Source organism: Arachis hypogaea, chromosome 14, assembly GCF_003086295.3.
Source record: "Arachis hypogaea cultivar Tifrunner chromosome 14, arahy.Tifrunner.gnm2.J5K5, whole genome shotgun sequence".
In the NCBI taxonomy this organism is placed as follows: Eukaryota; Viridiplantae; Streptophyta; class Magnoliopsida; order Fabales; family Fabaceae; genus Arachis; species Arachis hypogaea.
In genome coordinates this window covers 6,939,467-7,011,555 of record NC_092049.1, presented here as the reverse complement: position 1 = coordinate 7,011,555, position 72,089 = coordinate 6,939,467, and the positions used below count along the sequence as shown (strand labels likewise).

At 30.9% G+C, this 72,089-nt stretch overlaps 6 protein-coding genes and 2 non-coding genes across 9 annotated transcripts; 5 read left to right on the top strand and 3 right to left on the bottom strand.

Moving 5' to 3' along the window:
- The first annotated feature begins 677 nt into the window (after positions 1 to 677).
- LOC112741274 (uncharacterized) lies at positions 678 to 2,053 on the top strand. The gene is made up of 2 exons (XM_025790176.2): positions 678 to 1,196; positions 1,486 to 2,053. Exons 1-2 carry the CDS (start codon positions 797 to 799, stop codon positions 2,004 to 2,006), a joined length of 921 nt encoding a protein of 306 aa, XP_025645961.1. The 5' UTR covers positions 678 to 796; the 3' UTR covers positions 2,007 to 2,053.
- An 847-nt stretch (positions 2,054 to 2,900) lies between these two features.
- Positions 2,901 to 3,001, bottom strand: LOC112746374 (small nucleolar RNA snoR109). The gene has a single exon (XR_003174263.1). It is a non-coding gene; the product is annotated as a small nucleolar RNA snoR109 (small nucleolar RNA).
- An 11,383-nt stretch (positions 3,002 to 14,384) lies between these two features.
- LOC112741273 (uncharacterized) lies at positions 14,385 to 16,297 on the top strand. The gene is made up of 2 exons (XM_025790175.3): positions 14,385 to 15,435; positions 15,725 to 16,297. The coding sequence occupies exons 1-2, from the start codon at positions 15,036 to 15,038 to the stop codon at positions 16,243 to 16,245; spliced, it is 921 nt and encodes a 306-aa protein (XP_025645960.1). The 5' UTR covers positions 14,385 to 15,035; the 3' UTR covers positions 16,246 to 16,297.
- Positions 16,298 to 17,132: 835 nt separating this feature from the next.
- LOC112746372 (small nucleolar RNA snoR109) lies at positions 17,133 to 17,243 on the bottom strand. The gene has a single exon (XR_003174261.1). It is a non-coding gene; the product is annotated as a small nucleolar RNA snoR109 (small nucleolar RNA).
- An 8,204-nt stretch (positions 17,244 to 25,447) lies between these two features.
- On the top strand, positions 25,448 to 27,997 carry LOC112741272 (uncharacterized). Its single transcript, XM_025790174.3, has 3 exons — positions 25,448 to 26,192; positions 27,003 to 27,173; positions 27,546 to 27,997. Exons 1-3 carry the CDS (start codon positions 25,824 to 25,826, stop codon positions 27,675 to 27,677), a joined length of 672 nt encoding a protein of 223 aa, XP_025645959.1. The 5' UTR covers positions 25,448 to 25,823; the 3' UTR covers positions 27,678 to 27,997.
- Positions 27,998 to 28,766: 769 nt separating this feature from the next.
- LOC112741271 (mitochondrial pyruvate carrier 4) lies at positions 28,767 to 31,650 on the bottom strand. The gene is made up of 5 exons (XM_025790173.3): positions 31,294 to 31,650; positions 30,227 to 30,325; positions 29,923 to 29,975; positions 29,244 to 29,317; positions 28,767 to 29,050 (listed from the first exon to the last, which is right to left on the bottom strand). Exons 1-5 carry the CDS (start codon positions 31,346 to 31,348, stop codon positions 29,011 to 29,013), a joined length of 321 nt encoding a protein of 106 aa, XP_025645958.1. The 5' UTR covers positions 31,349 to 31,650; the 3' UTR covers positions 28,767 to 29,010.
- Positions 31,651 to 43,505: 11,855 nt separating this feature from the next.
- Positions 43,506 to 46,948, top strand: LOC112741270 (probable carboxylesterase SOBER1-like). 2 transcript variants are annotated; one of them, XM_025790172.3, is made up of 7 exons: positions 43,523 to 43,669; positions 43,757 to 43,970; positions 45,153 to 45,205; positions 45,682 to 45,805; positions 45,940 to 46,067; positions 46,336 to 46,443; positions 46,529 to 46,948. In XM_025790172.3, exons 2-7 carry the CDS (start codon positions 43,796 to 43,798, stop codon positions 46,616 to 46,618), a joined length of 678 nt encoding a protein of 225 aa, XP_025645957.1. In that variant the 5' UTR covers positions 43,523 to 43,669; positions 43,757 to 43,795; the 3' UTR covers positions 46,619 to 46,948. The 2 variants fall into 2 exon arrangements, with proteins under 2 accessions (XP_025645956.1, XP_025645957.1); XM_025790171.3 differs by having other exon boundaries at positions 43,506 to 43,970.
- A 10,224-nt stretch (positions 46,949 to 57,172) lies between these two features.
- Positions 57,173 to 58,389, top strand: LOC112741269 (uncharacterized). Its single transcript, XM_025790169.3, has one exon. It carries the CDS (start codon positions 57,444 to 57,446, stop codon positions 58,098 to 58,100), a length of 657 nt encoding a protein of 218 aa, XP_025645954.1. The 5' UTR covers positions 57,173 to 57,443; the 3' UTR covers positions 58,101 to 58,389.
- Positions 58,390 to 72,089: the final 13,700 nt, after the last annotated feature.

The window sequence follows — 72,089 nt, the reverse complement described above, 5'->3', positions numbered from 1 at the left end:
GCATACAGGTAAAATAAAAAATTTGAAATGATTAACAATTGGATATTATTTCATATTTCACAATTTTAAAAACACTACTATTTTAACATTAGAAGTTAATATTAATATTCTTCTTAATACAATGAAATAATTAATTCAAATATTTTTACTAGGTAGACAATGACTTTTTTAAATAATGTGAATAATGAAATCTAGAATTTATTCAATAAAGTAAAAAAACACTCTATCCTAAATTACTTCCTAAATATTAATATCTAGTGAACTAAACATCTGGCCATTATTAACGGTATATGAGTAAATCAAATAAAAAAAATAACCATCCAATTAAAAATAATCAATATAATCGTATGCATACCTATTAAATTGAATATGCGACATATTCATTATTCACACTATTTTTCCTATACTTTTCTTAACTCAAAATGTTAAAAAGACGTAATAGGAATGAATTCTTTTGTACAATAGCCAGCGGGCCAACAAAAAGAAAATATAAAAAATTACATGTCTACCTGTCAAATTATTAGATAATAATTTAGTTAAATTTATTTAATTATTTAATTATTCTTGATTATTAATTTTACAAAATAACTATACGTAAATTAAAAAAAAGGGGGCAAGCAAGAAAGAAACTCGTGCAAATTTTCCCTTTTATCATATGATATCACGCCATTTTTTCCATCTTTTCCTTCTTTATCCTTTCAAGCAGTAACTTTTACACACCATTTCGCCATTCCAAAATCAATTTTATATGCACCACAATTAAGATTTAGTGTTCATTGTTTTCTCTAGGTTGGATATGGCTAGGATTCCGATTCCGGCGAGGTTTGAGAGAGTGGCTGCGGCCTTTGACGCTGACGTGGCGGCGCGCATGGAGCTCTGCGAGAGCAGCGGGAGTGAGCACTCTCAGGTGAGTCCCATTGATTTGTCTGATATGGTGAAGTCCTTCTTGGAGAGGAATGGTGAAGAGAAGGATCATGGCGAAATGGGTGATGAAGAAGAGAAGGTTCAAACATCATCGCAGCTCTCCTATTGTGAAAAAAGGGATATGTTGCAAGCTCTTCTTGCTTGTGGCGATTATGAAAGGGACATGATTAGAAGAGAGGCTGAGATTGCTTGTGCAGTTGTTGGGGTCACTTCTTCCACGGATTTCAAACGCAAATTGATGTCTTGCTTGAGGAAAAATGGTTTGGATGCTGGTCAGTACTTCCTTATGTGAATTATTTTAGGAATTCATCACTGCTTATTAAAACTTACACATAATTGTGAAGTTAATAGTTAAAAGGTTAGATAATAATTAATAATTTAATTAAACATGTCAATCTTAACTATCAACGACGATGAGTACTTTTTTGGTGTGAATTAATCTTTATTTTCCAAATAGCATTTACTAATTTATGGTTATTGAAAGTTGAAACAATAGTTGCACTATGTTATGGGACTAGTTTTGAATTTTTGATGAACCTTTTTCTACAATCATTGCAACAGGGCTTTGCAAATCCCGGTGGGAGAAAACTGGAAGATTAAAGTCTGGTGACTATGAGTATATTGATGTCAATTTCTCAGGAGAGCGATACATAGTTGAAGTCTTCCTTGCATCTGAGTTCGAAATCGCTCGCCCAACCATTCAATATTCATCCTTGCTACAAGTTTTCCCACGTATATTTGTTGGCAAAGTGGAAGAACTGAAGCAAGTTGTGAAGCTTATGTGCAGTGCCATAAAGGGATCCATGAAAACAAGGGACCTGCATATTCCTCCATGGAGAAGAAATGTGTACATGCAAGCCAAGTGGTTCAGCTCTTACAAGAGAACAACAAATGCTGTTTCAACTAGAAATGCATCATCAAATTTGTCTTCAGAGTCTCTTGTAACTCCTTTAAGACCCATTAGATTTGAAGCAAGGCCCGTGAAAGCACAAAATTGTAAGGTAGATTATTATGTCAATAAAACTGGATTCAGAATCAGCCATTTGACAGCTGCACTTAATTCCGATGCCCTTGGGATGTAATCATAAATAAATCAGCTTCTATGAATTTTTTTAATGTACTTATTTTAGGTAACCAGAGTTGATATCCATTGTTTTTTTTTAAAAAAAAAATACTTTAGGCCAGGGCATAAAAAGTCCATAACAAACTTCTTATGCATTGATCTTACATATTTTTGCCAACTAACAAGGAATACGATAGCATTTAGTTTCCTTTAGATAATTTTTATTCTGAAATTCAATATCATTATATAGTATAGAACTGGATTCTTAGGAAAGGGAGAGGATCTGTATTATGTAGTGTCAAAAATCCATTTAGCATATTTTATGAATTAAGTGGTCCATAAAAGTGAAAGGGAGAGGATCTGTATTATGTAGTGTCAAAAATCCAGTTAGCATAGTTGATGAATTAAGTGGTCCATAAAAGTGAATTTTTTTTTAAGGTAACAACTAACAAACGAATCATGAAAATAAATACAATCTTTCTTCATCTCCACTTTAGAGAAATTAAAGTTTTCAAAAGAAACAGAGTCTCCAACTATACAAGTGTAACTGCAATAAATTTGAACTCCATACATAAAATAAAATAATAAAAATTCAAATATAACAGGTAAACTTTTTAAACAATGCAACTTTCTTGAGACTCGAGATGCTTTCAATATTTCAATATCCTGGGAACAGAAATGAAAGAACACAGAAGCATATGTAGGCACCATTAGACGCAACCAGCTGGAAAATTCGAAGCAGATTGCCTGGAAAGTGACCCTTTCGAGAAAACAAAAGTGTGTTCAATGTAAGAGAAGGGTCTTCAAGAAAATAAAGCCAAAATCCAAAGCTATCTCCTTCTTCTCCCCTTCTCATTTATCACAAATCAAAAAGGGGTTTAAAAAACCTAGAATTTCAAATGCAACACAAACAGAATGTGGGAAGCTCGGTAAGCAGATGTGTCGACGGAGACCCAAATATTAGATCTAACAACAACCAGCCAGTTAGCTTCCCTAACCGAATTTCTTGATTAAGGGTATTGAAACCTTTTACCCTTCCCTTGGTACATGTAGCCTTCAAAACGAAATTGAAATTTGATTAACTCAACAATCATAATGTTAGAAATGAGAAGTTAGAATAGATTTTGGATGCGAGCAATAGCAAAAACATGCATACGTAACATTGAGAAACTCTAACGCTAAAGTATTTGGGAATAATGAGGGAAGTAAAAGACAAATAGGTCCTGGTCTTTTTATTTGCGGACATTTTAGTCCCCAAAGATTGAAAAATATATTTATGTTCCTGACCCTTTCAAAACGCAGATAAATTTACACTTCCGTTGAAGTGACTCCGTTGAATTCAACAGAAAACGCTGACGTGGCTCCCGTAACGCTGACCTGGCCGTTACGGGAGCACACTGGCATGTAACTTCTTAAAACATGACATATTAGTCTTCTCACACCAAAATGTGTAACTTTTTAAAATAGGACATATTAGTCCTCTCACCCAAAATGACGTCGTTTCACCCAGAATCCCAATCTTTCACATTTATGAGCTCTAATCAGCCACCTCTTGCCCCGTAACTCTCTCTTCCACCACCACCTACGCTGCCCCTCCTTTCCTTGCCCCATCCCCTTCCCTCTCCACTCCCTCGCTTACCCTAACACACTCTATTCCCCTCCCCATGCACACCCTCCATAACCACCGTATCCTACTGTTCTGTTCTAGTCTCATTCTCGTGCTCCCAGAGGAAGACCGCTGCCGTCAGAAGTGGTGGCTTGGCCACAATCGATGAAGCACGACAGAACCAACCTCTGCAAGGATCGTCGTTGGAACGCACTGCCTCCACATGACCGTTCGGTGCTCCTCGCGTCGCGACAGCGCTGCCGCGAAGCACACCCGTGGAATCACTCGCGACGTCGTCCTCGCCGCTCAGGATCCACCCACCTCTATCATGCACGGTGTCCTCTCCTTCCTCCTTTGCGACGGCGCCAACCTCGGCACCACTGCCTCGATGTAGAACTGCAACTTCGCTAGCCCCGCTTGCTGTCGGTGGGAGATTCAACCTCTTCGCTACTGCTCCGACACCCTGGATGGCAACTTCCTCCTCGACTAGAGCCATTTCCTTCATATGCAATTTCTAATAAGTTGCTAATTCTATTTGAGAGTGTAACAATTTTTTCAGAATTATGAGGAGTTCTTACATGTTCTTCATAAATTGCATAATCTGGACTGGTTGAATTGTGAATTGAGCCTGTGAAATTGAATTTATGCTTTGTTGTTAGAGAATATGTCGCTGAATTGCTTGTTGAATCTGAATTTGCTTAGACTCATGTCTCTCTTTTTTCTTGAAATTTTGCTGATGTTGCTGCGATTTGTTATTATGTTGATTCTTTGTTAGTGTATTTTGGATGCATTGCTGATGATTCTGGAATCGCTGGAAGTGCTGAATTTGCTGCTTTTGTATTTGGTAAAGTATTGTTGATTGCTTAAAAATCTAAATATGATTTGGCTTGAATCTAGAATATTGGTTGAAAATGCAAAAGGGATTAAAGTGTGTTTGGAGGGGTGGGGGAGAAACGACGTCATTTTGGTGGTGGGGACTAATACATCCTTTTTTCAAAAGATACCGTCCACGTGTCATCCCGTAACGGCCAGATCAGCGCCACGGAAACCACGTCAGCGTTTTTCGTCGGGTCCAACTGGGAGACTTCAACGGAAGAGTAAATTTGTCCGCGTTTTGGAAGGGTCAGAGACATGAATATATTTTTCAATCCTTGGGGACGAAAATATCTGCGAAAAAAAAGGTCAGGAACCTATTTGTCCTTTACTCTAATGAGGGTGACTACATTACCTATTTATACAGCTGTGCGCAAAGGAAATATCTCCACTAGGGGTGTTCGCGGTGCGGTTTGGTTCCGTTTTAAGAAAAAATGTCATCCAATCCGAACGCTTAATTTATGTGCGGTGTGGTTTGGATCGGATGAAATTTTTTTGGAAATCCGATCTGATCCGATCCGATTACAAGCGGTTTGGATCGGTTTGGATTTGCGGTGTTTTAAATAAAAAAATTAAATACATATAACAAGTCTTAACAATATCTTAAAAAGTTAACGATAACATAATAATAGAAATAAAATTATAGGTTAGTTAAAATAAATAAATAAATAACATTTTGAACATAAAATATTTATTAAATAATAATAATAATACATGAATAATAGAAAAATGTATAACAAATTGAACATGTTATAAGTATAATTGTAAATATAATAATAAAATAATAATATTATAGCACATTGTGCGGTTTGGATTGGATTGGATCGGTTATGAAAAGTAGATCCGAAATTCGATCCAATCCAGCGGTTTGCAAAAAATAGAATCCAATCAAATCCGAATTAGTGCGATTTTAATCGATTTTCGGTTTGGATTGGATTGGATGAGCGGTTTAATTTGGATCGGTTTGGATTTGAACACCCCTAATCTCCACCGTCCATACCAAATCTGATGGGCGGTGGATTTTAATTACTAAAGCTCTCAAAACCAACAAGTTCGGCCCATGTAAGATTCAGCTAATTTTAAGTTGGACCTGATTGGGGTAAACCAATTTCAGCCCAGCTTCTTACTACCCAACCAAATAAAACCAGTTTAGGCCTGAAATAAAAAAAGGTTTAGGCCCATGACCAAAAACAAGTTTTAGGCTAGTGTATCAATCACTAGTTTTAAAATTTTTTGAGGGTTAACCAAGTTGGGTTGGTCTAGTGGTTAGCTCACTAGTCCGCTTAAGCAAGTGTCGCTCAGTACTGCGACGGATTAGTCCTTGACCTGCCGGGTTAAGGGAGACCGTGGGAAACCAAAAAAAAAAAAAAATTTTTTTTGAGGGTTATAAAATAAAAAGGTCTAAGTTATAGTATTTTTTCCGACTTACGATAATTAATTGATTAATAAATATTTAAATACATATGTACGACATATATGGAGAGGTTTCATAGTCAAACTTCTACTTATGAAAAACTAAATTTAGACAAAAATAGAAATTAGTCGTCGACTCTTGATCGACAAATTAAGTACTACAATAGTAAGTCAGACAAATTCGAATCATCTTTGAGTAAGTCAGTCATATAACGACTTGTTTGGATGTTATTTTTTAAAAAATATTTTTTTTAAATATTTTTTTTTAAAAATTTATAAAATAAAAATAATTTTATATTTAAATATTGTATATAAATTTTTTTTATTTATTAATTATGTTTGAATAAAATAAGATAAAAATATTTTTTTATAAATTTATTATATAAAAAATATTTTTTGATTTTTTTAGTGTTTTTATTTTTATTATTAAAAATTTATCAAACACACTAAAAAATAAAAAATTAATTTAATAATATCCAAACAAGTATTAAAATCAATCACATATATTTTTTTATGGATTATTCAAATTACTTTTTCAAGCTTAACTCATTTATAAATATTCTATCAGTTATAAAAATAAAATTGTTATATTTAATATTTAATATTTAATATTTAATAGAGACAGGCATGCATGCATGTCCTGTGAGACTTGAATGTATTAGAGAGAAAGAGAGGATGTGTAGAGGAGAAGAGGAGTAGTAATACTAAAGATGAAATTATATATTCATATATTAAGTTTGTACATGATAATTAATGCTTATATGAAACTAATTAAAGAATATAAACTAAACTAAAGATGGAATTTATTCATCTATATATTAACTATGTACATGATAATGCTTACATAGCTTAAAGAAACTAAAGATGCATGGAATTCTATGAACTATGTACAAACTTAAACTAATTAAACTAATATCCATCTACCAATCTTAATTATTACAATCACATATTGCCTTAGCACCACGTGGCACTTTGCCGGTCACTTTACATGCTTCATAAGCAATTTCAAGACTTGCATATTGTTTTATTATTGCCACTGGAGGAATTACTATTGGTTTTTTTTTGTGAAGATGATTTATTACTATCATTGTTATTTTTTGAACTTTTAGAATTCATTATTATAACTAGTATAAAGAAAAGAAGTAGAAGATAGGAATATATTAGATGGGGCGAATTTTTTCTTATACTAATGAAATCTATTTATAATTTCCAATCATTTAGTTAATAAGGTAAATTTTTTTGTTTGACGGTTAAAATTGTTAATATGATAATAACTAATGTCACTGAGACATGCATAAATGTAGTGGGATAACACGTGATGAATTAAAATTCAATACAAATAGTTATTATTTATTTTTATTTTTAATAAAATTGAAAGAGTACATGAGAGTACGTAAGAAAAATTTGTATATTTCGATTTAATTAAAAATAGAAAAAAAATAATTAATTATATATATACACATATATAAAATAAATTAATAAAATTTTAAATTTTAAACTTTTTCATAAACGTCCGAAAGTAATTAATTCAAATAGTACTTTACCCATTTTGTCACATGCTTTAGAAGGAAATTTCAAGGCTTGGCATATTGTTTTGTTGTTCCCACTAGGGGAGTTACTGTTATTTTTCTTTGAAGATGATGATTTATTATCGTAATTATGTTTTTTGAACTTTTAGAATTCATTATTATAACTAGATAAGTAGAAGATAGGAGTAGATCAGATGGTGCAAGTTTTTTCTTAAACTACTGAAGTCTATTTATAATGCCCAATAGCTTAGTTATTAAGGTAATTTTTTTGTTTGAACGTTATAATTGTTAATATGATAATAAACCATTCACGTATATACAATGTCACTGTCACATGTAGTGGAATGACATTTGATGAATTAAAATTTAATACAAAAAGTTATTATTTATTTTTATTTTAATAAAATTGAGAAAGTATACGAGAGAGTATATAAAAAAAAATTTGTATATTTTTATTTAATTAAAAATAAAAAAAACAACTATATATATATATATACAAATATAAAATAAATTAACAAAATTTTAAATTTTAAACTATACAAACAAACTAACAAAATTTTAAATTTTAACCTTTTTTTATGAATTTCTAGAGATAGTTGATTCAATAATTTTTAATAATAATAATTATTATTATTATTAATTCAAATAAAAAAATTATTATAGATTAATTAAAAATACATTACCCTTTCTTAGTAAGATCTTTACTTAATATTCGAATAATATCAATTTTCCTAATTTTTGGTATAGTTGTTAGGTATAGTTTCTTCTTTTTTTTTTTTTGTTTTAAGTTGGTGTAAATAATATTTTTGTAACAATAAACTAAATAAAAAAATTGTCAAATTAAAAAGATCAAAATTTGCAGTGGTCAATGTTGACCACCAATTAACAAACATTGTTAGAATAAGCTAATAATGTGGACATGGACATGCATACCTAATCTCTTGTTTCTTCTATTGCTTCTATAGTTGAAGTAGGTCATTAATTAACTAATTAATTAATATAATTAAAATGCATGGTTTCTTCTACTGCTTCTATAGCTAAAGTGAGTCATTAATTAATTAACTAATTAATTAATATAATTAAAATGCATGAATGATGATTGATAGAACAATTTTTTTTAGATCCGATTAGGACAAATAATTAGATTATTTAATATAATATATTTTTATTTTTAATATTATTTTTCATATATAACTCCTATTCAAGTAATTGTTATCAAAGCAATTTCCTTTAATTTTTTTACTGGCTATCTTCTCTTCTTTCTTTAGTATGGATTTTTTTTTTTTTCAACACATGTACTCTTAACACCAAATGGTTCTTTGCCCGTTTTATCACATGCTTTGGAAGCAAATTTTAAGGCTTTGGCATATTATTTTATTATTTTCACTAGAGGAGTCACCATTGTTTTTTTCTTTGAAGATGATGATTTATTATCATCATGGTTGTTCTTTGAACTTTTAGAACTCATTGTTATAACTAGTATGAAGAAAAGAAGTAGAAGATAGGAGTAGATAAGATGATGCGAATTTTTTCTTAAACTACTGAAATCTACTTATAATGTTTAATAGCTTAGTTAATAAGATAAATTTTTTTTACGGTTATAATTATTAATATTATAATAATCTTTCATGTATATACAATGTCACTGTGACATGAACAAATGTAGTAGAATGACAGGTGATAAATTAAAATTTAATACAAAAAATTATTATTTATTATTATTTTTAATAAAATTGAGAGAGTATGCAAGAGAGTACGTAAAGATAACTTGTATATTTTTCTTCAATTGAAAAAAAATAACTAATTATATAAATACACAAATACAAAATAAATTGACAGAATTTTAAATTTTAAACTAAACAAACAAACTTACAAAATTTTAAATTTTAAACCTATTTTTTATAAACTTCTCAAGGTGGCTGATTCAAATAGTACTTTACCCGTTTTATCACATGCTTTAGAAGTAAATTTCAAGGCTCGGCATATTATCATTTCCACTAATAGAGGAGTCACCGTGATTTTTCTTTGAAGATGATGATTTGTTATGAACTTATGATCATTGTAGTTTTTGGAAATTTAGAACTCATCATTATAACTAATACGGAGAAAAGAAATAGAAGATAGGAGTAGATTAAATAGTGCTATTTTTTTTTTAAGCTACTGAAGTTTATTTATAATGTCCAATAACTCAGTTAACAAGGTTAATTTTTTTTATTTGACGGTTGTAATGGTTAATATGATACCAACCGTGTACGTATATACAATGTCACTCTCACGTGTACAAATGTAGTAGAATGACACGTGATAATTATTATTCATTTTTATTTTTAATAAAATTTAGAGAGTACATCAAAAAGTACATAGAAAGAATTTATATATTTCTATTCAATTGAAAATAAAGAAAAATAACTAATTATATAATACACAAATACAGAATAAATGAATAGAATTTTAAATTTTAAACTAGACAAACAAATTAATAGAATTTTAAATTTTAACTTTTTACATGAACTTTTAAAGATAGTTGATTCAATAATTTTTAATAATAATTATTATTATTATTATTATATTCAAATAAAAAAAATATTATAGATTAATTAAAAATACAGTTACCCTTCCTTAGTAGGATCTTTGCATAATATTCAAATAATATCAATTTTTATAATTTTTGGTATAATTATTAGTATAATTTCTTTTTTTTTAAATTGTTGTAAATAATATTTTCATAAAAATAAATTAAATTAAAAAAATCAAAATTTGCAGCCCACAATGTTGATTACCAATTAAGAAGCACAACTTCAATCTCTCATCATTCATCACTAAATAAAATCAGTTAAATAATAAAAATGCTAATTATCTTTTAATTTTTAATTTTTTTAAAAATTTATTATTATTTAATTAATTTAAATACTCATCTTTACGTATTAGTTGGTCAAAAATTCAAGAAATTTTTTTTTAAAAATTGAATAAAAAATCATATTTAAAAGATACTTAGATGCACCATACGGTACGTGCATTAGAGGAATTTGTTAACTAATCTTTATATTTTTAAATGTTAATAAATGCTGATTATTCAGATTTTTTAATGTTAAATTAATAATTATTAATTAGAGTTGTTTAAAGTTAGTTGGATACCTTGGATATGAGTTGGTTCCTATATGTTTTTCTTTTTTATTATTCACCTATTACAAGTTTAATTACTCGGGTAGCTAATTATTTAGTTAAAACAAATTAAAATGATATGTTTTAAGTATACACAAATACCACTACCAGTGATTAATTTGTGCATATATAATATTTTTATTTTCTAACTATTGGTATAACTAAATTTTATCAATCAAAATAAAATTTTATTTCACTATACTAAGTATAATCTTTTTTCATGGATTTGATTTAATAGTGAAAATTTTAAACTTATCAAAGTCAATTTTTCCTTTTTTTTTTAAGTGAGAAGATTCGTTTCATTCAATTGAAGACGTAAAAATAACTTAATGACTCAGCAGTCCCATCAATTTTATTCACAGTTTGACCTGATAATTATGGTTAAAATAATCTATCACTTATGTAACAAAGTGTCGAAGAGAGTTACAAGTGGTAAAAAATTGAAAAATATTTCAAAAAGAGGTGTATTTGAGTTTTTTTTGCCGTTTAAATGCTTTTAGTGGGTCCACTTTGTTGATATGATTAATGTCAAATTTATTCAAAAATTTTATTACCAAAAAGCAAACAGCTTATTGTCGTGCAGAGGTAAAGCTTATTACCATGCAGAGTTAATTTTGCATACAGGTAAAATAAAAAAATTTGAAATGATTAACAATTGGATATTAATTCATATTTCAAAATTTTAAAAATATTACTATTTTAACATTAGAAGTTAATACTAATATTCTCCTTAATACAATGAAATAATTAACTCAAAATGTTGAAAATACGTCGTAGGAATGAATTCTTGTCTACAAGGTAGCGCTTGTTTTGAGGTATTGAAATAAAGACTGAGAGACTGAGATTCAGTATCGTGTTTGTTAGTTCAGAGATTATTACTAAAATTTCTGTCTCTCTCTGTCTCTAAAATTTCAGTATTTTAGTACCTACAAAAAGTAGGGACATAGGGACTGAAATTTTTAGAAATGGAGACTGAAACTTTAATAACATTTTATACCTAAAATACTTTCATTTCAATTAATTAATTCTAAGTTTACCCTTTGTGCAAATTAAATTAGAATTTCATTATTGTTTCAATTCTTTTCTCCCATTTTACACCAAACAGAATACTGAGATTTATTTCAATTCCTGTCTCTTAGTCTCTGTCTCTCAGTCTCAGTCTTTCCGTCTCTGTCTCTCCACTAAATGCTACCCAATAGCCAGCGAACTAAAAAATTTAGATATAAAAGTAATATGAGTGATATATCTTAATATGATAATTTTTAGTATTTTTTAAATCTGTAGGAGGTATACAAATTGGACCGTCCAATTACTACATCTCAAATTTTTTAATTTTTTTAACACATATCGAACGGTCCGATTTATGTACCTACACAAATCAGACGGTCTAATTTTTGTACTTCTAATAAATCGAATAGTCCAATTTCTATTTCTTTAATTAAATAATTCTACATTTGAAAATAACACTCTAACCGTCCACATTTCAAAAAAAACACGATTACTATTCTAATATTGAAAACAAAAAAGTGTAGCCAGCGGCGCAACAAAAAGAAAATATAGAAAGTTCAAAGTTATGTGCAGTTCTTTTTTTTGTGCGACTAAGTTACGTAGTGCAATTGTCTATTTGTCTTTATATTGTTTTTATACAATAATTTAGTTAAATTTATTATATTATTTACCAATTTTAAATTATTAATTTTTACACAAAAATAACTATAGGTATATTAAAAAAAGGTGAATACTACTCAATCCCTTCTAAAATAACATGTAAGTTACTTTTCATTATGTATTATATTGTAATTGATCCTTATCTTAACCATAGTTGGGACAAGAAACGCCAACGTCATCGCCATCTACTGCCCTCCCACACAACATTTCTTCCCAGTATAGCCAGCGCCTCTTCTTGCCATAGATCACTTCTTACCTACATAATTAATGGTTAATTTTGTTATTAAATTTTTTTATTAAAAAAACATATATTTATTTAATTACGTGATGGAACATATATTTATATATGTAAAGTATAATATAATAAAATAAATCTATTCAAAGTATTTAAAAGTATAATTAAAATCATGAACATACAAATATAATAATAAAATTTGTACTCCAAACAAATAAGTATATTTTTTTATCATACATATATTATTTAAAAAATAAATATATTATTAAAATTAATAACAGAAATTTAAAATGATAAAATTTAACTTTTTTATCGTATTTTTTATAGTATTTTTATTTTTTTAATTTTTAATTTATTAGTACTTTATTATTTAATTAATAATTAAACAAATTATTTTTATGAAAAATTATTTCTTGTATTATATTAGAGAAGAGATTAATATAACAGTTTGAAAAATAAATTGTATAAATATTTAAGAGATAAATATGAAATACATACTAAGTAATGTTTAGTTTGGTTATTAAATTTTTTTATTAAAACAAATCTTTATTTAATTATACGATAGAACATATATTCATATGTAAAATATAATATAATAACTCTATTTAGAGTACTTAAAAGTATAATTAAAATTAGAAAAAATATATTTTTTATCGTACATAAATTATTTTTAAAAAAATAAATTGTTAAAATTAATAAATAAATTTAAAATAATAAAATCTAACTTTTTTACAATTATTTTTTATAGTATTTTTATTCTTTTAATTTTTAATTTATTCATACTTTATTATTTAATTAATGATTAAATAAATTATCTTCATGAAAAAATATTTTTTGTATTATCTTAAAGAAGAGATAAATATAACAGTTTAAAAAATAATGTAAAAATGATTTTTAAATAAAAAAAGATAATATTAAAATTTTTAAAATAAAGGTAAATTATATAGATAGATATTTAAGAGATAAATATGAAATACATGCCTAAAATAAATAAAATAGATAAAAATAATTCTCTATTTTTCAAGAGTACTCCTATTTTGTCTGTTTTATTTATTTTAGGTATGTATTTCATATATATCTCTTAAATATTTATACAATTTATTTTTTAAACTGCTATATTGGTCTCTTCTCTAATATAATACAAAAAATAATTTTTCATAAAAATAATTTGTTTAATTATTAATTAAATAATAAAGTACTAATAAATTAAAAATTAAAAAAATAAAAATACTATAAAAAATACGATAAGAAAGTTGAATTTTATCATTTTAAATTTCTGTTATTAATTTTAATAATATATTTATTTTTTAAATAATATATGTATGATAAAAAAATATATTTATTTGTTTGGAGTACAAATTTTATTATTATATTTGTATGTTCATGATTTTAATTATACTTTTAAATACTTTGAATAGATTTATTTTATTATATTATATTTTATATATAAATATATGTTCCATCACGTAATTAAATAAAGATATGTTTTTTTAATAAAAAAATTTAATAACAAAAATTAACCATTAATTATATGGATAAGCAGTGATCCATGGCAAAAAGAGACCTTGGCTATACTGGGAAGGACGACGAAGTTATTGGTGACGGAATTCAACGACGTGACTAAGGGATGATGCACTAAAAAAAGAGAGGTTGTGTGGGAGGGCAGTAGATGGCGTTGACGTTGGTGCTTCTTGTCACGAACGCGACGGTGCTTGGAAGGAGTGGAATGTGCTTCAATTAATGGAGTGGAGCTTTGATAAATCTCAAATAATAAATTATAAAATAACCTAACTATGGTTAAGATAAGGACCAATTACAATGTAACACATAATAAAAGATAACTTACATGTTATTTTAGAGGGATTGGGTAGCATTTACCTTAAAAAAAGGGGGCAAGAAAGAAAGAAACTCGTGCAAATTTTCCCTTTTATCATATGCTATCACAAGTATGTACAACAGTTTTGAGTTTCAACTTATGATTATCATAACATCTCTTACAATGTGAAAACTCAAGTGCAATCGACTTCACATGAAGTTGATAATAAAAAGCTGTTAAATGATTTGATTGTGAAGTTGATAGCTGAGAGTCGTTAGATAATTTGACTGTGAAGTTGATAGCTTAGATGATTTGACTGTTTTGAATTTCAACTTATGATTATCATAACATCTAACAGCTCTCAATTATCAACTTCACGTGAAGTTAACTTTATTTGAGTTTTTACCGTTAATTAAGTATTACTAGTAGTCTAGATTAATAGTAAAGACATTTTTGACGCAATGAATCCGGACTCATTTGGTGGCCAGGTTCATCAAAATTAAAAACAAATTGTCACAATTCGGCCTACCTTCATGCTTCAACTTGTTCCACCAGTCAACAATGGCGTTATGTATAAATAATTTGACGCCATTCCCCTTTTCCATCCAAAATTTTCCCTTTCCTTTATCCTTTCAAGCAGTAATTTTTACACAACATTTCGCCATTCCAAAATCAATTTTATATATAAATAGATGTATATGCACCACAATTAAGATATAGTGTTCATTGTTTTCTCTAGGTTGGATATGGCTAGGATTCTGATTCCGGCGAGGTTTGAGAGAGTGGCTGCGGCCTTTGACGCTGACGTGGCGGCGCGCATGGGGCTCTGCGAGAGCAGCGGGAGCGAGCACTCTCTGGTGAGTTCCATTGATTTGTCTGATATGGTGAAGTCCTTCTTGGAGAGGAATGGTGAAGAGAAGGATCATGGCAAAATGGGTGATGAAGAAGAGAAGGTTCAAACATCATCGCAGCTCTCCTATTGTGAGAAAAGGGATATGTTGCAAGCTCTTCTTGCTTGTGGCGATTATGAAAGGGACATGATTAGAAGAGAGGCTGAGATTGCTTGTGCAGTTGTTGGGGTCACTTCTTCCACGGATTTCAAACGCAAATTGATGTCTCGCTTGAGGAAAAATGGTTTGGATGCTGGTGAGTATTTCCTTATGTGAATTATTTTAGGAATTCATCACTGCTTATTAAAACTGACATAATTGTGAAGTTAATAATTAAAAGTCGGTAGATAATAATTAATAATTTAATTAAACATGTCAATCTTAACTATCAACGACCATGAGTACTTTTTTGGTGTGAATTAATCTTTATTTTCCAAATAGCATTTACTAATTTATGGTTATTGAAAGTTGAAACAATAGTTGCACTATGTTATGGGACTAGTTTTGAATTTTTGATGAACCTTTCTCTACAATCATTGCAACAGGGCTTTGCAAATCCCGGTGGGAGAAAACTGGAAGATTAAAGTCTGGTGACTATGAGTATATTGATGTCAATTTCTCAGGAGAGCGATACATAGTTGAAGTCTTCCTTGCATCTGAGTTCGAAATCGCTCGCCCAACCATTCAATATTCATCCTTGCTACAAGTTTTCCAGCGTATATTTGTTGGCAAAGTGGAAGAACTGAAGCAAGTTGTGAAGCTTATGTGCAGTGCCATAAAGGGATCCATGAAAACAAGGGACCTGCATATTCCTCCATGGAGAAGAAATGTGTACATGCAAGCCAAGTGGTTCAGCTCTTACAAGAGAACAACAAATGCTGTTTCAACTAGAAATGCATCATCAAATTTGTCTTCAGAGTCTCTTGTAACTCCTTTAAGACCCATTAGATTTGAAGCAAGGCCCGTGAAAGCACAAAATTGTAAGGTAGATTATTATGTCAATAAAACTGGATTCAGAATCAGCCATTTGACAGCTGCACTTAATTCCGATGCCCTTGGGATGTAATCATAAATACATCGGCTTCTATGAATTTTTTTAATGTACTTATTTTAGGTAACCAGAGTTGATATCCATTGTTTTTTTTTAAAAAAAAATACTTTAGGCCAGGGCATAAAAAGTGCATAACAAACTTCTTATGCATTGATCTTACATATTTTTGCCAACTAGCAAGGAATACGATAGCATTTAGTTTCCTTTAGATAATTTTTATTCTGAAATTCAATATCATTATATAGTATAGAACTGGATTCTTAGGAAAGGGAGAGGATCTGTATTATGTAGTGTCAAAAATCCATTTAGCATATTTTATGAATTAAGTGGTCCATAAAAGTGAAAGGGAGAGGATCTGTATTATGTAGTGTCAAAAATCCAGTTAGCATAGTTGATGAATTAAGTGGTCCATCAAAGTGAATTTAAGGTAACAACTAACAAGCGAATCATGAAAATAAATACAATCTTTCTTCATCTCCACTTTAGAGAGAATAAAGTTTTCAAGAGAAACAGAGTCCCCAACTATACAAGTGTAACTGCAATAAATTTGAACTCCATACATAAAATAAAATAATAAAAATTCAAATATAACAGGTAAACTTTTTAAACAATGCAACTTTCTTGAGACTCGAGATGCTTTCAATATTTCAATATTCTGGGAACAGAAATGAAAGAACACAGAAGCATATGTAGTCACCGTTAGACGCAACCAGCTGGAAAATTCGAAGCAGATTGCCTGGAAAGTGACCCTTTCGAGAAAACAAAAGTGTGTTCAATGTAAGAGAAGGGTCTTCAAGAAAATAAAGCCAAAATCCAAAGCTATCTCCTTCTTCTCCCCTTCTCATTTATCACAAATCAAAAAGGGGTTTAAAAAACCTAGAATTTCAAATGCAACACAAACAGAATGTGGGAAGCTCGGTAAGCAGATGTGTCGACGGAGACCCAAAAATTGGATCTAACAACAACCGGCCAGTTAGCTTCCCTAACCGAATTTCTTGATTTGGCTACAGCCACCATGGCACATTCAAGATTAAGGGTATTGAAACCTTTTACCCTTCCCTTGGTACATGTAGCCTTCAACAACGAAATTGAAATTTGATTAACTCAATAATCATAATGTTAGAAATCAGAAGTTAGACTAGATTTTGGATGCGAGCAATTGCAAAAACTTGCATACGAACATTGAGAAACCCTAACCCTAGAGTATTTGGGAACAATGAGGGTGACTACATTACCTATTTATACAGCTGTGCGCAAAGGAAAGATCTCCACCGTCCATACCAAATCTGATGGGCGGTGGATTTTAATTACTAAACTCTCAAAACCAGCCAGTTCGGCCCATTTAAGATTCGGCTAATTTTAAGTTGGACCTGATTAGGGTAAACCGATTTCAGCCCAGCTTCCTACTACCCAACCCAATAAAACCAGCTTAGGCCTGAAATCAAAAAAGGTATAGGCCAATGACCAAAAACAAGGTTTAGGCTAGTGTATCAATCACTAGTTTTAAAATTTTTTGAGGGTTATAAAATAAAAAAGGTCTAAGTTATAGTATTTTTTCCGACTTACAATAATAAATTGATTAATAAATATTTAAATACATATGTACGACATATATGGGGAGGTTTCATAGTCAGCCTTCTACTTATGAAAAAGTAAATTTAGACAAAAATAGAAATTAGTCGTTGATTCTTGATCGACAAATTAAGTACTACAGTTGTAAGCAATTCAGACAAATTTGGATCATCTTTGAGTCAAGTCGGTCATATAAGGACTTGTTTGGATGTTAATTTTAAAAAATATTTTTTTTAAATAATATTTTTTTTATTTTTTATAAAATAAAAAGTATTTTATATTTAGATATCTCATGTAAAAAATTTTTTTTATCTATTAATTATATTTGAATAAAATAAAATAAAAATATTTTTTTATTAATTTCTTATGTGAAAAATGTCTTTTTTTTAAGAAAAAAAATCTTTAAAAAAAAGATATAAATGTTAGCTTTTAAAAAAAAATATTCTTTTGATTTTTTTTAGTGTTTTTACTTTTATTATTAGAAATTTGTCAAACACACTAAAAAATAAAAAAAATCTTTTTTATCGATTTAATGACGCCCAAACAAGCACTAAGACCAATTATATATTTTTTTTTTATGGATTATTCAAATTACTTTTTCAAGCTTAACTCATTTATAAATGTTCTATCGGTTATAAAAATAAAATTGTTATATTTAATATTTGATTAATTCCTAAAATATTTGTGACAGCTTACACAAGTTTTGTAAAAATTAAAGGAAGTCACTCAAATAAACACGCTTAAAACGTCTTTTTTTAAAGATGTTTTTATGTTGTGTTTTAATTGGTTTTGGTATAATTTATTCGGTGTTCCTCATCACATATTATTAAATTCCTCAAAATATTTTCTTTCCAAAAACAATAAAAAATATTTAATTTGGACTAAAACAAAAAAGGTAATAGATTAACTATTAGATTTTTTTTAAAAAGATTATTTACATAAAAAAAATATATCACATTCATCAAAATATATATATATATATATATATATATATATATATATATATATATATATAAGCTCTTAAAAAATTTTATAAATAAAAAAATAATTAATTTTTATTCGTATAATATATAAAATAATTACTATATTATTATTATATTATAGATTAAAATTTACTAATTTAAATTTTGTTTTTATTTTTAATATAAGCATTAGAAATAAATAATTTTTTTATAACAAGATATATTGTAATAAAATATATATAATATCAATTAGTTTTTAAAAAATTTTGAAAAGATGGTTTTTTCTAATAAAGTGTTATTAAAAAATTAACATTATAAAAACTAATTTCAACCAACATGATATAATATGATATAATAGGTTATTAAATATATTTAATACAAAACACATTGAATATAAATTTTTTTTGAGTTTAAATTTTAAATAATTTTTAATTAAATTTCGAATATTTTTATTTTAAAGAGTTAGAATATTTTAACATCATTTTTTTCGTATCTTTTTAATTGAGTCTTTGATTTTTTAAATTATAAACCTTATTTATAATTAAGAGTAATGTTTTAACACCACCAATTAGTCACACATATAAAAATACAAGAACAATTCTATTGTCATAATTATAATCTAACTTTATAAGTAATACAATACAATGAAACTATATATAAGTAATATAACTAAATTTTATCTACATCTATAGTCACATTTCATAAATAATATAATTAAATTATATTTATCTTTATAATTAAAATATGAATAAAAATACAAAAAAGTATCAGGATGGTTAATTTTTTTCATTCATAATTTTTTATTATTTTTGTTGTGAAAAATTTAATTATTTTAATAATTAATTATTTTTTAAAAAAAGATAATTGAATAACACAAAAAAGTCTTATTAAGAGTAATTTATTTATATATGATTAAAAAATAATTGAATAATTATATACGGTAAAAAATTAATATTATTAAAAAATAAAAATAAAATTTATTTTAAAATTAAAAATAAAGTTTATTTAAAAATAAAATTAAAAAATCATGGTTTTTTTTATTTTTTCCAAAATTTATGTACGAGTAATTCTATAAATATTTTATGATGAATAAACATATTAAACTCGTACTAAAATTTATTCTAATAAAATTTATTTTTATTCTACTAAACGTTAAATAAATTATTGAAAAGAATTTTGTTTCCTCCATTAGAGAAGAATGATAAACTTCCATACTTCTATTATGTTATGGCAATAATTTGGCCTGTTATTTTTTAATGTGCATAATAATAATAATAATAATAATAATAATAATAATAATAATAATAAACAAGTATATCACAGTAAAAAAGAAAGCACGTCACCAAATAATTTATCATCCGAATTATATATGAATCAAATTGATAATATGAGAGCTAACACTACAAAAATCGACAACAAAGTTAGAGACTTACAAAACCTTTCTTAAGATCATAGAAAAAAAAACGTTTATATTTGTGTGATATACAAAGCAATTATCATAATAATAATATTATTATTATTATTATTATTATTATTATTATTATTATTATTATTATTATTATTATATATATATATGAGCAAAAAAAGTCCAACTGTATGTTTTAAAGTAAAATTTTTTTTAATATTTGATTAAATGTTATTGTATTTAGTACTTTTTTTTTGCACTTCCTCTTAGTTAAAAATATAATCATTATAATTTTTTAGTTATTATTGCTAGGGGTGTTTACAGATGGGATATGGCTGAAATTTCGATCCAATCCGCACTAAACTCATTAGATCAAATTCGATATTCGCACTTTTTATGTTTGGATCAGATATCAAATATATCTATAAAATAAAAAATATAAAAAAAAAATTATTTTTATAAAAAAAAGTCAATAATTTTTTTTGTTTACTTTTTTAAACATATTTACTTCTATCTGATTAGAGTGTGGATCCGATTCGATCCAATCCGATCATCTTACAGATCAGATCATATTCTCAAATTACAGATCAGATACGGATAAATACTGTAGATTTATATGGATATAATCTAATCTATGAACACCCCTAACTATTACTATAGGTTCATTGTTGCAAAAGAATGTTTCTTTTATTATAAACTATTATTAGATTTTAATTATCATTAAAACAACTGAATGGTCAACTTAATTACCATTATTATATCCATAGTTGTAAAAATCGAACTGGATCAGTTGGTTCGACCAGAAAACTAGTGAACCGGACTAGAACTGGATTATAGTCCAGTTCGGTTTATTCTTTGGACCGTTTAAGGAATAAAATCGGTGTGAACTGGTAAGAACCGGTGCAAACCGGTCTAACCAAACTGGTCTGCTTGAAAAAAATTTTAAAATGTCTCCACAAGGTCTCGAACCTTGGAGCAAAAATAACTTCTACTTGCCACTTAGCCATTGCACTTCTAAGTACTATATTTGACAAATACTAATTATATAGTATACATAAATATCTAATTTAATTTAATTTTTGTTTTTTCTATTTTTAAAATTAATTATATTTTAATTATATACCATTATTAATATAAATATAAATTTCACTAAAAATTTATTAATTTACTTGATCTATTTTATTGCTAGTATTGTGATTAAGGTTATTTGTTTTGATGTTAGTGTTAAAATCTACTGATATTATAGTTAGATGATAGGCTTTGTGAATTAATTATTTTTTTATTATGTCAAAATAAGATACTATTGTAGTATTAAAATTTTATGGTTTTTTTTATATTAGTTATTTTTAGAAGTTGAGACTTGATTCTTCATAAAATGTTAGTGAAGATATGTATTTCAAATTTTAATTTTAAGTTTTTAACTATTTTATATTTTATATTTACGTGAGACCAGTTTTATCGGTTCAACCAGTGATTTATCAGTTGAACCAATAAACCAGTGAACCAATAGCTTGATCGGTTCGATCACTGGTTCAGTTCTAACAATTATATTTCAATCTAATTTCAAAAATTTCGATTTACTCAATTTAATAGTTATGACTCACAATTGGTTCCTAATCAAGCAACAACAAATTATGTCTCCCAATTGGTTCCTAATCAGTTCTAACAATTATGTCTCCCAACTTAATAGTTATGACTCACATTGGTTCCTAATCTCATTTTTGTCACTGTCTCACAAAATCGTTAACGACATGCTGAAATGGACTAACGACTGCTACATTATATATTCTAGCGACTATTTGATGTGACAATTGAAATTTTTTTACCTTATTTTTTATTTTCAACTAAACACTTAAAACCCTAATATGAGTCACGGATACCTAAGTTAAAAAATCAAACTAAGTAAATTGAAACTTTAAAAATCAAATTAAAGCTTGAATATAACTTCAAAACAGAACTTTAACTTATGTAGTGCTTAATTTAAATGAAAATCAAATAAATCAAAATTCAACATAATTTTTATCGATGTTTTTAAATTCGAAATTTTTATACCAAAATTAACTAGGATTTTTCTTTAAATTAAAAATTTAATGAAATAGTGACTTTAATTATCTTAACCAATGTCCTAATTAATTGCTTTTATGTCTTAAAAAAATCGTATATGAGAAGAAAATAATTAATTTGTCTACTTTAATAAATAGTTATTTTACTAAAATGAGAAACTATTTTTTTAAAATTTTTAAGAACTAATTAATATTATATATATTTTGTTACACTACATTTAATTATAAAAATTTTATTTATTTCTAATACTTATATTAAAAATAAAATAAAATTAAATTAGTGAATCTTAATCTATAATATAATAATAATATAGTAATTATTTTATATATTGTACGAATATAAATTAATTATTTTTTTATTTATAAAAATTTTTAAACGCTTGAGCTTGTTATATATATATATATTTATAAATGTGATATATTTTTTATGTAAATAATCTTTTAAAAAAATCTAATAATTAATCTATTACTTTTTTTGTTTTAATCCAAATTAAATATTTTTTAGTGTTTTTGGAAAGAAAATCTTTTGAGAAATTTAATAATATGTGATGAGGAACACCGAATAAATTATATAGAAACCAATTAAAACACAATATAAAAACATCTTTAAAAAAAGATGTTTTAGGCGTGTTTATCTGAGTGGCCTCCAAAATTAAATTGACATCACAAATTATTAAAAGCTAATTTAAAGCGAATAAGGGGCTTCTAACTACTAAAGTTAAAAGTTCCAAAGTTCCAGTAGCACCGAAAGAGCATGATTTAACTGCACATTTGCAGCCTCCATCCGTAGCAATGCAAAAGACAGCATCCATGTCAACTCAATATAATAGCAAATTGTGATAGATAGATTCATGCATATCATGTGTACCTTATTAATTGCGTCACATACAAAACTACTACAAGCATCACTTTTTTATTTTTGATATTGGGTTAGTGGTGGTGTATAACCGCACTATGGGAGCGCAGGATGCTTGACGGAAGTGTGGCACCTAGAAATCGCTGGGTCCGATTTCATGGCTTCCAAAATTTTTTTCCATCTTGCCAAGAAATCGTTGGGTCCGATTTCCTTGTGCAAAAGAAAAATTTGAACGTTAAGCATGAAATCGGTGGGTCCGATTTCCATGCACTGCCCTCCATGAACCACAAATCGGACGGTCCGATTTGTATCCCTTTTCAGCTGCAATAAATCGGACCGTCCGATTACTTCTCTTCACCTGAACGTCGCCACACCCGTATAAAACTCCCCATAGTTCCATAACCCAGCATTACACCACAGTTGGTGTCATATAAAAAAAAATTAGCCTACAAGCATTGGGGCTACCAATATAAATGTTGAATCAGGCTAAGATTGGCGGATAGGAATTAGGTGCATCAGGTTTGACGCATGGTGTGGTAAGAGTGAACCATTTCCCATATGGATAACAGGATAAGAGAAGATATTCAAATTAAAGTAAGGGTTGTCTCTATGGACTGATTAGTCATTGAGTAATAATGTTATCTACAATAGAGGTGCAACAGTTCCTGCTTATTCCATATTTCCATGTTTTCTTGTCTTCTTATAACACGCCTTGTATTGTCAAATAATGAATAATAATGTGGCAGCCTACCATGGAGAATTTATTATTACATATTTCCAAACATAACACCATACATGACCTGATCTGATTCTCAAGACTCCTCACATCCATGATTTTAATTTGTATACAAAAGCATATATGTATAAAACTCATTGCTCATTGGGACAGAGTTTAAACGCATGTTAATTGTTAATATAGGTTTTTTAATGTTATTAGTTAATTATTTGCAAATAAATACATTGTTATGGTAATTAAACAATATATTTTTAAAAATAATAGGAATAAAACAATCAAATATATACGAATAATAATATAAATAAAACAACCAAATCTAATTATCTAACATTTCAACAACAACAAACAACTAATAATACAAGTTTTAAGATACTAACATTCTAAGAGCGGAACACAAATCGAAAATTAACTAAACCAAATTAAAAAGAGCACTTAAACACTATATTTTTCATTTGTTTATAATATTTTTATCATTTAATTAGATTTGCACATTAGATATGTAGATATATTTATAAAATTTAATGTCTGATTCTAACTATTTGCGGATCGAATCATATCCGTAAAATTTAGATTAAATATGAATAAATATTGTGTTGCGAACATTATGAATTAAATCTTGTAATCATTTATCTCTAGTTTTGAAGATCGAGTATATTTTCAATAGAAACTCCAAAAAAATTAGATAAGATTATTTGCATTTGACAATTTTTTAGATACTAGCGATGATTTAAACTTTAAATTAAAAATATTCCTAAAATTAATAATAGTTGAAAATAGTTCTCCTAATTTAAATAGAATATGGACTAGACAGTAGACAATAAAAAAAAATAGAATATGGACTTAAGTTTTTTTTATAGTGAAAACTCAGGTGCAGTCGACTTTACGTGAAGTTGATATTTGAGAGCCGTTAGATGATTTGATTGATTTGACTAATTTTTTATCTAACGGCTCTCAGGTATCAACTTCACATGAAGTCGACTTCACCTGAGTTTTCACCTTTTTTTATACCATCAATTAGTCAATTATTTTATATTATCACATAATTGAAAAAAATAATTTTAATAAAGACCTTATAAATAATAAATATGGAAAAGTCTAGGAAGCCAGTAATTTTTGTGTTTTGTGACCAATACTTAACCATAAAAAAATGAATAATTTCTCACCATTAGATGTAATCTCACACTATTAAAAATATTATTGATGATTACAAAACAAAAAAATTACTGACTCCTTAACACTCCTCTAATAATATATATATTATATTGAGTGTTTGATTTTGATGAATTATTTGATTGTATAAAAAAATTATATTATCATTCACCTGTGTTTATATATTTCGATGATTATTCAAATGATAAATTTTAAAAAATGAATTTTCCAATATAATAATAATATAATTTGATTATTATTTTAAATTAATAGTGTATAAAAATTATATCATTATTATGCTAATCAATTAATAATATAAATTTTTTATGCCAATAATATATTAAAAAAAATTCTAAAATTGAAAACTAAAGTCTAAAGATTTTTCACAAAACCACCTTAGTACAGTAAACCACTATCTCAATGTAATAATAGATAAAAAAAATATATATATATCTTTTAGTTGATTGGATAAATGATAAATCCCACCAAAAGAAGTTAATTAAAGTTGACTAAGGAGAGGAGGAACTAGTACACACAGCCAACGACCACGATTTACTAGCTCAAAGGAAGTGGCTTTCTTGAGCCACACGATCCTTCCCTCAACCCCAAACCTGGAAACTAAACTGAAACTATAAAAAGGAATCATCGGTCAATTGTGTTTACGAGAGACACTGAAAAAGAGTCCCTTTTTTCCTACAGAGATAGAGGAGTCCCAAACTCTCTAACTCCAAAATCCAATTCCAATTTGTTTCCCCCTCAAAAATAATAAAATTTTAATAAATTTTAAATAATTTTTGTTTTGGGGTTTAGATTGTGCGGATCGGAGTTCGGAGAGTTTAGATCTGCGACGATGGAGGGTGTCGGGGCCCGGCTGGGGCGGTCGTCCACCCGATACGGACCGGCGACTGTGTTCACCGGACCGGTGAGAAAGTGGAAGAAGAAGTGGGTCCACGTTTCACCCAATTCCTCCTCTGCTTCCGCAAATTCCAACAACAACAACAACAATAACAACGCCGCCAACAATAACAATCACAATCACACGCACCATTCTAACGGTAATAACGGTTCCCATCTGCTTCTTTACAAGTGGACCCCTATAACCCAATCTCAAAACAACAACAACAACAATTCAAATGGAAACGCCGCTGCCAAGGATTCTGTGCCACCACCCTCTGACGCCCCCGAAGAGCCGCCACGCAGGAAATTCAAATATATTCCGGTATGTCACTTACAATGCGCCTCTCTTATCTATATATTTAAATGGAAAAGAAAAAGTCTTGACCTTTGCGCTTTGCTTTTGGTTTTTGGGTTTTGTGTGTGTGTTGAAATTAGGGTTTTTATTGGATTGTTAGTAATTTAGGAGTTGGGAAGATTTGGGTCTGTTGTGAGTGTGGTGGAAGTGATTGTTTAGGCTATGGTATGTGATGGGAATGAGAGGAATGATATGATGTAGAATGAGGTTGATGCTATTTCTATTTGAGCCGAATTTGTTTATATGTTTTGAAGTATGTTCTAGTATGAATCCGCCAAGATGGGAAATACCTACCCAAGTCTTGTGCTGAAGTTGTTGAGTGATAGCAAAATGAAGGTAATTGATGGCAATGCCACCCTATTAACATGTGGTGGCAGGTTTATCTGACGATAGAATTTGGAAAATCATGAATGCAAGTTTGCAGAAAGTGAGACTATTCAAGTATCAGAGCTAAAAGTTATGTGAAAAAAGAAAGTGAATGCCTTTGGGGGATCTACTCACCCATAACCAATTTAGTTTTCAGTAATTTGTTATCCTGTCCATTAGTGCAAAGATTTTGATACCTCTCTTCAACTTCTGTATTTATCCTTTCGGGGCAGGTAATTCAAATTTACATGTATATGGGATGACTGATCTCATGAATATGTCATTTGCTAAAAATGTTTTTTAGGTTGATAGAACGTTCTGGTAAAGCTAAGCTTTTTGCACATGTTGATACTGGTTTTTCATGTTTAAATGCTAATGAGGATTGGAAATCTGGGTTGTCTAATGATGCAGGTTGCTGTACTAGAGGAGCAAAGGAATGAGGCTGCAGAAATTGATGGTGCTGAAAAGATTGAAGAAGATAAGCCAGTTGATACCGATCCAATTGCAGCAGAACCAAGTCACAAAATTGAGACTATGGATGAAAAACCTGACATAAATGATGTCCCTGCAGATGAAAGTCAGGTAAACCTTTGCCTGTGATTGGGCTTCATGTCTCTGCACATTTTCTTCATTGTTTCCAGCGAGTCATATAGAACTATAGAGGGAAGCAAAACTGTATGCATAGTTAGCTTACATAAATTTATGGAAGGGAATCATTTTGGGTTAAAAAAATAGATGATGATCATTATGGTTCGTTTGTCACTTTGGACTTTGGAGAATATTATTGGTTTAAACAAGCATTATGCAATTTGAAAAAAGATGAATGTGCTTGATTATCATGTAATTAAAAATGTCTAATATTCCTGGCAAAACTTGAAGTCCATAAAGTGACTAATTAGCATTCTGATCTGACTTCGTTTTAATTTCATATATAATTTTGACTTTATATTTCAGCCTCAGGACAAAAATCAAGTAGTACGCCAAGATCTAAATGAAAGCACATTGGATTTAAGTTTGGGGTTAACATCACATGACGATGAAAATGACTCTGATTCAAAAACTAATCAAACAAGAGATGGCCAGTAACACAAAGTGAACAGAAGTCCTCAGGATAGTGAGCATTAGTGCACCAATCTACACGTGTATTTGATCAACAAAAGTATATTTTCACCTGGTTTTGTGTTCACCCATTGATCATTTTAGATTGGATTGTTGTACCGGCATATGCCTATAATATTTTTCTTATTCAGTGTCCTTGGTGGGATGGTCATAGTATTCCTTTTCCCCAACCATTGGACATATTTATTTTTTTCCCCTAATATCTATTGAGGCGGGATATTGTGGAATTGATGTGGATTTTTGTACTCAATATATTGATGAAATTGTGCTATTTCAAGTTGATTCAACTTTGCAATGTTGTCAGATAAATTCACAGAGGCCTTTTGTTTGTAGTTGTAGGTTAATTCCCATAATATATCAACCTATCGTGATAATAAGCATTCTATTTATCAGCTGTGTAAATATAGAAAGCAGCACGATAATACTCCATTGTGTATGTGTCCGGGCAAATGCACGGGTCTTTTTAGAGTTTTCATGCCTTTTTGGCATACTTAATTATCCCTTTAAATCGAATGAAGTTAGATAGCATTTGTTTTGAGATATTGGAATAGAGACTGGGAGATTGGAACAGTATCATGTTTGTTGGCCCAGAGACTTATTAAAATTTCAATCTCTATCTTTAAAATTTCAATATTTTAGTACTTCCAAAAAGTGGAGACTGAAGATTTTGCAAGTGGAGACTAAAATTTTAATATTTTATACTTAAAATACCCTCACTTCAATTAATTAATTCTAACTTTATACTTTGTGCAAATTAAATTAGAACTTCATTCTTATTTCAATCTCTATCTCCCTTTTTATACCAAACACAATACTAAGACTTATTTCAGTCTCTGTCTTCCAATCTCTGTCCCTCAGCCTCAATCTCTCAATCTCTGTCTCTCTTCCAAATGCTATCTTAGAAATCATGATATAATAATCAGGTATACCCTAGAATAGAAGGCTGCAAATTCTTAAGCTATCCATGAAATCACATAACTATCAAGTATAAAAGTGATGATGGGAAGGGAACCGGAAAACCGGTTCACTTTGAAAAATTAACTACACAGGCAAGGCTAGCAAAAAGAAATATCGAGACTTGTGACATTCATTTCACTACTTGTGTAAAATCCCTTATTCTACAACATTCAAATAAAAGAGAAAATACACAATAGAGGATGACCCAACAGTTCTTGCCCTGCCAAAAAGTACAGATGAAATTACTAGTTCAAAACCAAGAATTCAATTGTGTGTGGAAATTACAAACAGGCCATCCCCCTCCATAGACACAGTAACTTGGGATTTTCAAATGTTTTCGTCATCATTCTTTTGCAACAGCTGCCTCAGAAGAATAGTCATGCCTGGAAAGTAGTACAAGTTAATATATATGTATGATGGGCAAGGTGTTAACTGCTGATTATAATAACCATTGGCAAAACATAGCAAAAAATAGCATAACGAACACCTTACGGATTCTCAAGAAAATTATAACTATTGCCAAAAAACAATGGCCAAGTTTCATGAAGTACCCACCACTTTGGGGTATTAACTCACCGCAATTTACGTGAGAGTTGGTACATGCCAGTTGCTGCCATTGCAAGATTTACACTGAATAGGTTCCAATTTTTCTGCATCATAAGAAATAATTACCATAAATGCATCTGGATCATGCAAAATGTATTCTACATTAACCAAAAAGAAAAACTATAATCTTGATAATACGCAGGAAGTGATATACAAAGTAGTTTACATGTCTCTTATGGCTATTTTCATTACTAGCATACAAATCTTGTATGCTCATACACACAAGGAGGCATGAAGGAAGCAACTTGGTTTGCAGACAAAATATGCAAGGATAACAAATGTAGGGACAAAAGATGAGATACCAAATTCTATAGGGAAAAAATGAATACATCAGAGTGAGAAGGCTGTAGTATATACATCATGATCTAATGATTTAATTAATTATTTGATGAAAAACGGGAATTTTATGTCCTCCTAAGTTGCACATTAGAAGTTAGAACTACCATGGGCATATCCTAATTGATGTTATGGAACCATTTAAGTCAAATTTGTATGTCATGCTCTTGCAACATTCAAAGAGAGGTATGCAACTGCAAAGCAGAATATAGCCAAATGATAACATTTTGCTTGAAAAAAGAAGATCCATGTATTAGGCCACAAATACATGTCGAAGCAATCCTTCTTTTGAGGGGGGGAAAAAGAAGCTTACTGGAGTGATAACAGTGCTGTAACGTGACCAGATAACTCCAGTAGCAGTAACAGCTGGGGAAGATAACAGGAATCAGCACAGATATAAATAAAATCTAATGCATGGTAATGTATCTGCAAAAGCTGATTGCTGAACAGCATAAAAAAAAAGAAAGAAAAATGGATATGATTACTCATAATTCTGTATAAATCTTAAACTTCTGCATGTTTGTGCCTTCTAGGGAATTCAGACATGCATGCAGCATGCTGCATATTTATGTCCATAATATATAACAGTAAATGATATTACAATATGTATCCCTTACCTATTTGCTGAGGATAGGAAATTTTCTCAGGTGGTTTTGCGAAATCGGCAATATTGGCAATGCTGATACCCCACTTAAATGTTGGTGCCCAGAAGTGAACTGCATAATAAGTGAAATGAGTTTTTTAAGCATTGCAAAGGGTAGCCAATTTTCATTTTAACGCTCAATAGCAACAGTGGTTCAATGCAACCAAATGAGAGATAACGAGGTGGATTAGAGCAGAAAGAATGACTTTCTACTGAAAATTATATTCCCTTTGGTGCTCTTTGTGAGTGATCTTTAAATTTCACTACAAGAAAAGCAAGCCACCTCTGATCATATTATTTTAACCAATTCATGAATACACAGACGAATGTTGATCAATAAATTACAATACATTTTATCTCAATGGCTAAAGACCGGAATCTATCTATCCTCGGGTAGATTAGGAACATCCAGGTCACAACATTTGCATAAAAGTATAACATGAATAAATCTAAAATTAACTTGTTTCTCCATAATGCCTCATTATGCTACCTTCATCTGTCAAATCCCCAACAATTTTCTTCTACTTTTCTTCGCTTAACCACCAAATTCATGATGTAATAGGACTCCCAATGAATGAAAACTTGAAATTCATCACATTCAATTAGATTTGGACAAAATACCCCAAAAAAAAAGGCTGAATTAAACTGAAATGGAACCTAAACAAATAAAATAAACGAATCCCAGCAATTCGAAAAATATATCCCCAAAAAAGGATTAATTTAAGACTATTGACCGTGAACACTTAGACATAATGTTTACCCCCTCAATAAAATAAAATAAAAGGTAAAAAATTGAGCAAAAAAATCTGCGAGTCCATTTGACCTTCCAATAAATCAGGAATTTTCAGCTAGTCAAATCCTATAGCTTCAGGAATAAAAATTGGAAGTGGATTGCGATTGAGAAGTTTATGTGCTATGGAATGAAGATTCGAAGAACCGAATCGAATAGAAAACTCTTCGATAGACGAAAATAAATAAGACAAAAAGAAAGTATAGAAAAAAATATCGAGTACGAAAGGAAAAACGAATGAGGTAACTCACTAGTTTTGGGACCAGCTGGGTGATTCCATAAAGCTTGAAGCTTTGAAGCCGCCATGATTTTTCTTCTTCTTCGCTTTCGATTTTGCGAAATGGGGTTCACTTTCTGCGACCAAAGGAAACTATATAGTAGGCTCGAACAACTGCGGAGAGGATCCACTTCGCAGCGCCATTCAATCAGATCCTGACACGTGGCTCTAACATGGTTAAAAGTATATGTTTCTGACGTTGAGCTAAGTTTGGTTTGGGGCAAATTGGTAAATTCATCTGCAGAGTGCAGAGCACAGTAACACTCGCGGCGTCACGGGAAAATCTCAGCGACTTTTGTTGCATGTGTTTTGGTGTTTGGCATTCGATTTTAGATTTATTTGTGCGTCTCCGTTATTTATTGCGTAAGTTGCTTAACAACCTAGGTAATTCCATATGCAGACTAAACAAATTTCATCCCACAAAGAAAAACGGGAGTGGATCTCTCTCTCTAGTAAAAAAAAAAAAATTAAATAGTGTAGGATCTTATTTTTTATTGTTCTTTTTCTTTTATTTAATTTTGATTCCAAATTAAATATGAGATATCACACTTTATTCTCTCAAGTATTAAAAAAAATGGAAATGATCCATTTCTAAGAGAAAGTAGGGGTGTGCATGAATTGGGTGAAACCGGGTTTGATGTGATACAGATTCGGCTCGAAATATATATCGGGCCTATTTATTAAACCCAAATCCGGCTCTAGACCCGATGAAACCTATACACTTTCGGGCCACGATTATACCGGGTAAAAATCGGGTGAAAATCGGGCCGTTAACATTACATTACCTTGATACCTTCGTATAAGCTAGCATGTGAAAATATCCAAATTTCTAAGACTCCAACCATTATTTGACATAGTAAAATTCACTTAGAAAAATATAACAAGAACCAACTCTTCTCTAAAATTAAAGCATAAGCATAATCAATACTAATATTGTCTAATAATACCAAATATTTAAATCAATATAAATAACACAATATTATGCATTAGTCTAAAATCTTATGCATTTTAAATATAAAACATTAACTTATAATCTTATAATAACTAATAACACAAAATATTAAGATTTATAATACTTAAATTCCACTTAAGAATAGCCATCATTCATCACTAATAACACAAAATATTAATTGTGTATGATGACCGGGCCACCGGGCCGACTTCGGGTGACCCGAGCCATGACCCGGACCCGACCCAAAATAATGACCGGATCTACTTTTTAGACCCTTACCCGATCCTAAACCCAGTGAAATCACACCAAAATAGCCCCTAAAGTGTTCGGGGCCAGGTCGAACCATGCACACTCCTAAAAAAAAGTATGAGAAAATGATGATATTAGTGTACAATACAATATGTACAATAAATTAAAAAAATTAATAATTAAAAATTAAATATCAGATTTTTAATTAATTATTTAATTTTAAAATTTAAAATTTAAAAATTTAGAATTAGCATTTCAATACACGGTTACTTCTAATTTCATCGTAATTTCTCAACTTCTGTTTCATTCCCAAAACTTGCTGCTGTCCTCTAGGTCTCGGAGACCGTGCCGATGCCACCGCATCCACCTCCAACGTCGCTGTGGGGTTCCTGCCAACCGAAACTGCACCTTATTTTTCCGTAAGAGAGTCGGATACCTCCGCAGTCTCTTCTGTACTTCTCCGTGGCCGCTGCATTATCATCAAAGGGACATCGAGCTTCTTCTTTTTCATCGTTATTGAGGTGTTGGTATTCCTGATGATGATGATGATTCATTGTTATGTTGATGCTGTCTCTTCATGGTTCTATATTCTAATTCGTTCATTTTTATCAGCAGCTATCACAATAGGGAAAAAAAAAGTAATATAAACACCGTTTGTGTGCTTCTTGTGTCCCATTTAACTATTGGATTTGTTAGCCTACTAGAGTGCTGGCATTTTGTGATGTGCTCCAATGCAATTTTTTCTCTTTCTTCTCTCTGGATCAAACTGGTGAAGGATTGAAGGGTGAAAATAAAATTGGAGTTTCAAAAAGCTGTTAAGGCTAGACTTCTCTATGCCATTCTCGGACAGATTAATATTAATTCAATGGCCTGTTTAAAGTTATTTTAGTAGGTATATGGATGATTATTTTAATGCTTATGTAGATGGTTATTTTGATTGGATTGAGTTTAGTTATATAATTAAAATATGTTGGATATTCAATTCACTAGATATGCGAATGATTTTTATTCTTAAGTGGATTGTTATTTTGTTCGATTTGGTTTAAGTATATACAATTAAGAAATATTGGATGGTAATTTCATTAGGTAGTCGGATGATTATTTTAAGTGAGGGAGAGAGTGGCGCCGGTGAATGGGGTGGTTGGTGAAGCGGCGACGGCTTGATGAACCCAGGAGGCGACAATGATGTCCGGTGAGCGGAAGAATGACGCCGGTGAAGGGAGATGGTTGATGAATGAGCGGCAACAGAAATTTTGGGAAATAAAATGTTAAATTGGTAAATTAGAGTATAAAAGATGGTTAAAATTTTAGAATAACTGAATAAGATTTTTAGTTTGGGTAATTTAAGTGGTGTTTTTTTTTTATTATTGGGCCGAATTTTCAATCCATTATATATATTGTAAAGATTTCTCATTGTCTTCCTAGCAAAATTCTCCCACAAAATTTCATCCCTTACAAATTACGTAAGAATATTCTTTTTTTTGTATAAAGTCTTCCTCCTAGAAAATTTCACCGTAAACAAATTGCAATCAAATTGAAATAGAAAGAAAAATATTATATACACGTTAAAGACTTTTTCAACAACAATTTTAAAAAAGGGCAATTTACATAACTAAATTGTTTGTCCTTTAAATTTACGCAATTGCATTCTTGAAGACGCAAATACATTATTTTATATATCTATAAAAACTACTACTGGTAGTAGTGATTTACGTAAACACATAATCCGCTATAGCCAGCCACGAATTACATGCAAATGGGAAACACAGAAACCGCTAGAGGCTATCGCGGTTTCTGTTTATTAATCCGCTATAGCCAGCCATGAATTACATGCAAATGGAAAACACAGAAACCGCTAGAGGCTATCGCGGTTTCTGTTTATTAATCCGCTATAGCCAGCCACGAATTACATGCAAATGGAAAATACAGAAACCGCTAGAGGCTATCGCGGTTTCTGTTTATTGATGCTTGGCCATAAACCGCTACTGACAGTAAGGGTTTATGTGTATTGGGAGCAACGTTCAGAAAACCGGACCGGTCATTAAACCGCTCTAGTCACTGGTTTACTAGTCTAACCGGTTCAACCGATAGTTCAACCGAAAAAACCGTTTTAGAATAGAATAATAAATAAATTATAAATACACATCCTAAAATATAATTATAGTCTGATATAAATCTTAAAATATTTTCGAAATTTAAAACACTACATAAAACATTGTTATTAGCAGATACTTCTTGATTAATATTATCTTCCATAACTGAAATTAATAAAGCATATATGAAATTAAAAAGTAAAAACAGCCAAGTCAGAAATTGAACAGTTCACAGAAAGTCAGAAATTGATATTTACAAAAGGAAGCAATACAAGATAGCATACTAGAGTATAATATTGATATTTACATCAACAAAGTAGCTGATACTGCAAATGATGTTACAATCTTTTAAATGAAACTCCATTTTTTTTTCCACAACTCCAGGTATGAAACAAATCCTTCAGACATCAATCTGTATTTAAGACGATATGCATTGTATAAACATTAAACAATACTTGCCGAATGCAACCAAAGTTCATAATGGAAGAATCATTTAATCTTAACTGGGAAAAGAGAAGGGGGGGCACAAAAGATATGGAGCAACAAAGAAAAAAGAGCAACAGAAAACAGAATGTCTTTAGTTACATACCAAACCGTGTTTGTATAAAATTGACAAATAGAGAGCAACAGAAAACAGAATGTCTTCAGTTACAGAGCAAGTTCACAGTTCAAATTGACCAACAAAATAGAAATTGTGCAACAAACAGGAATTGAGCTGCAAAATAGAAGATCAGCCACAGCCAGTTAATTTTCAGATTATTAATTTTTTATGCTAACCAACAAACAGGAATTGAGCAGAGGAACAAAGAAGGAAGAAGATGAGCACTGAGCAGAGGAAGTTTACAGAGCTAAGTTCACAGAAATTGAACAGTTCACAGATGAAGTTCCAGAAATTGAACGGTTCACAGAGCCAATTTCACAGAGCAGGTTCACACTTCACACAGTTCACAGTTCAGATTTTTTATTTCTTATGCTCAGCAGCAAACAGAAATTGAGCCGAGGAAACAAATAGACCAAACACAAATTGACCAACAAAATAAAACATAATTCTAAGTTCAGTTCACAGAGGAAGTTCAATTTCATGCATGTTTCTACCGGGGTCGATGGAAGAACATGAGCAGAGGCGAAGAACAAAGAAGATGAGCAGAGGACGAGTCACTCACCTGGGTCGATGGAGGGCTACCGGTGTTGACTGTTGAGGACCGCCGACCGCGCGATGAGAGGGCTACTGCGTGCTGCTGTTGAGAAGATGAAGCCGATGGAGATGGAGGGCTACTGGGCAGGAACCAGGCTGTAAAATGGTATCGAGCTTGTAATTTAAATAACTTGCAAGAGCAAGCTTGAAGAGGAGAAGGCTTGTGATGCAGCCTTGAGTAGAGAAAACAGAAGAGAGAAGAACGAGATTGTGATTGAGAAAGAAAGGAATTTTGGAATAATCCAATTGATTTGAAGAGTCAAAGCTATATGCAGTATATATAGCTGTACAAATAGGAAAAATTAAATAACTAACTAGTGGTGTAGAATTTAAATCTAACAAACTAACCAACCTGCCAACTATACAAAACAAATTCCACAGCTATACAAAACAAACTCTAACAGATTGCTATTTTGCTGCATTTCAATTTTATTGGGCAATACAAAGTATGCAGCTGTATTATGTTACAGCCCCCGCAAGCTGGTATTACTTGGGTTGTGCAAATCAAGTAAGCCCAGCTTGGAAAGCAAGTGAGAAAATGGTTTGGGAGCAAGGGGTTTAGTGAAAAGATCTGCAGGTTGATCGCTAGAGACAATGTGCCTGAGATTAGAAATTCCTTCTTTAAACTTATTTCGAACCACATGACAATCTACCTCAACATGCTTGGTTCTCTCATGGAACACAGGATTTGATGCAATGTAGATAGCCGAATTATTGTCACAAAAATATCAACCGGAAGAGGAGGGTGAATGTCAAATTCCTTTAAAAGCTTGAGTAACCAAATAAGCTCACAAGTGCCATTAGCAAGGGCACGATATTCAGCTTCTGAGGAGGACCTTGAAACTGTGGCTTGCTTTTTACTTTTCCAAGAAATGAGAGTGTTGCCAAGAAAGAAGCAATAGCCACTAATAGATTTTCTAGTGTCTTTGCAAGCACCCCAATCAGAATCTGTGTAACCAGACAGTGTAAAGGAATTGTTGCTTGAGAAAAATAGGCCTGTTGCAGGGGATTGCTTAAGATATCGAAGGATTCGATAGGCTGCCGTCAAGTGAGCATCAGTGGGTGAATCCATGAACTGAGATAAGCACCCAACTGAATAGCTAAGGTCAGGTCTTGTATTTGTAAGATATAGAAGTCTGCCCACCAATCTGCGATACATGGTTGCATCAGGAAGAGGAGAACCTGAATCCTTAGACAGGAAGGTAGTGTACTCCATAGGCGTAGAAGCTGGCTTGGCACCAAGTAAGCCACAATCCGTGATTAAGTCTAATGCATACTTCCTTTGATACAGTGCAATACCGGTTTTGTTGCGCGCTACCTCCATACCAATAAAGAACTTGAGGATGCCAAGATCCTTAATCTTGAATTTATCATCTAAGAAAATCTTAACAGCCCGAATTTCATCCAGATCGTTCCCTGTCAGCACTAGATCATCCACATAAACAAGGATGGCAGTAAATCTTGTACCGGTGGATTTAGTAAACAATGAATGATCATTTTCAGATTGAGTGAACCCCAAGTCAGCAAGAGCAGCAGAGAGTTTGATGTTCCACTGGCGACTAGCCTACTTCAAGCCGTACAAAGACTTCGTCAATTTGCAAACTAACTTGGGATTCAAACACTGCAGTCCCTTTGGGAGCTTCATGTAAACATCTTCATGAAGGTCGCCATGAAGAAAAGCCGTATTCACATCAAGCTGATGAAGGTGCCAGTTCTTCACTGCGGCAATTGCAAGGAGAACCCTCACAGTGCTCATCTTCACAACGGGACTAAAGGTGTCAATGTAGTCAACTCCGGGAATTTGAGTGAAGCCTTGGGTAACAAGCCGCGCTTTGTGTCTTTCAATGGTGCCATCTGGATTGAATTTGGTACGAAAGATCCATTTACAACCAATTGCATTCTTCCTAGGAGGAAGAGGAGTGATGATCCAGGTCTTGTTTTGCTCAAGAGCAGTGAGTTCTGCCTCAATGGCCTTCCGCCAACAATCATGCAAGACAGCCTCAGAATAGTATTTGGGATCCGGGTTATTTATGAGAGAGAAAGTAAAGGCTTGGTGCTTGGGAGAGAATAATGCATATGACAAATGATGAGAAAGAGGATACTTACAAGTTGAAGGTAATTGGAGCGCATTCATTGGATCTCTATGTGATGAAATGTGGAAACAATGAAAATCTTTAAGATAAGACGGTTGTTTTCTTTCTCGTTCAGACCTTCTAGAAATTGGTACAGCAGGTGGAGGTTCAATGTTAGTGGATGTATGGTCTAATGATGCTTGTGCTGATGCTGGTTCCAATGCTAAGGATGATGCAGAAGTAATTATGTCATGAGAAGATGTCACTGGCGATGCAGAACTTATAGATGAATCTGATGCAATGCTCATAGTGGGAGGTGCTGGTGTGTCATGATGAGATGCAGCTGTATTATATGTGAAATTATCATAGTAAAATGCAAAAGGGTCAGAATTTGACAAGTCCAATGAATGTTGATGCATGGAAGGGAGATCGCTTGTCACTTGTTTAAAAGGAAAATGGTGCTCATAAAATTCAGTGTTCCTTGATATGAAAAGTTCTTTTGTTTTCAAGTCAAACAGAATGGATCCTTTTGTCCCTAATTGATACCCGAGAAAAATACATTTTCGAGCTCTTGGATCTAATTTTCTTCTACCAACACTTAAAGTAGTGGCAAAAACTAGACAACCAAACACCTTGAGAGAAGTTAAATCTGGTTTAGCGTTGAAAAGAGCTTCATAAGGAGTTTTATGTTGTAAGTAAGTGCTTGGCAGTCTATTAATTAAATGTACCGAATGTTGCACTGCATAGTGCCAAAAACATTTTGGAACATGAGAATGAAATAAAAGTGCTCTTGCAACATTCAATATGTGTTGATGCTTCCTCTCAACAATTCCATTTTGTTGAGGAGTCTCAACACAAGATGTTTGATGCAATATTCCTTTTGAGTTGTAGAAAGAATTCATTTTAAACTCCATTCTATTATCTGTTCTAATTTGTTTCACAGTTTTATGAAATTGGGTTTGCACCAGTTGAACAAAATTTTGCACCAACCTCGCAGCTTCTGATTTTAATTTCATGCAATAAATCCAAGTGAACCTTGTTTTATTTTCTACAATAGTAAGAAAATATTTATGGCCAGAAGTTGATAGAATTGAGAGTGGCCCCCAAATATCTATGTGTATTAAGTCAAAAGGATTTTCAGAGTGTGTATTACTATTAGAAAATGACAATTTCTTTTGTCTAGCAAAGTGACAAGAATCACAAACATGAGATGATGAGATGCACTCGATGAATGGAAATGTATTTTTCATTATGGACATTCTGCTATATGGTAGATGACCTAGTCTAGCATGCCATAAGGCTCCTAAATTCTGCTGCACTGTCAAATTTATTAAGGGTGTATGAACTACTGGTGTAGTTAGCTTCCAGGGTTGAGCATTCATCACATAGAGATCACCAATGACTTTAGCTTGCCCAATCATCTTCAATGATGGGAGTACCTATATCTCACAAGAAGAATCAGTGAATTTTAATTCACAATGCAATGACTTTGTGAGTTTAGAAACTGAAATCAAATTGTATTTAAAGTGAGGTATGAATAAGACATTAGTAAGGGTCAAATGGTTCGAAAGTTGTACAGTGCCACAAATGTTTGTAGTAGTGGTGGAGCCATCAGGTAGATTTACTAAGACCGGCTTCATGTAAAAGAAAGTTTTAAAAGACTCTTGAATGTAAGATGCATGATCAGTGGCTCCACTGTCAAGTATCCAAGAGGTTTTATTAAAATTTGATGCATACTCAAGAAATGCCTACCTTTTGGCTGAGCGAGGGTGGCTAAAGAAGTGATGTGGTTAACACTATGGGAAGCTGGCATGAATGGTTGTTGGAGGAGGGCCAGTAAAGTTTCTTTCTGATCTGGAGTTAACACAAGTACTGTATCATTACTCTTTTCATTTGAGCCAGAATCAGTGATCTCAGCACTAGAATTCTCAACTGTCCCTTCAGTGCTGATTTGATTAGCTACTCGTTGTTTTAAGTGAGCAGGAAAACCATTTTTCTTGTAGCAAGTTTCTGCTAAATGACCAATTCGATTACAGTAGCTACAAATCTTAGAAGTGTATCCTCGACCATAGGATTTCTTAGTGCCTCCTCTACTTGTACTTCTCCCACGGCCTCTGCCTCTTGCTGGGAATGAACCACCTCCAGCTGAGGCTTGCACTTCCAAAGAATTAGTCACAATTTTGCTATCAGACAACTCACAATTCAACTGACGTTCCTGTTGAGTTAGCATAACTAGCACAGTGTTGATTTCAGGCAATGGCGTCATAAGCATAATTTGTGATTTAACAGTGGAATATTGTTCATTCAAACCTCTCAAAAATTTAACAACATATTCTTCAGATGCATGATCTCGAACGATTTTTAATCCACAAGAACAACCACTCACACAAGCAACACAATTAGGGATGGCATGTAAATTTTCTAATTCTTCCCAAATAGCCTTCAGCTTAGTAAAATAAGAGGTGACAGAGATATCACCTTGTTTGAGCGCATAGAATTCCTCTTTCAACTCACCTACTCGAAAAACATCTCCATGCGAATAACGATGCTTCAAATCGTTCCATAAATCTGGAGCTGAACTAATCCACATCACGCTTTTAGCGATCTCAGAACTGAGAGAGAGGTTAATCCAAGAGAGAAGAAAATTATTGCACCTATCCCATGCTTTGAAAGTAGGATCGCCTTTGGTCGGTTTCGGAATCGATCCATCAAGGAACTTCACCTTATTCTTCGATCTCAGTGCTCTCCACATGTCGTGCGACCACTGGTAATAATTTTGAGGCGTTAGCTGGAGCGGAATCAGAGAAGTTCCAGGACTTTCACCTGGATGAAGAAAATAAGGACTGATCGGATCAGAAATGGCAGAAGAGGAGCTGGATCTGCCGATGTGTGTTTGAAACTGAGAGAATTGACGCATGAAACTAGTGAATCTCTCAAAATCTGCAGCGGAATTCAATGAATGACTCGCATTCGAATCTGATGACTGATCTGCCATTTTTGAATTTGGAGGCTCTGATACCATGTAAAATGGTATCGAGCTTGTAATTTAAATAACTTGCAAGAGCAAGCTTGAAGAGGAGAAGGCTTGTGATGCAGCCTTGAGTAGAGAAAACAGAAGAGAGAAGAACGAGATTGTGATTGAGAAAGAAAGGAATTTTGGAATAATCCAATTGATTTGAAGAGTCAAAGCTATATGCAGTATATATAGCTGTACAAATAGGAAAAATTAAATAACTAACTAGTGGTGTAGAATTTAAATCTAACAAACTAACCAACCTGCTAACTATACAAAACAAATTCCACAGCTATACAAAACAAACTCTAACAGATTGCTATTTTGCTGCATTTCAATTTTATTGGGCAATACAAAGTATGCAGCTGTATTATGTTACACAGGCGAAGATGGAGATTGGAGGGTTACTGGGGCTGAGGATGGCGACACCAGGGGACGAAACGGCGACAGGGGGGCTATTGTTCTTCCTTCTTCGCGGCTAGGGTTCTCCATGAATGAATGGGGTCGGGGGAAGAAAGGGGGGTTAGGGTGCTCCTCGAGCGGGTCGGGTCGGTCTCTTTTTTTTAAAAAAACATAAAACGGCGTCGTTTAGCGTAACCGGCCGGTTTTTGACCGGTTCGCCGGTTCTTAAGCGATTTTTCGCTGCACGGTTTTCAGGAGAGATTTGAAAAGATTTGAAATGGTAGTTTGTCACTAAGAACCACAAACTTAAAGCTCTCTCCTCCTATTAGTTCAATACAATATTAGGTGAATTAATGTAATCCCTTCTCAAGTTAGTTAGATGATAGTAGAAGGAAACGATAGCTTCAGGTAAGTAGAAGGAGCCTGCCACAAACTACTCTTTTCCTTCTATATTAATGTCGTTAATAATTCTAACCCTACTAAATTATTTTTAGCTTTAAAAAATTATTTGTGATTTGTTGATTTAAATAATATGATATAAGATTCAACAAATTACATTTAAAAACTCATTTCGTACCAGCTTGCAACGAATTATATAACAAAATAAATCAAGATATGAATATATCAAACTTCAGACTAGGACAATTAATTAATTTTGAGTTGAAAATATTTTATTTATAACATTTGTTTATTATTTTGTTTATAATATTTAAACAATATAACATGTTTAGGATGCTAATTATTTTTTATATCATAGATGAAATTGTGTAATACATTAATATAAATTTAAATTGGTGTATTCCACAAGTGTAATATACAATATAAATTGCGAGTACCAATTTATATGACAAAAGAATTTATAATTTACGATTTTATAAATTATAATTTTTTTAAATTAAAAGATTTAAATTATGACTTACAATTTTTAATTATTTTTTGTTTCATTTAAAATCATAATTCATCATTTTTAATTATCTTTTTTAATTTTTTATCTTATTTAAAATCATTACATTTGTTTTTATCCTATATGCTTCTTGTATCATTATATTATATCGTAATATTAACCAAAATTGTATTAAACCGCTGCTGCCTCCAGCGGTTTACGCACGTCTCCCAATACACATAAACCGCTATTGACAGTAGCGGTTTATGGTCAAGCATCAATAAACTGAAACCGCGACAGCCTCTAGCGGTTTCTGTGTTTCCCCATTTGCATGTAATCCGCGGTTGGCTACAGTGGATTATGTGTTTACGTAACAGTAGCAGTTTTTATAGATATATGAAACAATGTATTTGCGTCTTCGTATTTGAAAGAATGCAATTGCGTAAATTTGAAGAGCAAACAATTTATTTATGTAAATTTCCCTTAAAAAAATTAGTGTAATGGTTAAGAAGATAACCAAGTATTACGATAAATTTTACAAGATTAAGGGTATTTGTATTGTTTTTTTGATGTATTTGAAAATATTTTAGATGGTTTCGGAACATTTTAAAATGTTTTAGAAAGTATTATAATATCCTAAAAGATTTTAAAAGACTCTGAAAGGTCATAGAATATTCTAGAAGAGTGTGGATATATATAAAAGTATGAAGAGTTATTTACAATAAAATGTTCTTTCCACCAAAGCTTCATTTCTCTTGTATTTTCTTGTATTCTTAGTTTTCTTGTTAAATATTGAGGGTTATACTGACTTAGTCTTAGTTCAAGAAGTTGAGTATGTTCGAGTGTTGACATGATAGTGTTGAAGTGTGTATAAGATCATAATACAAATCTCACAAAAAATTATTGCATTATCTTAAACTATCAAATCATTTTAAAATAATACTCCCCATCTTATATATATATATTTTGTATAGATTGTATTCAAATACATTAATTTATGAACAAATATCTCAAAACTCAAAGATAAAAACTATATATATATATATATACTATTTTTTATGATATCTCTTAATTTAACCGGCTAAAGACTAATCTAACTACATATTTGAGTTTTATTCAAAAGTTTACTGTAATTAATAAATTATTACATATATACAAGGAGATTCAAATTTTAAAATATTTATTTAAGTAGATGATTCAACTGATATCAATTCAAATTAGTTATAAATAAAAAGTTAAAAACACTTGTATTTTTTTTTTTTCGGTCATGCTCTTATTAAGAGTTAGGTGAGAAATCATAAAACATGTGGTGAAATTGGTTGGGCTTAGTTAATACTAGCCTGCAAACAATGCTCGTCAAAAAAAAAAAAAAAACCCATGGAATCATGAAAGTAAAAATGGGAAAAGAGAAGGGTAATTGATGTCTTTTGCGAGACGGAAGGAAAAATAGGAGGAGAGCCGAAAATCCAACGGTGGAATCTGCGACGGACGGTGATGAAGTTTATGCCTTTGAATTTGATAAAACCCATTGTTGTGTTGTTAGTCACACTTACCAGCGCAGTTTTCTTCGTGTTTCAGTCCCCACAAACCCAAAACCCTTCTTCATCTTTGTCTACCATGTCTTCTTCTTCTTCCTCCTCTTCAATGGGTCGAAGCTTTGTTCTCTGGCTTCACGGTTTGGGTGACTCTGGCCCTGCCAACGAACCCATCAAGAACTTGTTCACTTCCCCTCAGTTCAGGAACACCAAATGGCTCTTTCCCTCTGCGCCAAATGCCCCTGTCACTTGCAACTGTAATAAGCTCTTCTTTCCTTTCTCATGATCTCTCTTTACCCTTCAAATTATGCTTTTTCGTGCTTTCTGTGGACAACGAATCATTCAATGTTTTTTATACTACCTGTTTTGGATACTTGTTTTGGCTTCCATTTAGATGAAAAACAAATCAGATGCCTGAATTTGCTGTTTTTTGCCATGTCCTTGTTGCTCTAGTGGTGGTGGCTCTTTCATTCTGTTGTGCTTATCCCATCAGAATCTTGTTCGTTACTATTTGCTGAAGCTTGATTCCCTCATTCAATCTTTAGTGTTAAGGGTTGAGTCAAGAACAAAATAATTTCTAGCTACAATACTTTTTTTTTTCAATTTTTTTTCACAAAATTCCTTAGGATCACATTTCGTGTAAGGAATTACACTTGTTAGACGGTGGAGTATCAATGGTTTAGACATATGGGGACAATGTCAGTAGATAATCGAGCCAGAAGGGTGGATCAAATGAAAAATAAACTAGTGGTTAGAGGAAGAGCTAAAAAGGCTCTGCAGGAAGTGATCAAGTGAGATTTATGTGTGAACAATCTCATTGTAGAGTGTAGACATGATAGGGTGCAATGTTGTCGTTTGATTCATGTAGTTGATTCCACCTGGTGGAATAAGATTTGTTGTTGTTTGTTGTTGTTGGTTACACTTGTTACTAGCGCCATGGGCTGGGATGTTAAGTGTGTTGTCGATCCCCCAACTAATACTGGAGAGAATAGTATTGGCACCATTTGGCTAGCGTCAATTTTAGAATTTGATGAGCTTAGCATCATGTATGATGGTGAATTATTGACCAAAATGCAATTCCTAGAAATTTTAAGTACATAGAGTTGCACTCTTGTCATCAATTATTCCTTTTAGCCTGAACATATAGTGATCCAACATTTATAATTTTTGAGGAAAGGTTCTTTTAATCCATTTCTTATGTATGTTCTCTTGTTTTTATTCCTTCAATGTCTTAAGTTTTTGCTTGATTGGCAAATTTTAACTATGCATCCATCGAAGTTTTAAAGCATGTTCATTTCACCACAATATTAGATGAGATCACAATTCCTTGCAACATGATATAGTGACAATCTGACTTTGTATATACTTTTAAAGAATGAAGATATAATATGCTTTCCAGTCTGAGAGATAACGAGATTTTGATTTGTTTCATCTTGTAGATGGTCATGTAATGCCCTCATGGTTTGACATTCATGAGATTCCTATAACTGCTGTAAGTTTAGCATTCCCTTTTTTCTTTGATTTATTAAGTTTAATAGACTCTCTGCAGTTCCAGTCATGAAAGGAAACTAATACACAATTTTCATATCTCCATTTTCCTACTTATTCTTTGTTGCACGGTTCTTTTAGATTGTCTATTTGAGTATGCACTTTTTTCTTAATTTATAGGTCCCCTGGACAGTGATCATGATCTTGTTTAATTCGTCAGCTTCCTCCTTTTCTTTTTCCATTCAATTACTTTGTCTTAATAGAAAGCTTGGTCTACAGGGTGAGCAATTTGAGGTCTTACATTTTGTAAGAAATAATTAGTTGCACATCTCATCCTATAACTTCTTAGTTTTGCCATTCACTTCATTGAGAAGTCCAATTTAGTATTCTTCTATGATTGTAGTGTTTATGCTATATCTTGTTTAGGATGGAGTTGTTGGCATATCAATTTATGTTTGAAAGAATTTTACTTATTGTCAGGACTCTCCACAAGATGAGAGTGGTTTGATTAAAGCTGTTAAGAATGTGCATGCTACAATAGACAAGGAAATAGCTGATGGCACAAACCCTAATAATGTATTTATCTGTGGATTCAGTCAAGGAGGTTGCTTTCTTATTTCCTTTCTCTATATGTGTCTCTACATATCTCGGTGCTTTCATCATCTCCTTCATCACACTAATTCCTTTAAAGAAAAGCATATGTATAAATTTCCAATGAATTGCAGTAACGTTTTGCAGGTGCATTGACCTTGGCTAGCGTTCTGCTTTACCCAAAAACTTTAGGTGGAGGTGCAGTATTTAGTGGCTGGGTACCATTTAACTCATCTTCGTCCATCATAGGACAAATTACACCCGAGGCAAAGCGGGTACAAATATTTAAGAATTTTCATTATTCTCATTACTTGTTTGATGTAAGTGAAAAATATCAACATCATTATATCCCAACATAGAAATATATGAACCATGTTAGTTAAGTTAGACTAACTTAGTACCAATTGATGGAATATCCGAGTTTTCTAAGGCAATTATAACTTGTATACCTAGTTCCTGAATACTATTCAACTCAACTGAATTTTGGTATGTACTTATCACCTATTTTATTTATGTTGACATAGTTTATATAAATATCTGCAGACACCACTATTGTGGTCCCATGGGATTATTGATAGAACAGTCTTGTTTGAGGCTGGACAAGCAGGTCCCCCTTTCCTTGAAAAAATTGGTGTTGGCTGTGAATTTAAGGTGAGATTTCAAGTTTTTAATGATTCATCTATTGACCCCTCTTTTTTAATCTTCATCATGATGCTGACATTTGTTCTAATTGCAGGCTTATCCTGGTCTTGCTCACTCAATAAGCAATGAGGAACTCCGAAATCTGGAGTCGTGGATCAAGACACGCCTACAGACTTCTTCGTAATCGTTTCTGGTCCCGCAAGATTTTTCTCTTTTTTTCATTTATTATTTTACCTTGGTGGTGGAATTTGGTATGGCCTGCAAGAAAGTAAATCACCTCAATGGCTGAAAGGGGGGAATGGTGGAATTTCGTATCTTGCATTGCAATATTTATGATAGATTTGATGGGGCAGCCTTCTGATCAATGCTTCATTGTCCATTTGTTAATGTTAAAAGTTAGAAACAGAAGTGTAAGTGTTATTACTCTCTCTGTCCCTGTTTTTCATACATTTTACCATTACCTTTTTCTTTCCTCTGGAAACCCATGAATGAAATAATTCACTTTTAGCTAAAAGAATATGCTTTTTCAGTTAATTATTCTTTATGAATTCATAGGTAATAATGCCCATAGGTCATAATATTAAGGACCATTAAACTTTAATATAGCCTTAATTATATTATATTCTTTAACCAAATGTTATTACATCTTTATGTAGGTGCATATGGATACAGACATACAGTAAATAAAAATAGTGACAATAAACAGAATCAATTAAGTAAACAAGTGTCAATGTTACTCCCCTTAAAAATATAGGGAAAACTTCATATAGGAAAAAAGAATGTAATTTTACCACAAGTGATGGTAGCCACTTGAAATTTTTTGCCTTTGTCTTACACTCTATTTGCAAGTTGTCACTGTAGCCATGCAGCATTGTTTCTGCTTCTTTTTGTTGGGACCATTTCAGAGGTGGGTTGAGATTGAGACCACTGTGTTGTTTTAGCTGAAAAGCTGGAAAAAGTTACTGTTTTTCTAGCATTATCAATTGAACCATGTTGGCACTTGTCTCATTAAATATACCTTAATCCATGATTTGCAGTTTAAAATATAACTTTTAGGGTTTTAGCCATATATTAATTAGACCATTATCCAAAACCTAAGTGCCTAACTTTGCTATGCTGTCACTTGTCAGTGATGAATTCAATATTCACAACTGTGTACAATTAGTTGAGAATTTTTGACATTATGAACTATGTACCATTTCAATTCAATTATGTACAATTAGACTTGTAAATTCTGAATCTATATATTGCCTTTTTTGTTACCTTGTGTAAGAAACTAAATGGATCTAATTCAATTTTAAAATCTAACTTAAAAGGGTAAAAGGGCATAACTCTCTTACACTTATAAAAACTATTAGATTTTTATTTTTAAATCATGTGGGACTTAATAGTTAATACCTTGCTAATGTTTTCACTTGTCATACATAAATAACTTTTTTTTTTCTCTCTTTTGGCAAAACGCCAAAGGGTGAAACCAATGAATAGGGAGTGAGGCAGTGAGTGAGGGGTCATTGGTTTGGAAATAATGGGTAATGAAGACACAAGAAGTACTTGACAAATAGCAAGCATCTGAAAATCTTTAAATTCATTTCTGGCTATCATGTTGCAAGCATCTTCTGCCTTTTACTCACAGTGGCGCCACCACTCTCTCCTGTCTACTTCCTTCCATTCATTAATTAATACTGCTAATAATAGTAATCATTTTGTTAGAGTCGTTATCCAATTAATATATTTTCTTGTAGTAATTAATTATAAAAGAGCACTTTTTAGTAATTAACTATGTAACTGTGTTCCCCCCTCCCAAAACCTTTCTATTTTTTAATTTCGTAAAGTGCCAAATTGAATCATCGCCATGGAACACTTTGGAGGTAGCGTTGCATGCAATTCTTAATTAATTAACTATGAAACACATTATCTTCAACAATTGGGCTCTACTGCTAGTACAAACCCCTATTTATGGTTATGTACACATTTATTATTAATTGAGAAGAATACCTTTAATTATTCATAATAGTATATTGTAGGGTCTATCCAAAAAGAGTAGTGCTAGGGAGCCAATGATCTAAGCGTACAATGTGTACAATCTTTGGTCCATAAATAAAATGAACATCACTCATATTATCCAGAATAACCATCTGAATACCAGGGATAATAAACATCTCATGTCATACAACTACTCATCCCAAAAACTTAAACTGATTTTGGGTTCACCAAAAATCGAACTCTTGACCTTTCGAATCTAGAACTCTAGTACCATATCATGAAACCACTCATCCCAAAAGCGTAACCTGACAGAACAATGTAACACTAATGGTCATATCTCTAATACTTCCTAAACCTCCATTGTATACATTGTATACTTAGGCCATTAACTCCCTATACTTATTCACCCAAAAAATATTCATGTGCTAGACTCAGCAAACTAATTTTATTTTATTCTATTTCATTTCTCGAATTGCTCATTCAAAATAGAGATGTCTGTTCCGTTTATATTTCTTATTAACACATACACTGAGATACGGTCTTCAATTGAACAAGATTTAGCTCGGTTCAAAGTTTACCAGAATTATTAAATTTTCCGAATTCTCGTAGTTAGTAAGCATTTGAGTATATGGAATAATTATAGTCTCACATGTTGCACTGTTGCATTTTTGGCGATGACACTTTCGTCTTTTTGTCATGTGAAGATAACTTTTCCATGTTAAAATTATTCATTGAAACGCATGCCACAAGCCACTATATTTGAATAGGAATATTATAAGGTGAAAACTCGTATCGAATTAAATTTCTTATGCGTGTTGGTGATGGTAGTACATGAAATGAAAGTGCAACTACTTTTTTGAATAAAGGTAAATTTTTTGCAACCCTAAACACTAAACAGAAAAACAGGTTGAGGTTTTTTCAGAATTCGCAATATCTTTTATAAAAAAAAAATGTATTTTGCTCTTAGTTACAACAACAGAAGATATTTCGTTATTATTCTAAACGAGGGAAGATATATTTTTTTTTTTTTTGAAACAAAGGAAGCTCAACACATTAAAGTGGAGCAAATAAAAGAAAGAAGAAGACACAACGAGGGAAGATATAAGCTCTTATTTTATCACGTTTTATTTCCCATGCGTAGCATATAGGATATATATAATAGGAGAATTTCTCTTGATCTTTTTCATATCAAAAGTTTCTTACCTTAAAATTAAATAACTTAATTGCACCGCAAGTATACGAAATTATTGCTTAGAATCTGTAAAATTAAATAACAGCAGTATTTCTATTTTGCTTCATTAATCATTCATAGGGGCTTCTACATCATAGTAATGTTTTTTATAAAACTAAATAATAAATGGTGGACTTTAAACAAAGTTATTTAAAAAAAAAACTTTTAAATATTAAAATTGTATTTATATATAAAATGTACTTAACAATAAAAGGGAATGGAAGTTTAACATAATCCCAACACAACTTAGACTTATCTTCTTAATTTCGATCTTTATCCCTTAAGAAAGTGAAAATAAATAAATAAATAAATAGGGTAACATTGAGCCACAAAAATTTATTACCACCGTTCAATCATTCGAAAGAGCTCTTAGATCATACTACATTAATTTTGTTCGAGGGAAATATTAAATTAGTATTCTTAAGATTTTGATGCTGATAAAATGGTACCTATTTTTTGTTATTGATAAAATAGTTTTCGAAAGATTTTAAAATTTAACAAGCGTGCTCTGAGCTTGCCGAAGTACATCTCCAACGAACACGATGCTGACGTGATTACCGTATTTTGATAATTTGACAAATTTTTTCAACTCTAATTCCTCTCTACCCAAACTCCGCCTATGTTACACTTGCGGTACATAGCCGGTCCCAAGCCCGGATAAAGGAGGAGGGTTGTATTAAGTCTTCGGCAACCAACATAAAAATATAGCCGAACCCCCATGACATGAATCAAAGACATTATTGCGCTAAAGCTAGGTCGTTGCCCGGAAGCAACGCGCCGTATGGCTCGAGTACGGTGTCAAAGCAAGAGCCGCTGCATCGGTGCCCGGATGTAGTATTAAATGAGCAAGGGTTCTCGCGTTTTCGTGAACGGACGAGGGTAAATAAGCTAGTTCACAAGGTAAAAGGTAAAGGTCGAAGCGATAGAAGGTTGAGATTTGGGACATGGAACATAGGCACTCTAACAGGAAAGTCCATGGAGGTGGTGGACACCATGACAAGGAGGAAGATTAACATTATGTGTCTACAAGAAACGAAATGGGTTGGTGCAAAGGCTAGGGAGTTGGATACTTCTGGTTTCAAACTCTGGTATACAGGAAAGGTGAAGAATAGGAATGGGGTTGGAATAATTGTGGATAAGCAGTGGAAGAAGGACGTAGTGGATGTCAAGAGGGTGGGAGATCGGATCATCTCTATCAAACTTGTGGTGGAGGGAGGTGTTTTCCATGTGATTAGCGCCTATGCACCGCAAGTGGGTTCGGACGAACAACACAAGATAAGGTTTTGGGAGGATCTAGAGAGTTTGGTTCAAGGCATACCTTTGGGAGATAAGATTTTCTTAGGAGGAGATTTAAATGGCCATGTTGGGAGAGAAGTGACTGGATATGGGAGTATTCATGAAGGCCATGGTTTCGGGGTGATCAATGCCGAGGGTAAAACTATTTTGGACTTTTCCTCAACCTTTGATCTTCTCATCGCAAATACATATTTTAAAAAGAGAGACGAACATCTTATAACCTATAAGAGTGGCATGACAAGCTCTCAAATCGACTTCTTCTTGTTGAGGAGAGTCGACCGGAAATTTTGCATTAACTGTAAAATTATCCCGGGAGAGAGTTTGACAACACAACATAGGGTGCTCGTCATGGATTTTCGCGTTGAGCAAAAGTTGAGGAAAAGATATCATACGAAGAACCCAAGGATAAGGTGGTGGCGGATGAAAGGTGAGGAACAAAGAATCTTCCTAAGACGGGTAGGAGAAGAGGCAAAGTGGGATGGGAATGGAAGCGCGGAAGAGATGTGGAGGGAGATGGCAGAAGTTATTAGAAGAACCGCAAAAGAAAGTTTTGGTGAATCTAAAGGAATAAGACCAAGAGACAAGGAGTCCTGGTGGTGGAATGCGAGTATACAAGAAAAGATAAAGATAAAAAGAGAATGCTTTAAAAAGTGGTCTTTATGCCGCAATGCAGATAATTGGGAAAAATATAAGGCGGCTAAGAAAGAGACAAAAGTGGCTGTAAGTGAAGCAAGAACAAGAGCATATGAGGGTCTCTACCAGTCTTTGGGCACGAAAGAAGGAGAAAAAGCTATATATAGAATCGCAAAGAGCCGGGAAAGAAGAACGAGAGATTTGGATCAGGTTAAGTGCATAAAGGATAAGAATGGAGAGGTATTGGTTCTAGAGGAGAAGATTAATGAAATGTAGAAAAGCTACTTCTACGAGTTATTTAATGAGGGGCAGAAGACTCTTCCAAGCCTTGGTCGATTATGCACAAGGGAAGAAGATCAAAACTTTGACTACTATCGAAGGATTCGAGACTTCGAGGTAAAAGAGGCTCTAAAGCAGATGAAAAATGGCAGGGCAGTAGGACCTGATAATATTCCGATTGAGGTTTGGAAGAGTCTTGGAGAAAAAGGCATCAACTGGTTAACCATACTTTTTAATGAGATTTTAAGGTCAAAGAAGATGCCTGATGAGTGGAGAAAGAGCACCTTGGTACCTATCTACAAGAATAAGGGGGATATACAAAGTTGCGAAAACTATAGAGGGATTAAGCTTATGAGTCATACTATGAAGTTATGGGAAAGGGTGATAGAACGGAGGTTGAGAAAAGAGACACAAGTAACAGAGAACCAATTTGGATTTATGCCAGGCAGATCTACTACTGAAGCGATATACCTATTAAGAAGGATGATGGAGAGGTATCGTAGTAATAAAATGGATCTACATATGGTGTTTATTGATTTGGAAAAAGCGTATGATAGGGTACCAAGGGAGGTCTTATGGAAGGTTTTAGAAAAGAGGAGAGTAATGATCGCATATATTCGGACAATTAAAGACATGTATGATGGGGCCACAACTAGTGTGAAGACTCAAGGTGGTGTGACAGAGAAATTCCCTATTGGTATAGGATTACACCAGGGATCATCCCTAAGTCCATACCTCTTCACATTAGTCTTGGAAGTACTCACAGAGCATATCCAAGAGCCTGTGCCATGGTGCATGCTTTTTGCCGATGATATCGTCCTTATGGGAGAGTCAAGGGAAGACCTAAATAAGAAGTTGGAGTTATGGAGAGAAGCTCTAGAAGTGTATGGTCTGCGCATAAGCCGTAGTAAGACGGAATATATGGAATGTAAGTTCAGTCTGAGAAGGGAAAACCCCAATATAGAGGTGAAGATTGGAGAAAACATCCTACGAAAAGTTAGAAGTTTTAAGTATCTTGGGTGCATCATACAGGATAATGGAGAGATTGAACAGGATGTAAATCATAGGATCCAAGTAGGTTGGTCAAAATGGCGGAGTGCATCTGGTTTTATATGTGACAAAAAAGTGCCTTTAAAACTTAAAGGTAAATTCTATCGCACCGCTATAAGACCGGCTATGCTGTATGGTACGGAGTGTTGGGCGGCTAAAGGGGAGCACGAACATAAGCTGAGTGTGGCAGAGATGAAGATGTTGAGATGGATGAGTGGTCATACGCGATTGGATAAAATAAGGAATGAAGATATAAGGAAGAGAGTTGGAGTAGCACCCATTGTGGAAAAGATGGTTGAATCGCGTCTCAGGTGGTTTGGACATGTGAGAAGAAGACCGATAGAACATCCAGTCAGGAGGGTGGATGAGATGGAAGATGGACAAAGGGCGAAAGGCAGAGGAAGACCTAAGAAGACCATCCATGAGGTGGTCAAACGAGATCTACATGTAAACAGTCTCTCTGTAGACATGATACATGACAGAGCACAATGGCGTCGTTTGATTCATGTAGCCGACCCCACTTAGTGGGACAAGGCTTTGTTGTTGTTGTTGTTGTAATTCCTCTCTACCCAACACACTCCCCCTTTCTCAGCGGACTCTCTTGTTCTCGCATTCTCACTCTCTTGCTTTTTCTAGCAACCTCCACCACTCGCTGCAACAGCAATCTCAACGGCAAGAACACCATCAAGGACCACCGCTATCATCACCGGAGCCACAACGATAAAATCTGGAACAGCCACATCCCCTTAGCATCTTAATTGTGTCGCTCCTTTGCACATATAATCCAATAGAAGTATTACAAAGAGCACGTCAATCTATACATCCAAACCACTTTAATATTATAGCCGAATAACTGCCTTTGAAATAAGAAAATCAGAAACGAAATAACGTTTTCAATTGACCACAATGAAATCACTGCCGAAAGAGTCAATTACCAGATCGAGAGGGTCCGCGGCGGGAATGGCGGGAATGAACATAACGGGCTTGGCGGCCATGAGCTTCTTCCGCAACGGACAGTAAGGTCCGTAGATCCTAGCAAGAAGAAGGGGAAACCGTCAGCGACAGCGTTGGCCTTGAGTCTGATCGGCGGCGGCGTCCTGCAACGAGGAGGAAGGAGGAGAAGTGCGAAGGAGATGGATCTAGCAAATGAAGTTCGATCCGGTGAGATATGGCATTGATGATGTGCGAATCGCGGATTTGGGTTAAGACACCGGATTTTAGGTACTTGTGGAAGTTGTGGTGGTGTTGAGGGAGAGAGGAGAAATGTGCATTGGGAAAGGAGGGATTCGGGTTGGGAGTGTTTGCCAGATCATCAAAATACTGTGGCTATGTCAACATTGTATTCGTCGGAGATGTGTTCCGACGAGTTCGAAAATGGGAATGGATCTTCTCAATTGTTAAAAAAAATTGAGAGTGTAAAGTGTAATTTCTAATCCTTTATTGCTCTCTCATATTTATTTTTAGTCACACTTATAAAATTAATGGTATGATATCATACTTTACTCCCTCAATTGTTAAAAAAAAATTGAGAAGATCTATTTCCTTTAAAAATACGCTTGTCAAATTTTAAAATTTTTTTAGAGATTATTTTGTTAATAACAAAAATCAAGTACCATTTTACCAGCATTACAATTTTTCGAATACCAATTTAATATTTACCTCATTTTGATTATATAAAGTTAATTTGAAGTGAGGCTGAATAGTAAATAAATATGGTAAAATCTTGGTGAATCGTGTTTTGTCATTTTGAATTTAACAAAGCAGAATTATTGATGTAACATTGGAACCATGTAGTATGATGATGTTAATAATAAATAATAAGACTAAACTAATAATAGAGGGTGACAAGTTCATGTGAGGGGAGTAAAAAAGCCGCCACATATAGGGTTAGAAATAATTTAGATAGGCCAAACTAATCCCACCAAACGAAAGGAAAGAAAAACCCTAATTCATTCATTCAAATACGACGGTACTTGCAAGAATGCCATGGTAACTTGCAAGAGTCAGTGTGCTCTTTGTTTCAAATTGAAACCATGACAACGACACACACATATTTTAAAAATGGGTCCCATTCTATCACTCTGATTGCACTAATCACAAGGCTACACTACAGCGACGCGTAGGGCAATACCCTACACCCTCCTCGCACCTGATTCTCCCTCCCCCCACCCCAAAACTACGTCACCAACTCCAATACCTAGCAACCCAGCCCTAACTGCTAACCCCCTTTTTCAAGTGTTTACTCTACTAATTAATTACGTGTCATTTGTTAATCACTCAGTTAATAGAGGATAGTAGTTAGGTGTGTCTAAAAGTGTTTAAAAAAATATATATTTTTTATTAAAATATAGTTGAACACAACAAACATACAAACGCTTATTGGTGAGTATTGTGTTCTAAATATATCTGAATATGTATGATACACAAATACGACAATTTAGCAAAGTGTCTGTATTTTGTAGGTTTGTCATGAAAATTAATTAGTTTTATTAGGGTGAAGACTCATGTATATTTGTCTTCATTTAAAGTTGATAGTCAAAAACTATTAGATGATTCAGTCAAATTTATTAAATTATCTAATAATTTTCAATTATCAACTTCTTTTTATGTTTTGATAACGGGTGAAAAAACACCCAAAAAAGCTATAAAAAAATTACTCTAGGAAAAAAAACTCTTAATAGATTAGTCATAAAACATAACGAAATACAGAAAGATAAAGAGAAAAAAATATAACATCCATATTACAAGTTATGTCCCAAATATGGTAGACGATCAGCACACGAATTTGCTTCTCTAAAAACATGGTGCAGACGCCAGTTCTCTATCGATTGCAGCAACTCCTAATGGTTGCAACTAAAGATTTCACGGAATGTAACTCCACCGATTAATGAAAAAAGAAATCAATCATCGTCTTAAAATCCATTTCAATCTCCAAGATTGTAAAACCTATGTTCTTTGCCAAACTCAAATACAATAGAATTGCCTATAATTTGGCCAAAATAATAGTGCAAGTGTTCAGATTAGCACTTACACAGGTTAAAAACTTACACTCAACATCTCTAAGAATCTATCCACAAAAGATTCTACTATCATTAATCATTGATCCATTCACATTTAGTTTAACAGTTCCAAATTGAATGGGTGCCACCTGATCTGTCGTTCCTTAAACTCTCTAATTGTCCTTCTAACCCGACCAACGTCGCCAAAATCGAATTAATGTTTTTGCAACGAAAATAGTGATTTTGAATTTGAGAAATTGACAATTTTTTGTGAAGGTTCTAAGAAATTAGGGTTTTATTTTGAATCTATGCATGTTCTATTATTCAATTTGATTGAGTTTGTTCTTTTTTGTGATTTTGAAGAGGATAGTGGGTGGGCTATGTTGATGTTCAAGAGGTGAGAGAGGAAAAGTGAGTGAGTGAGAGAGAGAGAAAAAGAGAGAGTAGGAAGGGAGATGATGCTACGGCAGTAATAGTTTAGGTGCTGCAGATAGTGAGTGAGGGTGAGTGCGTGCGTGAGAGAAGAGAAGGGGATAGTTTGGGAATTTTATGTAATTATTTATGGTTTAGATAATTTTGCTTGCGAAAGTCAATTTTGTATAGATACAAATGGTAATTTTTATCTTCCATAGGTAGATATGTCAGCATTTTCAACTTTTATGGATAAAAATAGTACTCTATTTGATATATATATATATATATATCGATGTATTATCAATTTATTTAACACATGAATTTAATTACCTAAGATTATAATAAAAATAACTATTTTTATATTATTTTAATAAATAAATATAATAAAATAATTATATAAAATATTTTATACTATCAATATATTAAAATTAAACTTTTAATATATATGGTCAAATTATACATTTAAAAAAAATTTAGATCAATATCTAAAATAAAAAATCATTCATGAAATTTTTGTTAATATTATGAAATTATAATAATTAGTAACTCATATTAGTATGTCAATAACTAAATAAACAAAGGTTATGTTAGGTAATTAATATTTTTTTTGAACAATATGAACAACCACCAATCAAATCAAAACATACTATAATTTCAAATTATCCATCTAAATCTTAATATTAGAATAACCATCTGCACTTTAATATTAAAATAATTATCTGCACACTTAGTGAAATAAACATCCGATATATTCATTATTCATATTATTTAGTATTTTCATTGTTTGCTTATAATTTTCTAATAAACAAATTTCATAGATAAATATAATTTATCATTATAATAAATCTTTCACATGTAAATTAAACTCTTATTTAGCATGTAAATTTAAAAAAAAAAAATTAGACTTAAAAGATTTCTCGGTAATGACGTTTAGACTAGGTAAGAGGAGGGTTTTTTTTTTTTTTCTTTTGTATTCTCAGCATAAAACCTCATCAACTCTTGAAAGCTGAAAACCTCTCTCTCCTTTTTCTTTTCTTTCTTTCTTCCCATTTGAGTGTTAGATAAGAAGACCACACCAAACCAAACGCTTTCTCTCTCTCTCTCAACTTCCAAAATCATCAACCATGAAGAAGCTTTACCGAAAAGGGACTGTTCACCCGTCACCGCCCATCATCTCCGACCAACTCTCCTTCCTTCCGGCCACCATCCTCACCCTCACCGCCGCCCTCACGCCAGAAGACAGGGAAGTCCTCGCATACCTCATTTCCTGCTCATCCTCCTCCAACAACCCCCGCCGCACCACCACCACCACCACTTCAAGGAGCAGCTCCGCCTCAGGCGGCGGTGACCATGCTCCAGTCTTCAGCTGTAACTGCTTCCGTTGCTACATGAGTTACTGGGTGAGATGGGACTCTTCGCCGAATCGTCAGCTCATACACGAGATCATCGATGCGTTTGAGGAGTGGTTAGCTCAGAAAGGAGGAAAGAAGCACCACAACAATGGAGGAAGGAAAGACAAGAGGAACAAAAGAGGCTCCAATAGCAATAAGATGCAACAGTCAGGCGAGTTGTTGAATCGGAACGGGTCAGTGCCGAGTTCTGAGAGTACTGAGTCGTCATCGTCAACCGATTTGGAATCGGTGGTGGTGGCGGTGGCGGTGGAAAATAGTAGCAACCATAGTGATGAAGATGGTGAGAGGGTTGAAGAGGATGAAAAGGGTTCAGTGAGAAGGTTCGTGAGTTTCATTGGAGAAAGGATTTGGGGTGCTTGGGGACAGTGAATCATCAACAACCAACAAAAATAACAACAAAACCTCAACAACAAAGAGGAAAGGTGGGTTCAGAATTTCACCTTCTCTTTTTTTTTTCTCCTTTCTCTTTTTTTTTTTCCCTCTTTCTGTACATTATTATTAATTACTCCTCCTCCTCCTATGCAATGTTAAAAGAAGAAATGTTATTTCTCTCTTTGCTTTTTTGTAATCCAATGGATTAATTAGTTTTGTTATAAATTTATAATCATCAATCACAACATACATATGATATGAGATGTCATCTCATTTTGTTCCTTGATATTGTTGAGTTGTTATGAAAAACAGTCCTAATATCTAGGTACTTATCACTTTAATCCAACGGAAAATAGAAAATCAATTTCGTTGCTTAGACTAATGATTTTGATTTCAATTTGAGTATCTCCGTGGCGGCTATAGCTTTTGTTGTTGATTGATAAATTGATGAATAAGTATTGTTGTAGGTCAAATATTGTAAATTTCTTTTCTAGAAAATAAAAATTGTAAATTGAATTTCTTATTTAGAAGAGATGAATTTGACCAGTTATTTTTCTTCCTGAGGAAGTTTTCTAGATCTTTTAGTGGTCTGTTTTTTTTTTTTCCTCGAGCTTCAGCTCGCGAGAAAATACGTAAGAAACTCGTGGATAATTCTTTTCCTAAGCGTGTATATTCAAAGTGGAAATTTTGCATTTACTCGTGTCTTTACTCTTTTGGTCCTTATTTAATGAAGTCTTGAGAATTATATATTCTTGGAAAAATGTTTGGCCAGAATGTTTTTCTTCTATAATTAGTACATTTTAAATTTTGAGAAAAAAAAAAAAGTCTATATTTAAACGTGTTTTAATTATGTTTTTAGTTAAAAACACATGTTTTAATTATTGTTAGGAAGTTTTTTTTTTTATATTTTTTTATTTTAATAAAGGAATAATACATGTATTAAAATTTTAATTTCTTTTAATTGATAACATTATTATGTGTTTCTAACTAAATTCTTTAGTTATTATTACATTGGTAATGTTAGGAAGACAAAAAAAATAATTATAAATTATTTTATTTAATATTCATTAATTATTGTTATAATAATTAATGAATATTAAATAAATAATAATTAATAAATATTAAATAAAATAAATTATAGTTATTTTTGACTAATTTTTTTTTATCAAATATTTTTGTTATTAATATATATAAACTTAAATTCCTAATAATTTTAAATATGTAAAAAGGTTATAAATATTTTATATTTATAATATTAAAGATTATTCGGAGTGCATTTGTGAATTACATCTAATTATTACTTTTAATAGTTTTATTGAACAAGTTTATTATGTTCAATTGTTCAAACTACAATATTAATCTCCCAACTCAAGCTTCATGGTTGGCCCCACTGAGAAATAAGACTAATCCTGAAAGTAATATATGGGAATTTGATGTTTAGATACTTAAATAATGAAAAATTAATTCATCTAAACAACTTACTTTACCAATTCTTCCAAAAAAAAAGAAATAAGAATATTTTTTATCATGAGATTTGTAGAAATATAAAAATTTCTTAACTAGTTAAATCACATCTAATCATATATGCACACACCCAAAAGATTGTTTCAGTAACATCGGGCTTCTCTCAAGACTTCCTAAAGCTTTCTAATTCTAAGAGACTAAAAATATAATTAAAGAGCTCAAAACAGAGTTATCCCATTCGAACATGTTCATAAAGGAAAAAGGGATTTATTATTATTATTATTATTATTATTATTATTATTATAAAAAAGAAACTTGACACGAAAAGTTGAAAATTGTAAACTCTCAATAGAAGAGGACATGAATACAACCGCAGCAATAATTTCCACCTCCCTATACTTAATTATATAATTATATATACAAATGAATTTACTCCTCGATCAATTGAACTTAGAATGTGTTTAAATTTGTGTCGGAGAAGAAAGAAGCGCGTTTGAGTTCCTTGAACGCTTCATCTTTTATGACTCATGTTTATAAGCTATAAATTCTAGCTTTTCTGTTCACTTTTTCACATTGGATTGAAATTTATGTTATATGTATCAATTATGTCCTTCATTATTTATATGTTTGTTTTTTTTATAATATTTTTTTTAATACTCTCTTGTGCATATTATTAATTTTTATAAAATTTCTGTTTTTTATATAAGTTCTTTTACTGTTATTGTTATTTTTTTGTATGAAATATTTTTTTTATTTTGTATTATAATTCTATTAATCTTATTAAAATATTAAAGAATATTAAGAATACTAAAAAATCAATTTAATTTACATAAATCAAGTTAATACTAATTCACTTTTGATCAAAATTAATTTAAAAAAATTAATTTTATATAAACCTCTGTTTGCAAATGGTCCTCCAACCACACACTTTAATTATTTAACAATGTCATCTAATCCAAAATGCCACTCACCATTCACTTGGCTTTTCTCATTGTTAAATTGAAAATTGTCCACGCAAATACAAATTACCAATGTGATGAAATTTGTTTTTTAATTGAAGAAGAACAGAGCCATGTAGATGTAATAACACCGTATTAATAAATTTTAATTTAGTAATAGAGATTACGGATACAAAATTAAAAACAAAAAACAGGGTAGGTTGGTGAGGCGAAGGACGAGGTAGGCAAAAGTTAGGGCTTCTATTGAAGCAAAGGATGCAAAACAAAAAAATAGCCACCATTGATACTCAAACTCTTCTTTTTTTTTTTTTTTTTGTTCTCCTTCTCCAATGTAAAAAAGCCATTTTAATTTATTCTTTCTAGTTTCTATGTATTATATGTACTCTTTCAAAAATCATTCTCTTCGTTACAGGCATCTACCATTTTCTCCCCTTCATTTTTCAATTATTTTTTTCTAATAATGTTTGACATAATATAACCAAAACAAATAATGTATCGCATAATCCTTCATTGATACTGCCTTTATTAAATCTTAATTTGAGTTAACTAAGTTCATGCAAAGTACTTCTTTAATGAAAGTGGACATTTAATATTAGTAGTAGTAGTTATCCCTTTATAAATAAATAAGATACCATTTGTATTCAGATATTAATGAATATTGACTTATCTCCTTGTAGTTTTTGTTTTTCACTATTTTTGTGTGCATATTTCGTAATTCGTGAATGACTGAATGGATTAGTTATTTTATTTTTAATTTCTAACAAAAATATTTTGTACACCCAACATAATAATTGGAATTTTTTAAAATAAATTGATTATTTATTTTTATGTATTTTTAAATAAAATTACTATTTATATACTAAAATCAGCTACCATATATTTATGTACAAATATATTTGTAGTTTAACTCATACAAATATTATTTATATACTCAAATTAATTACTATATATTTGTATATAAATACATGTGTTGTTTAAATCATTTTTAATATATATTTTATATTTTAATATATATTCGATCTTAATAACCGAATTTGATATACATCTAACATAAATATTTTTTAAAAATTAATTATATTTTCGTATTTATTACTTAATTATCTCGCTAATAGTATCAGTACTTTTAAAAATAGTTTAACTAATTTTTTTTAAGTTGATAGTAACTAATTTTTTAATTATAAATTTTAACTCCAAATGTTAAATATTAAACTATAAAATCTAAAAGAATGAAGGTAAAAAAAATAATTTTACAATAAAAATTATTTAAAAACTAATTTTCTAAGCTTACTGTTTTAAAAAAGTAAAAAACATATATATATATATATATATATATATATATATTTTTTTTTTATTTATTAAAAAAGTTGTTGTGACCTAAAATAATTGTGTGTAATATTTTTTTTATGAACTTATTGATGTATTGCATGTTTGATGTGAGTTGTTTTAATGTGTTATGTTTGGTATATTTTAAATTGTAATTTGTGTGACTAAAAACTCGTGAATTTTGGTCCATCTTTGATGATAATATAGAAAGAAATAAATTACTAATCTTTTGTTTTTCTTTCGCTTAGAGTGGAGTTGGTACGAATAATCTAAAAAAAATAACAATCACAATGTTAGATATAACTATCAAACAGGCTAAGCTGATTTATTTAGGCTCAACTCGTCTAAGTTCATGAGTTAAATAGGCTGCCGTTTAAGTTCGTTTCATTTGCAGGCTATAATTTTTTAATTTGGACTGTTTATGGTCAATCCGATAAATTAAACGAATTGGCCTATTCACCCTTTTATTTTATATTTTAAAAAATATTTTAATAAAAAATTAAATATCATATTTAAATAAAAAACTTTAAATAAACAGTATTTTTTTTAATTAATAAGTCAGATTTTCAGTCAAATTAAAAAAATATCAACTGAAAATATTATTTTTTGAATAAAAGTGTAAAAAATAAATGGGCTATTATTTTAACCCGCGAATTAGCTCATTTAACTTGTTATTTTTTAAGATAATTAAACTCAATTTATTTTAAATTTAAATGAATTTAATTTTAGAAATAAAATTTATCTATTTAAATAAATAAATATATTAATCTGATAAATGTATCCCATTTTAATAGTCCTAGTTCCTTAGACATATGGCATCTTAATAAATATTCATAAATTCATAAATAGTGTTGGATATTTTTGTGGTATGAGGTATGTATGTTATGTATGTGGTATAGTACGAATATCATTTAATACTTAGTAGTGAACATGTAATATTGCTTGTGCTGGGCCATACTTTAAAATTCGCACAGTCCTACTAGCCACTATAATAATACACTAAATGGAGATAACCATCACCCGTTACTCTTTTTTTTAGTACTTCAATCCATTACCTAAATATATAAAAAATAAAATGTGTCTCAAGATTGAATTATGATGATATTTGTTGTGGATAAATCATTGAATAGCTACTTGTTTTTGTTTACTTTTTAGCTTATTAAGACAATTAAATATCTTATGATATTATTATTATTTGATTTATTTACGTGGAGTAGTGAAATTTTCAATTAACTCTTAATCTTTGTTTTCCTTTATATGATTTTGCTTCATTAAAATGTTTGACATAAAAAAATTATTAAAAACCTAAAAATTAAATCTTTTAAAATATTTATGATACATTCATTGAAGATTTTTGTTTAAATTGAATGTATCAATATCCTTATTAATATATCCATGCATATATAATTTTATTGGCCTCATTGTAATTACAGATGAAAATAGATGAGACGAGGTCAGACTTTTATCATTAAAAAAACATATCTCTATTATAGTTGTTCAGTCCGAGTTTGATTCATACTATATTCAAGGCTTTTTTTTTAATGCATAAAACTAACTTTTTCAAAAATCTAATATAATTTTAAACTAGTTAACGAATCTGTTAACAAATAAAAAATTAAATTAGACTAAAAATTTAAATGGCCTAAGAATGATCTAATAAAATGCAAACAATTTGTTTCTTATATTTAATAAAAATCTTTGAGATAAATGGTAAATAATATAATTTTTAATTTAAAGGTTTAGAATTCAAACTTTACATACATATAACATTTTAGAAAAAATATATACATAAATAATAATTTTAAATAGGCCTAAGTTGACCTAGCTGTGATGGAAGATGACTGATAAGAATTAATTTGGTCCTAAATTTTTTGCGATAATCAATTTGGCCTTTTAAGTCTTAAATATTTTCAGTTTAATTTCTAATTTTTATAATAGTCGTTTAATTTTGAAATATTTTAAGTGTAATTTCTAATATTTATAATCATAAATCAAGTATTGGTTCTTTTATCACCAATTTAATTAATATAATATTTATATGACTAGTTATAAGTGTTATTGTGATAATTAATTTTCAAGTTAGCTTACATAACATTAAGAGTAGGAGATGCAATTTGATCTTTTAACTGTACATACAATTATTTTGTTAAATACATTGATAACAAAATAACTAATTTGATTCATGAGTATAAAGTTAAGGGATCAAATATATTTAATTTAAAACTCAAGAATTAAATTAATTATTGGATAACATTAAAAGTCAAGAGTTAATAAAGTAATTTCTCGTGAAAATGATTTCTCATGAGAATGAGATATGCACATGATTTTGTTGTTGCTTCGTCGTTAAGGTTGAGTTTGACTGTGTAGCCATGCCAACACTACCTCATCAGCTAGAAGGTGAATGGTAGGAAGAAGAATGAGTCAGAAGTCAACATTTTAATTTGCATCGTCCTTCATTGATGACCCATCCGTCAAGACAAAATAACACTCATCGCTCAATCTATTATAATAAGAGTGAATATCTTATCTGGTCCTGACAATTATTTCGAAAGGACAATTAATCTTTTAAGAAAAAAAAAAATATCCAATTCGGTTTTTAATTTTTTTTGGGACTGATTAGTTTTTGTGTCAAAAAAAATAATATTGACTTTTTTTTTTCATAGGAGCCTCGTTGTCCCTTCGAAGTAATTGTCAGGAGTTGGGTTGAATTTTTTTTTGTCAAGGACCTCGTTGTCTTTCGAGATAATTGTCAGGGACTATTTTAAATTTTTTTTTATAATAAAGAGTTTAATTTTAATATACTTAGAATATAAAATATTTTACACGATCGTATAATTATATCTTTTTTTTTATAATCATTCACGCTATCAATATAAAAAATAGTTATTTTTATTAGTGTAGCGTTACGTAATTGAATGTACCTATATATAAGACCATTTACTCTTCTTATAATAATCTACAGAATGCAACTAATAACCTGTTTAAATGAATTATTATTATTATTATTATTATTATTATTATTATTATTATTATTATTATTATGTATAACATTCTAGTCTTTTTATTATTAAAAATTTGACTTATTCAATTTGTTCCTAGGAATAATGTTAATAAGAGTATGCTATCAACAACAACAAAAAAAAGATAACAATAATAAAATAAAAATCAAAGCTTAAACCAGAGTTACCAAAGTAACATATTTACCTTTTAACCAATTTCAATTTGATTGATGATATTCAAATTATATATACTATAACATTAGGGGTTTTGGTGTCACACCTTCCCCCACCTTTTTTTTTATTTGAGTTATATTTTATTTACTAATGAATAAATAATGATAATAACTTAAATTGAATCTATCGATCTCACGGTATGTGTGTGATAATGACTCTAAACTATTAAAGGTATTAATTTCTAATCCAAACCGGACGAATTTGACTAGGTTTTGTTTCCTTTACCCTTTACTCAGTCTGAAGGCCATCATATATATATATCTATGTTCATGGTCATTATTTCATGTCCTCATTAGTCAAATTTCTCAATCTAAATTATTTATCAAATCCATTTCGTAGCACTCCCATCAGCAGCATCATTTTCTTAAATTCAAACCGAAGTATATGTCATGATATTTTTAAAATATCTTATGCTTACTAATTCAATAATGCAAAGTGGAAAAAAATAATCATGCAACTTAAATATACTACTAAATTAACTACTTATAATAGAATTAGAGAGTAATTCTATGCTCATATTTACAATCAAATTTATTCATAAATATATAATAAAAATAGACTCCTTTAAATTGTAACAAAAAATATGCACAAAAATACAAAATATATCAGTGATGATGACTTTTTTGGTGTTTATAAAAAGTTTTACTGTTTTACTTAAAAAAATTATTACTATAAATATATATACTTTCAAAATATATATACTTTCAAAATTACTATAAATATATATACTTTCAAAATATTGATAACTATATATTGGCTAACCAAATATATATACTTTCAAAATCCTATAAATATATATAGGTTATTTAAGTTTTAGTCCTTCTAAAACTTTAATTATTTTGGCTTTGATTCTCTTTTTTCAATTATTATTGATACTTATAACAATTAAAGCCAAATTAAAAAGGATTTATAATGATAAATATAACCCAATTCATTATTATTCTTAAAGATACATTCATATTCAAGAATAGCTATAATTATAATAATTAATTAAAATTAGCTATTATTCTTCTATCCCACCGTTAGCTTCTTTTCTTGAACAAGATAGATAGGTAGCGCCCAGCGTCAAAATTAAAGGACAATCAGCAAGAATAAACATATATGTATCTACATTATTATTATTATTATTATTATTATTATTATTATTATTATTATTATTATTATTATTATTATTACTACTACTACAAAAAGAGATTAGTGTGATAGTGTCCTTTCCTAAATTATTCAATTATTGTGACCGAAATGGTATAAGTTTAGAGGAATTTTATGGTGAGTAACTTTTATGTTTTGTAATTATTAATTGGTCAGGTAATATTAGAAAAATAAAAAATACAGCAAGAATTTGTCTTATTTAGTATTCATTAATTGTCACAATAATTAATAAATGCTAAATAAGGCAAGTTATGGCTATTTTTGGCTAATTTTCTTTGGTTACCAAATATTTTTGTAATTGACCATCAATAATATATTTTTAATAGTGTGAGATTACATGTAATGGTATGAAATCATTTATTTTTCTTTTAATGATTAAATACTGATCACAAAACACAAAAATTACTTATCCCTATACTTTCTCGTAAGTTTATTAATTATTACTATCTTACTCAATTGGGAATTATTACTTAATCAGTTGATCCTTTCTATAGCAATGTATATATCCATATGTTGGATAATAATTAAGAGTTAATCCTTGATGATAAGAGTAATAGCTGCTGCCTAACGAACTTTCGTCTACATATAATTGAAACTTCCCATGACAGTGCAAATTCCATACATTTAATATATAAGCTAGCTTGAGGGGGTGTCAATTAATTTAATTTGATTAAGACGGTAGCTAGATTTTTATGACTAATAATGTATGTGTCAGCCTTTGGCGGTAGGTGCAGTGCATTAATTAGTTGTTTGGTGGATAATGGTTGCTGTTGTTGCTGCGTTTGGTAGCTGGGGAGCTTCACAAGTTACACTCACAAAGGGCTTTTATTCTAATGTTTCAAATTTAATTTAATAAATACATATTAAAATATAAAATATATATTAAAAATGAGATTATTTTCAATATATATATATATATATTTTGAAACTCAATCACTATATTATATGAACATATGCACTAGCATCTTTGTTAATTTAATTTCCGTTTTTCGATAATATTGAAAAAACAAAAAGAATAGATAATAATTAAATAAATATTAAATAAAATAAATTTTATCTATTTTTTTACTAATATTTTTTTTGTTATTATTTAAAACAATGCTGTTCATTTAAAAAAACGAGACAATACTTTAAGGTTTTGTTTGGGTATAGGAAAAAAAATAGAAGAAAAAAAATGAAAGAAAAAAAAAATAAGAGGAAAATTAGAGTTATTTATATGTTGTTTGAATAAAGAGAAAATAGAGAAAAAATTTTCTTTTGTTCGGATGAAAAAAAAAATAAAAAAAAAGAAAATCATAATAGTATAAAATTATATTAATACCCTTATCTATATTATATATAAATTATAATTTATTAATGATAAAAGATAAATATGTAATTTTATTCATATTTACCATATTTATCTTTATTTTCATCTCATTTGTGGAAAAAAAATAATTTAGTGAGCTCCACATTAATTTTTTTTTCTTTTATTTTCTCTTCTCATCTAAACAACAAAAAAACTTACTTTTCCATCCATTTTTTTTTCTTTTATTTTTTTTATCTTCAAATTCTCTCCATCCAAATAATGTGTAAGGCAACTTTGTGGTCCCAATGTTATGCCGTTCGATTGGCACGAGATACATTGAATTTCGTCTGTACCGGTTTTTCTTATTTGCCATATTTCCCCTCTTTGGGTTGGAATTGAAAATAATATTTAGTATGTGGCTCTTTTAAATTTATGATAAGAGTGGGTGAATAATGATGTTCCATTTTATCACTCTTTCGCTTTAAAAAATGCTAATAATAATAAAAATAATCCCAAATTGTGCCTATGCTTGATATTTAGTAATAAAATGTTTGGATAATTTATAAAACTAAATAGAAGTGAATTAATTTTTTTTTTGGTAAAAGTGAATTAATTTTATGTCATCACTTTTCATAGTTTTCTTTTTTTGGTTTAGTCATCACTTTTCATTGTTATCATCAATTTTTTTTGTTCGTCTTTGTATGTGTAGGATTTTTTTCCCCCTTAACGGGCTGTTTGTTTTCATGTTAAATTAGTCCGTACAAATTCAAATACTCATAATACCAAAAACAAAAATAATACCAACAAAAAATTTCAAATACTCAAAAAGAAAAAAAAAAGTGTTTTAAAATATAAATCATTGCAACTGAAGACTTAGTTTAAATGGTAATCCATAATGTCACGTGGATGTCTTGTGATATCTAAAATTAAAAGTTGTCCAATTTATCTGACAATATATATATAACCGCTTATAGTGGATTGGTTTGTTACATTGCAAATTCCACTAAACTATGCTTTAAGTGTAGTTGGAGACAATTAGTATTTAAGGAATAGTAATAACTATAACTTGTTTGGCATCAAGGTTACACTAGTATTCCACTTAAGTTGGACAAAACTTGATCTTATTTGTTTCTATCTACCAAATTAGTGGCAACAATTAATTAATTATACCCATCATGTTACATATATACTAAAAATTAGTTATTATTATAAAATATATAATAAAATATAAAATAATATTAAAAATAAATTAAATAACATATTATTTATATATAAATATACAATAATTGATTTAGTAATTGATTTTTTGTGTGTAGATATATTTTTGTAATTATACATGCATGTTCCTCTAAATCATCTATTTGGTATAATTGGAGACAATTTGTATGTATAAAAATAACATGTTTGGCATCAAGGGCTAATCATAAACCTCCATATAATTAACTTGGATTAAGCACTTGCTCTATTAATTGATCCACTATTTAGAAGCTCCATTAAATCATATTTTGGGGTGCAATTTGTACCTAATAAGCTATGAAGCACGGACACTTCACTAAGTTATCGTGTCCACGTGTCAGACGCATTTCGGACATGACACTCACCGATACTCGTCCGATACGCATGTCTGCTGTGTCCAACGGTGTCTTAATAAAAAATAAAAAATTCTTCTCCGAACACGCTTGGACACACCTAAATACTATCACGTGTCTGCGTGTCCAGTCTTATTCTTAACATATATTCTTAAAATAAATTTAGATATAGTATATATTATTATTTATTAAAACAAAAAATATTTTAAATACTTCATATAATTAAAATAAGACATTAAAAATAATTAAAACTTTTATTTTATATTTTAATATCAATAAAATATCAAAATATTATTACAATTTATCTAAAAAATACTTTATATTTTATATATATGTGTATCTCCGTATCATGTAAGATTTTAAAATTCGCGTATCGACGTGTCCCGTATCGTATCGTGTTCCGTGTCCGTGCATCATAGCTAATAAGAAATAATTTGTTTGGCTTGAAGGTCAATCTTAATACGGTCCACATAGGATATTATTAAAGTTGCCTAGGATAATTGGGGGTTTAGTATTGTTATGTTTGTTTGGGCCTTTGGCCCCGTATTACATAGAAGAAAGATAGAATCTTCTTTCGAATATATATTAGCTGGTGTACAAGGTGCTTATTGCACAGCTTTTCTATTAAACCACTTGTCCAGACCAAAAAAAAAAAAAAATCCATTTGTGATGGTGGCTTTTAAAAAAATTTGCATGTGTGTTATCTACTACAATATGGAACTTTTCCTAATTAATTACGTAATATATGTTGCTTTGTTTGTATTAATTACAATATTGTAAAATCCACATATGAGATAGTTAAGGCTGATTAGTATTGGGAGTGTTTGTTATATGGTTTCTGATTTTGTTGATAATTTTTTGTTTTACCAATAATATCATATATCCACATTTTACTATTCTTCTTCTTAGACAATGATTTCTTTTTGTACCTTTAATTCAGGTGCTTTTTGCAGAAATTTTTTTTATCATATAACTTGTGATGGTGGTTTAAAAAAAAGTGCAATTCTATAGTGCTTACAAATTTTGTGTCTAAATTACCTAAATGTGAGTGTTAGAGAGATGAAACCGCTCTTTTTATAAAATCGAAACATGCGTATTTTATAAACACTATATAACACATCTTGAAAAAATTGTTTGTGTGTAGTTTTTTTTTTTTTTTTGGTTTCCCACGGTACTACAAAGAGTTTATTTGGCCAATGAGTTATTGTATATACAAGATGGAATTCGAACTCTCAATACTTATTTAAACAGGCTAGTAAACTAACTATTAGACCAATCCAATTTGATTGCTTGTGTGTGTAATTATCTATTGCGAAATGTGACTTTTGTACTTTAATTATGATGCTTTGTTTGCTTACGTGTGGCCTACTTGCTATGTGTTTTTTGTTTGTTTCTTTCCTTTTCTGGTACTTGGAGGTTCTGAGGTTCAAATCCTAGTGTTTGTAGTTTCAAAGGTTTTAAAACTGCACCTACATCATACTAGTAATGCTTAGTTTAGGATGTAGGATTAAGAGTATACATTAACTAACTTGATAGTGATGGATTGATTTGAATTCTTTCGCTCTTCTATTGATTGATTTTTGCTGATATGTTGGGACTCTAGTTTATATATATATATAGACATGAACTTGTTGCAACCGGATATTGATTTGTATTTCTTATCTTTATTAGTTCCTTTATTATTTGAGATTGAGCTTGTTCATGTTACTTATTAAATAAAAAAACTGTTTAAATAAAAAAAATGTTTATCAAGCCAAAATGCCAATAACTGAACATAAATAGCTAAGACTGAGGAAAGTATCAAGTAAAAGAGTATTTTATGAATTTATAAGCTTTAACTTTTAACTTCGATAAATTCCAAACAAATATAGAAAGATTCTTGACCACAATTACATTAATAAATTTTCACCAATTACCTCATCATTACTAATCAACTTTATTAAAAATAACTAGTGTTTTTATTCGTAATAATATTATGAGAATATAAATTTTTAAAACTATATATTAACTTTTGTTTTGATATTCTAGCCAAGCCGTCCCAGTCACCGAGAGTTACTATATCCACGCCGCACAATACCCGTTCGCGACACAATCAGAGAAGAAGAGTGCCAGAATGGTGCTTCAATAAAAGTATGAGAGTAAATACTTCTTGTATTCTATAAACTATCTATGTCTAATGTCAGGTGGAATAAAATTAGACAGCCCCATGTTAAAAAAGATCTACAGATTTTATCTCCGATTGGAGAGTGAATCGTTTACAATTTTTGTGGATAATTTACCTGGCAATATTTCGAAGAATGAATTGTTTCATATATTTAAGTGGTAAGGAAGGATAAATGACATCTATTTGGCACGTAAGGAGAAATATGGTCGGATCCATCTGTTTGCTTTCATTAGGTATACTACAAAAGGAAGGGCATTAAAGGTCATCAAGGAGATGAATGGAATGCGATTAAGGAGCAAAGAGATCTTTGTGGGTGAGGCTAAGTACAGGAGGAGGATTGATGTATGAAAAAAAACCACTATGCATTATGAAGATGTCAGGCAGTCTCTTGATGGAAAACAAAAAAAAATTAAAGAAAAGGACATTGAAGTGAACGAGAAAGAGAGAGTTGTCTTGGAACACCATAGAAGTGAAGAACTAGAAATTCAGAGGGAACCATTGGAGTTGGGATGGGATGCGGTGGTAATGATGCCACAGGGGTTACGGGAGGCAGAGCATGACAAGGATAGAAAGGTATTTGCTATTGAGGATTTGGATGAGTGGCATGAGGATTTTTTTGAAAACGCGAACGGATAATCCTTTGGTGTATCCGCCAGTTATGGTGAGTGCGGAATCTATGGGATCTCAAACAATTAGTAACGAAGCAATCTCTGAAAGAACGGAGACTTGGGAATACGGGGATAAACGGAAAGAAGGGATTGATCTGATGTTGAACAAAAGTTCAGTTGGGGCTGAATTGAAGCATATAAGGCCC

What these genes read in the sequence shown, in the direction of transcription:
- LOC112741274 (XM_025790176.2), top strand. Translation starts at nt 797, where the DNA reads ATGGCTAGGATTCCGATTCCGGCGAGGTTTGAGAGAGTGGCTGCGGCC. An exon ending in GAAAAATGGTTTGGATGCTG is followed by an intron (nt 1,197 to 1,485) that starts GTCAGTACTTCC and finishes TCATTGCAACAG; the next exon opens with GGCTTTGCAAATCCCGGTGG.
- LOC112741273 (XM_025790175.3), top strand. Translation starts at nt 15,036, where the DNA reads ATGGCTAGGATTCTGATTCCGGCGAGGTTTGAGAGAGTGGCTGCGGCC. An exon ending in GAAAAATGGTTTGGATGCTG is followed by an intron (nt 15,436 to 15,724) that starts GTGAGTATTTCC and finishes TCATTGCAACAG; the next exon opens with GGCTTTGCAAATCCCGGTGG.
- LOC112741272 (XM_025790174.3), top strand. Translation starts at nt 25,824, where the DNA reads ATGGAGGGTGTCGGGGCCCGGCTGGGGCGGTCGTCCACCCGATACGGA. An exon ending in GGAAATTCAAATATATTCCG is followed by an intron (nt 26,193 to 27,002) that starts GTATGTCACTTA and finishes CTAATGATGCAG; the next exon opens with GTTGCTGTACTAGAGGAGCA. An exon ending in TCCCTGCAGATGAAAGTCAG is followed by an intron (nt 27,174 to 27,545) that starts GTAAACCTTTGC and finishes TTTATATTTCAG; the next exon opens with CCTCAGGACAAAAATCAAGT.
- LOC112741271 (XM_025790173.3), bottom strand. Translation starts at nt 31,348, where the DNA reads ATGGCGGCTTCAAAGCTTCAAGCTTTATGGAATCACCCAGCTGGTCCC. An exon ending in CCCAGCTGGTCCCAAAACTA is followed by an intron (nt 30,326 to 31,293) that starts GTGAGTTACCTC and finishes CTTATTATGCAG; the next exon opens with TTCACTTCTGGGCACCAACA. An exon ending in TTCCTATCCTCAGCAAATAG is followed by an intron (nt 29,976 to 30,226) that starts GTAAGGGATACA and finishes TATCTTCCCCAG; the next exon opens with CTGTTACTGCTACTGGAGTT.
- LOC112741270 (XM_025790171.3), top strand. Translation starts at nt 43,673, where the DNA reads ATGAAGTTTATGCCTTTGAATTTGATAAAACCCATTGTTGTGTTGTTA. An exon ending in TGCCCCTGTCACTTGCAACT is followed by an intron (nt 43,971 to 45,152) that starts GTAATAAGCTCT and finishes TTCATCTTGTAG; the next exon opens with ATGGTCATGTAATGCCCTCA. An exon ending in TTACACCCGAGGCAAAGCGG is followed by an intron (nt 46,068 to 46,335) that starts GTACAAATATTT and finishes AAATATCTGCAG; the next exon opens with ACACCACTATTGTGGTCCCA.
- LOC112741269 (XM_025790169.3), top strand. Translation starts at nt 57,444, where the DNA reads ATGAAGAAGCTTTACCGAAAAGGGACTGTTCACCCGTCACCGCCCATC.